A 72,089-nucleotide genomic window follows, 5' to 3' on the forward strand; every position below is an offset into this window, starting at 1 on the left:
TGGAGGTCATCAGCAGACAGTGTCTCTCCATCTGAGGATGGTCTGTGTGGTCAGGTCAGAATGCTCAGCCCTCACCTGGGGCAGCCTGGAAGTGCCCGAGTGTCAATGCCCCTGGAGCCACCCCCCCACTGGAGGAATAGGGGTGAGTGAAACGTACTAGCTTCCTCGGCCTGCAAGGGGAAAATCTGACATACTTTCAGAGGGTCCCCAGCAGGACTGAGCCCCTCTTGCCCACTGCAGGAAACTGTCAGCACAGCAATGCACTGTTTTCTTGCTTTTGGGGTTTTCTTAAACTGAAGTATAGTTGATTTACAATTTTGTGTTAATTTCTGCTGTACAGCAAAGTGACTCAGTTATATATACATACATTCTTTTTTATATTCTTTTCCATTGTGGTTTATCCCAGGACATCGAATATAGTTCCCTGTGCTATCCAGTAAGGACCTTATTGTCCATCCATTCTATATGTAATAGTTTGCGTCTGCTAACCCCAAACTCCCAGTCCATCCCTCCCCCCTCCCCCCTCCCCCTTGGCAACCACAAGTCTGTTCTCTACGTCTGTGAGTCTGTTTCTGCTTCATAGATAGGTTCATTTGTGTCATAGTTTAGATTTCACATATAAGTGACATCATATGGTAGTTGTCTCTCTCTGCACTGTTTATTGGTTTCCTTCCTTCCCTGTCTCACTTCCCTATTCCCCCCACCCATGGTTCCTGGCACCACGAGATAATGAACTATGTGCACCCAAATTCCCGCCTCAGGATCTGCTTGAAAGAGAACCCAAACTAAGACAGTGCCTATTCAATGTTCCACAGCACATGGTTCCGACAACCAAATAGCCTGCTTCAACTTGCATACCTTTAACCACGGAGAGTTCACTACCTCATGAGGTGGTCCATTCCATTCTTAGGCAACTTTGACCCTTACGAATTAAAATGTAAATACTCTTTCTTATAATGAACAGCAATCTATCTTCTCTCTCCAGGGCCTGTTCTCATTTGATATTACTTGAAATCCCTTCACTATCTTGGTCCCTCTTGCTGAGCAATAGCTGTTTTTCGGGGTAATACTCAGAACCAGATACAAGAATGCAAGTGGGGTCTGACCAGCCAAGAGCAGAGTAGTGCTGGGAGCGTTGTCTCCTCTCTCCTCCTGGGCACCAGGCCTCTCTTTAATGTCACCCGAAAGTCTGTTGTAGCCCTCGTTTACTCTGCGAATATGGATGATCTTAGCAGGAGCCCATAATAGGCTGTGCAGCCAGCCCAGCTCTGAATGCCCAGCAAATGTGATATTCCCAGTAGAGGAAAAGGAAGCAAGGCATGGTCTGGAGTGGGGACAAGAGGTAACATAGGACATAGGATCTGGCCTTAGAGAGGGCCAGTAGGCCAAGGTGAGATATATTCATTAGACTCACAACTGTATTTGAAGCCCAACTCAAGGTGGCCTGAGCAAGAAAAAGGGCACATCGGCTCATGTCTCTGAGAAGCCCATGGTGGATCAACTTACAGCTCCCCAGATATGTCATAGGGAATACATCTGTCCTTATCACTCTATCTGATTCCTTTGTGTGGATTGTATGCCCAGGCAGGCTCTCATCTCCTGGTTATACAGATGTTCTCCAAAAGCTACAGACTTACATCCTCCTAGTTTAGCAATGTCAGGGCAAAGAGAACTAACAGATGTTGGTTTCATTCTTATTCGACAAGCCTGGGTCACCTACACAGCCTGGAGCTGGGAGGTGAGGTCAGCCTCATCCAACCATGTAGACTAAGAGTGGGAGAAGGGTGGTTTCCCCAGAAGAAGGATGGAATCCCGTTACTAGAATGAAAGAGGAACAACCCAAGATACCTACTCCAGGCATCCCAGAATTCCTGTAAGACTCCAGACCATGATGAGAATATGAGAGCTCTGAGTTCCAAAGGTGGATCATGGCAGCAGGGTTTCCAGGGTGGATGCCTAAGACAATGGGGTCATCCATGGTAGCAAGGTCCAGACCCCTGGGTAAGTGTTAGCAGGACAGGGTATGTGGTGACATTATGGTCAAATTAAATGGAGCCTTTACTGTGGGAGAGACACTGTGCTTTATATGGACTATCCCAGCCACTTTCAGGATGCTCCCATGATTGTCATGTTACATATGAGGAAACAGAAGTGGCAAAAGGTTAATGAACTTGTATCCAAGGTCACACAACTAGTGACAGGACAGGATCTGAGTGCAGAGTCTCATCCAGAGCTGCAGTTCTCAACCTGGTTTGTGCATTAGAATGACCTAGAGAAGTTCTTAAAACCCCTATGCCAGGCTACAATTCAGATCACAAACTCTGGGAGTGGGACCCAGGCATCGATATTTCTTAAAGCCCCCCGCTACCACCATTCCACCCAGGCCAGTGATTCCTATGTACAGCCATGACTAAGAACAACAGCTGGTCTGGAGTCTACACTTCTAACAACTCCTCATGGGAGAGCTTCTCATTGGACAGAGTTGGGCAGGCTGGGCCTAGACCAAGAGTTGGGGGTAATGAGCCATTTCCTTTCATGTAAATTACCTTCACTTTTCTCTGCAAAGCCAATGTAATCTCTTTCCCCAGCCAACACTTCTGATTCCACTCTCCAGCAGATGTTAATCATCCCCCTTTTCATCTGCTCTGGCATCTCAGAGGGAGGCTCCAAGGATGGGAGCCCTCTGCATGTTGGATTTAAGTAACATTTTTCTGAGTGTCCCCAATCCCAGGACGGAGGACAAAAGTTGGAAGCTTTATAAGAGACAAACTTGATCTCATTCTCACACATTTCACAGATGAGGAAACTGAGACTCCTTTGCCTCTCCTCTCACTTGCATTTTCTTGCTGTACAGCTCACTGGCAAGCGGTCACAATAACTGAAAGGCCGAAGGAGAGGGTATAAAGAAAAAGACCACTGTTAAGGACTAAATATGTGTGCCTCCCCCCATATCCCTATTTTGAAACCCTACCCTTAAATGTGGTATTAGGAGGTAGAACCTTTGGAAAACAAGATTAGGTGAGGTCATGAGGGTAGATCCCTCACAAATGGGATTAGTGCCCTTATATGAGTCACCAGAGAGCTTGCTTTCTCTCTCTGCTCTCCACCATTGAGGACACAAGAAGTCAGCAGTCTGCAACCCAGAAGAGGGCCCTCACCGGAACTCGACCATGCTGGCACCCTGATCTGAACTTCCAGCCTACAGAACACTGAGAAATAAATTTCTATTTTTCCTAAGCTACCCAGTCTATGGTATTTGTTACAGCAGCCTGAACTGATAACTACTAATCCACAATTCCACCTATCTATCAAGACTCACTTCTCCAAAATCCCCCAGATAGCCCCAAACTTTCTAAACCATCCAATTATTCTAAAAAGATTTGTTGAACACTCAGTGTTTCATTAGGCTGTAAGAATATAAGGAATTTGAGACACAGGCCCTACCCTGGAACACCTTCAGAGTGCGGCTGGCTTTGTTGGTTACCTTCCCAAGGACCATTCCTCTGCCCTCTTCTAAGCTGCCTGAACCTGCTTTCAACAGCAGAAACTGAAAACACAGACACTCGGTTTCCCAGCCTCTCTTGCAGCTAAGATTGTGAACCTTATGGCCAATGGGAAAATCAGCTAGGGGACAAGGGAAACCTTGCCTTCCTGATTAAGAAAGAGAAGTGTATTAAGAGAGCGTTATTCACTGACCTGCCCTTGCCCCTTCCTGCTTTAGAATGAGTTTGCATGAAGACCAGGAGTCCTAGAGGCTATTAGAGGAGATACTGTCAACATACTGTCGAGATATTGTCAACATACTGTAGACATGGGAAGAGCTTATGTCTGCAATTCACTGTTGAGCTATCGACCCTCTCCTGGGGTGATCCACATTTCCTCTTCTGGTTATAATAGAAAACAAAATCTCCTGTTGTTCAGGCCACTTTTCATTGGGTGTTCTGTGCCTTATGGATCAAAGCATTATTTTCTGAAACGGAATCATATGAATAGACTTAGGTCTCTTCCTCTTTCTGGTTATGAAATTCCTGGCTAGTTAAATACCCTCTCTGAGACTTAGATTCACAAAATATAAAACAGGAATAATGATGACTACCTAGCTGGCTTGTTGTGGGGATTAACTGCGATAACAAATGTACATGTATATGAGGCAGAGTTGGTGTTTTATAGATGACCATGACTCTTCCTTTTTCCTGCCAAATACAGTACAGCATAAGAGTTATAAGCTCAGGCTTTGGAATCACCCAGACATAGGCTTGAATCTGGGCTCTGACACTTAATCTGTGACCTTGACCAAGTCATCTTACTGAGAGCTCATTTTCCTGATCTGTAGAATGGGCATGATATTAGCATCTGCCTCCCTGGGCTGTTGTAAAGATTAGGGAGGAATTGCTTGTAAAGATCTGGACAGAGAGGCAATACATAGCAAACATTCAATATATGTTAACTATTGCCTTTTTTTTTTTTTTTTTTTTTTTTTGCGGTACGCGGGCCTCTCACCGCTGTGGCCTCTCCCGTTGCGGAGCACAGGCTCCGGACGCACAGGCTCAGCGGCCATGGCTCACGGGTCCATGCCGCTCTGCGGCATGTGGGATCTTCCCGGACCGGGGCACGAACCCGTGTCCCCTGCATCGGCAGGCGGACTCTCAACCACTGCGCCACCAGGGAAGCCCAACCATTGCCTTTATGTTGAATTAACTGTCTGAAAAGAAAATGATAAAGCCAATGAGAAATAATGCTGTAATTTTACTATCCCCAGCCTCATTTCCTCCTTTGAAACAGAAGCCTGATTTTGTTTCAGATACTGCTTGGACATACCCCATCCCCACCTGAGCTCACCTCAGATGCCACGGATGGACCTGTTTGCACTAAGGTAATCCCATCCCTTTGCCAGTGACAGCAGTGCTGGGAAATGGGCATGTGACCTTTCTCTCACCAGTGGGGGAAGGGCTGCTGGGCAGGTTTCAGCAAAGTTTTCTCTCTCCCAGTACAGCTCCCATTGGAAGAGATGCTCTATCTTCTTGGTCTGGATATTTTAATGTTTGGTTTTGATAAGTGAAACAGCTGTAAGCATCTTCCTACCAATTGAGGGGGAAACCAGCCTCCAGGGTTGTACAGAGATGAGCAGGGTGAACACGGGTCTTTGAAGATGTGGTTGAGCTATTAGTCACCAATCCTAAAACCCTCCCTACCCAGAAGTCTATACATTTGGGGGCAGTGTACTTCTGTACTGTTTAAGCCAGTTCAAGTTGATGTTTCTGTTGCCTATGAACAAAAGCATTCTAATTGATATAGATGATCTCTGCCATGTTGCATCCTCAGTAGCCAAGACAGACATCAGAGAGCTCATCCTGTCTCCAATCCACAAATAAGAGGATGAAAGCCCAGAGATGGGAAGCAACTTGCCCCAGGACACACAACTAGTAGGGGGCAAAGCCATAATGAACACCCATGTTTCTCACCCTCATACCCTTCTCTCCTTGTACCCACCTCTCGGAAGAGGAAAGGCTGATATGCTCTGAATAGAAGGAAAAAAGGAATGAAAACCAAGAAACAAAACTTCTTGCAGGTCCTTCGGGAGATCTCATGATCCTCAAGGAGCCCCTCAGCCCTCTCCCAGCCTCTAGCTCACCAGGGCTCAGACCTACTTAGCGTTCTCTGCACTGTGATGGATGTGGTATTAAATGTCAGAGCGGGGCCTGATACGCTCTCTTCTGGGACTGATGGCCCTTGGGACAAGTTGTAGATCAGGGTGATGACAGGGCACTGATGAAATGCTGCACTGTGGTCAGCCCGACCCTTCCGCTTAACTGCACCATTCACAGTGCTGAGCAACTCTCAGACACAGAGAGAGAACTGGCATCGAAACACTGGTGGTAACCTCGGCTTCAGACAGACCCAGCAGACATCAATGCATCTGAGATCAGCTGCGTTTTTGTCTCTTTGCCAGGTCAGGGCTGAGGACTCATTCTGCATAAGCATGCTGGGGCTGACCTTGAATTCAAGTGCACTGATTCCCACAAGGGTAAATGATCCTGTAATAGATAATTCCATGGCAGAGACTGTTACTGCCCACCTATATTGAGGCCCCCTCCTCTTCTGCTCTCCTGGGCACTTCGAAGGATCACATTTCTCCACGCATACCCCCGCCCCCGCCCTGCCCTGCAAGGTGGGGTTATGCAATTAGTTCTGGCCAATTGGCTGTAAGCAGAATAGATGCATATATCTTCTGGATTAAAGCATTTAATTGCTAGTATGAAATCTTCCAATTTCTCTTCCCTGCCTTGGCGATCATGGAAACGTGTGTATGATGGAAATGCTCTAAGATGGAAGCAACCTGGAGCTCAACATCATGACATGGAAACAGCTGCCCAGGAGAGTGCATACTACCAATCTACAGGAAGAAGCAGTTTTGTTGTGTAGAGTCACTGAGATTTCAGTGTTGTCACTGCAGCATAACCTAGCCTGACACAGAAGTCTAATCAATATCAGTATCAGCCACCACCATCTACAAGCACTCACTAGGTTTCGGGGACTGTGCTAAGATTTCTATGGGTCTGACATCATTTGAATCCCACATTAACCCTGTGAAAGAAGATTTGTGATTTTCCCAGGGTCAAACACCCAAGGCATGATAATGCAGTGAATTCTCATATCCACACTGATCTTACTCCAAAGACTCATATGATTTTACAGTTAAACCAGGGGGGAAAACCCCCCACAGAGAGAAAGACTTTTACACTCTATTGAAAAAATCGGAAAATTCTGTAAATAAGATGACTCCAATTATTTTTACATACACACACAAGAAAGTGAGACAGAGACAGAGAGAGAATGGAAGTGAACCACAATATATGCAGTTGAAATCTTTAACGGGTGGTTTTAAGGAAGATTTCTATTTTATTTTTATATGCTTCTATAATCTTTTAGGTTTTCTACAATGAATAAATATTATCTTATAGACAGGAAAAATGTATTTTTAAAAAGTAGGATAGTATCTTAAATAGAATGCAAATTACTGATGTCCAAAACATGCACAACTCAAGAAGACTTGAGGAGTGATGGAGAACAGATGCTTAATCCCTACTACATGTCTGGCTTTTTGTGTGTGTGTGTGTGTGTGTGTGTGTGTATGTTATGGCATTTAATCCTCCCAATGATCCTGAGAAATAAGGACTAATTTTCCCAATTTGCAGATAAGAAAGCTGGGATTCGGAGAGCTCAAGTGACTTGCCTAAGGTCACACAGCTATGATGTGACAGAACCCGGCTTTTGGACACAAAACTCATGTTCTTTTCACTGCACTGTGCTTGCTGTGATTAGCCGCCCTCGGCAGTAGTTCATAGTTTGTTTTTTAATCTTATATGCATCCATTTGTATGAATGTAGGGATGCCTGAATTTTACCCCACACCAGAGTCACACCTCCCCATGAGGTTTCTCACAAGAAACAATGGCAAATGAGAATCAAGCTATGAATGCATTGCTTATCCACATTTGTAATCGTAGGGATTGACGGAAATTTACTCTTTAGGTAAAAGGCAGATGAAGTATGACACTGTTGAGAGCAGTGTCCGGCACACGGGACACTCTCCAGCGCCGGCAGCTGCTGGGTACATAAGACAGCGGTGCTTCCTCCACCTGCTGCCCTGGCTCCATTTGGAGCCTGAGTTTGTTGGCACCACTAGGTTTGTTCCGTACAGCCTCCTGGAGCTGCCCCCGTGGAACTTGTTCTCTCTGGAGCTGAGGGTGCCAGTCTCATCTTGCCCATCTCAGGAAAGGGGTTCTGCCTAAAGCAAGAGAGGGACCTCCCACCAGTGTATGTAACTCCCGAACTAGGCTTCTTAAAAAGAGGGGTTTCTCTCTAGGAGCCACTGGATCCAGAGAGTGGAATTCAGAGTGTGAATGAGTACCGACATCCCCATCGCCAGACAACTGGGACACGAAGAGCCCAGGAGCCGGGGCTGAGACTGTGAGGGGGAGAGGCTGCCTGGGAGGGAGACTCAGGGCACATCTCAGAAGCCCAGTGGTCACCATCTCTGGGTCCCACAGTCTGACTAACTTCTAGCTCTTTAACCAAGAGAGGGGGGTAAGAGTACCGCTCTTTTTTTTTGCCAAACAGCACGGAGCAGGACAAATATGGAACAGAAAACCACTGCCTCCCATATTCCAAGACAGAAAGGGCCTGGGTAGTTGAATAGAGAGGACTGAATGTGACAATAAAACATTAGAGGTGCCTGAAAGCGTCTATAGCTATAGCTATAGAATTACAGATACATAGGCACACAAATACGTATTTATATATGGATATGTTTATTGATTCAATTTAGAACTAGGAGACACAGCCCTGATTAGATGAAGAAGCAACTTCTAACAGATAACTTGTACTTCTCAACATTTTCATCATATACTAAGCACTAGGCTAGGCATTTTCCATCACCTCATGGAAAGCCCCAGTTGGGCTGCAAGCAGGTATTCATGGCCCCATTTCACAGATGGGGAAATTTACACTCAGAGAGAAGTTAAGGAGGGCGGCCAAGAAACGTCAGGTGGTACGCTGACTTTCCAAGTCATGGAGTTTAGAACAAAGTTAATATCTTCCTCACAAAGAGTCAGTGTGTTTGCCATGACATCACAGAGTAGCCAAATAGCTGAAAGAAGCTTTTCGATATTTGCATGTCTTTAAATCTTACTTTAAATGGTATCATTTCTTTTAAGAAGACTAAGCGACTATGAATAATTAGCAATTAATAATTATTATGCCTCATTAAGTTAATAAAGGATTATGTCTTTATAGAAAATGCAGAGCTAATTGGAAAAGAAAGTTAACCCATGTTATTTCGGCTTCCAAGGGGAAGATATGCTCATTTGAAGGAGATGTCCAGAGTCCAGAAAATTCTGCTCACCTGGGGTCAGGTTACCCAGGCTGCTCACCTATGACCAAATGGAAGCTGGAGAGCCAGGCTTTGTGCACACAAAGCTATAAAGAGCCCTGTCATTAACCAAACGGAAATCTCAGGAAACAAAGCAAAATAAGCAGGACCCTTACCAGCTCACCAGGGCTGCGTGACCTGTGACCCAGAATGTGGGGAACGTGGGCACAGCGGCAATCTCAGACAGCTACAATTTGCAGAACCGCCACTTTGGAAAGACAAATATAGGTCAGGCAGCTAGGGAGCTAGGGAGAAGGAGACTGGAGCTCTATGGGCTAGGGAGAACTGGGGTAAAATGTCACCGGAGCACTAATCCAGGGTCACAAGTTCAGGGAGAGCAGATCCACCCAGTGCTCTCTATCTTCCAGCTCCCGGTCTCATCCTCTGGCCAGGATGATTGCGACAGCTTCCTAAATGATCTCCCCACCCCCAGTGCTGCTCCCTTGCAATCCTAATGGCAGCCAGAGTGAACCTGGCAAAAGAAAAGTCTGATCCTATCGCCCCCCTGCTTTGAGCTCTTGTGCTGGCTTCCCGCTGCTCTTGCATAAAGCCCAGAGGGACGCCGGCCCTGCTTGGCACCCCCAGGATCTTCCTGCCCATCCTTCTTTCTTCTCCTGGCTGGCTGCTGGATGAAAACCCCCCATGTCCTTTCAGATTCATACACATGCCTTTTCTCTTCCAGGAGCGTACTTCTGCCACCCTTCCTTCATCAGGGTCACTCGGATGTGGCCACCATGTCTCCACTTGGTGTCCCCTTGAAGGCTAGGCAAATCCTGTGGGTTCCTATAAAGCCTGGATGGTCCTCAAGGGTACCTGCAACAGCAGTAGCTCATAAAGCGACACTCATGAGGGTGAGTTCTGAAGGCCCAAGGGGACAGCAGCTCCAGTGTCTGCAGACAGACTGTGCACCACCATATACAGAGCACAAAGTGTAGACCTAGCCCGGAACAGGGGCTCAGTAAATGTTGGCTATAAGAAACCCAGTGCAGCTCTCAGTTTCTCATTGGCCAACTTCATTTTGAGACCCACCCCTGCCTGTTTCACCCCATCTTCACAGCATCACCTCTGCCAGAGTCTCTGGCCAGGAGCCTCCTTCTCTTCATTCCGTGCTGAGTCAGGAGTCTTAGCCATGCCCCTTGGACTGGGAGTCTCAGTTCAGCCACTGGGCATGAACCCTTAGGTGTGTAAGCACAGAAGCAGAAGGCAGTGTCATGGTTACAAGTGTGGACACTGGACTCAGACTCCACGTCTGAAACCTGGCTCTGCGTCTTTGCCACTGTGTGGTTTTGGACAAGTCATTTAAACCTTGTATTCCTATTCTCCCATTAGTAAAATGGGTATAACAGTAACACTAATATTCCATGGCGTTGTAACCCTCGCAAAACACATAGAGCTGGGCTTTTAAGTATCCTATGTGTGTTGGTTTTCATTGTTATAGTTTTGGTGTCTTGATGGAGACCATGGCAAAACTAGACCCAGGGACCCAGTACATCTGCCATTACACCTAGTAATGCCACCACTTTGCATGAGCACTTACAAAGCACCAGAAGGGCAGGTGCTATCTTATCTATTGTGCAGTGAGGAATCTGATCCTCAGAAAACGTCAGAGGCTTCTGCTCAACATCACCATGCAGAAAGTGACAGAGTGAAAATCAAACCCATGCCTGTCTGACCGCAAAGCCTGTGCTCTTAATTACACTGTCCTAAGCTTTGCCTGTGGTCCCCTCTTTGATCACCACTTCAGGGAGAGTCCTCCCTCTACCCCTCTCTGGAACAGCTCCTCCTGTTCCTTTGCTTGTGCTTCCAGTCTCTGCAAAGATATCCCCTCCTCGGGAAACCTTCCCTGACTGCCTCAGGTGAGTCACACGTTCCACTTCTGTGCTCATCCCCATCCTGGCCACGTCAGTCACAATAGGCTGGGCTATGCTGTAGCGACAAACAATCCCGAGACCTCAGAGGCCTAAACAGGGATGCTTAAGGTCTCTCTCACAGTACTTGACCACCTAGGGTTGCCAGCCTCACTGCAGGGCCCGGGTGGAACAAGCAGCCTCTATCTCAAACATTTCCAGTCATCATGACAGAGAGTAACAAGGGTCACCGTGGTGGAGATCGGCATAGAAATGCTCATAAGGCAGAACTTATGCTATTAGCTCACATTTTACTGTCTAAAGTAATAAACTGGACTCCGAGGGGACAGGAAGCATAGCCCTCCCGTACAACCATCCTATTGGTAAACCGCATAGAGCTCCAGTCACATTATAAGGTGGGGAACCGTTGACTTCTCTGCTTTCCCCACCGTGAGCTTCTCCAGGCTTTGGTCTTTATCTGCAGGATTTTGCCTGGCACAGTTTCTACACCAAATAGGGACCCACCATCTGCATGTTGAATAGACAAAGGCATAGCTAAATGCAGTCCAGACCAGAGCCCTTTCTCCATCCTGACTCCTTGTACCACATTTACCACTTCCTGCACAGAGGCACTCATTTGCATGATGGCTCCAGCCACACAGGTCTTCTTGTCCACAAACACGCCAGGTTCATTCCCCAGTGCAGGACCTTTGCACGTGCTGTCCGTTTTTCCTGGAACACTCTCCCTGAAATCTGTGTACACTGAAGATGTTTTCCTGGACCACCTCATTTAAAAGCACTCTCCAGGGACTTCACTGGTGGTGCAGTAGTTAAGAATCCACCTGCCAATGCAGGGGACACGGGTTCAAACCCTGGTCCGGGAAGATCCCACGTGCCGCGGAGCAACTAAGCCCATGTGCCACAACTACTGAGCCTGCGTGCCACAGCTACTGAAGCCCGTGAGCCTAGAGCCCATGCTCCACAACAAGAGAAGCCACCACAATGAGAAACCTGTGCACCGCAATGAAGAGTAGCCCCCGCTCGCTGCAACTAGAGAAAGCCCACGCACAGCAACAAAGACCCAATGCAGCCAAAAATAAATAAATAAATAAATTTATTTTTAAAAAAAGCACTCTCCAGCCACAGTCCTCTCTATCCTCACGTCCTGTTTCATATTCTGCATAGACATTCTTGCTGTATTAAATTACACTGTTGATTTATTTACTTAGTGTTTGTCTTCCTGATGAAAATATGGCTCCACGAGGCTGGACCCTTACCCATGACGTTTACTACTCTATCCCTAGAACTGAAATAGTATTTGGAATTAGTCAACACTAAATACTACATTTGTTGAACTAATGAACACATGAATAAATAAATATGTAAATACACTATTTATTGCCACAGTATGGAGAGCAAAATACCAAAAAATACTCTCTGTCTACTACATAAAATAATATTTAGAGAAAAATTAATGCATGAACTCAAACTTCCCTGGATTTTTTTTTTAAGATTCTCAACCCATCAAAATCAGCCCCAGTGCCCTTCTAAAATGTATGATGACAAGCAAAATGATGGCGAATTAAATGTTTAATTAATGTTCATTATTGCTACCATATTAGTTTGCAGTCAGGTTTATGACCCAATAGATTTGCCATCTTTATGAGTGACAGGTTGATGTCTTGGCACCGGAGCCTTTGGCATCAGTAGGGAGTTCAGTGCGTTTCTGCCATCGTCTAGCTCCTCGTGAGGGAGGCAGCCCTGCATACTGAGGGCGGCACAAGAACCCTCATTCATTCACCCCATGAAGCCTGATTGAGAACTTACCACACTCCAAACTATGCCAGGCTCTGCAATGAGCAGACGGGAAGTGAGTGAATATATGCATGCATTTATTCACTCAACAAACATTTATTTTTGTCTCCAGCATGTATGAAGTGTTGCATTAGTAGTGAATAAAACAGAAATGGAAATAAAAAGTGCAGGTCTGGTTCAGACTCTGGAATCTCCCTCTTAAGTTCACAGAGAGTAGGCAACAGTGGCAAATTTGACCATGCACATCTTTGCGGCTCTTGTTCAAAGATACTGCTCTCCTAGCCTTCACTCCCCCTCGTTCCTGTCATTCCTCACCCCTGCATTTCAACCATCAGCAAGAGCTGATGACCCTGCTTCTGAAATACACCCGGAATCCAGCTAGTCATCTCCTGCTCTACCGCCACCCCCCACCTTCATCTCTCATCTGAACGTTTGCAACTCCCTCCTGCTTTCCCACTGCCCTTAGAATAAAATCAAATCTCTTATCACAGCCCACAGCCCAGCTCGCCAATCTCATCCTCATCTCCCCACAGTCCTGAGTTAGTCATCATTTTCCTCCCCACTAGGAAGTCTGCTTTGGTTTCACTCATTAAGAGGTGGATCCAAAAGAATGTCTTAAGCTACAACCAACACAAAATTCCAATCAAGGAAAATTAGCTAATCTCACATTAAGGGAAGTCTGGTCCTAGGGCCATGCCAGAGGTAACAAAACCCAAGTTCTTTCTGAACTCTGATTATCCGGTCTCGAAAATGGCTTTCCACAGACTAGCTCCCTCAAAGCATCAGATGGCTACCGTGGTTCCATGTGCTACACTTTTTCCCATGTGTCTCCTTCTATCTGTGAGGAGAACCTTCCCAGAAACCCCTGTATGTTTCCCTTTACATCTCATTGGCCAGATAGTGTCACATGCCCATTCCTAGACCAATCACCAGCAATGGGACTAGGACAACCTTGATTACCTTGGACTTTTTAGAATTTAACCCCAACTCATGATGGGGAGAGGTGGACCTCCAAACAAAACTGGGGTTCTGCCAAAATGGAAGAAGGAGAATAATTCTGTGGGGAGATAACCAACCTGCCTGCCCCAACCAGGAGCTGGGCTACAGAGCATGAGGGGTTCCAACCCCAGCTCTGCCATTTAGATGCCATGTGATATTTGATAAGTTCTTTTGCTTCTCAATGTGTCAGTTTCCTCATCTATAAAGTGAGGTTGGCTGTAGTATTACCTTTAAGGTTTTTGTTAAGATTAATGAGTTAATACATGTAAAAGAACTTAGAATTTTGTCTGGCAGGTAATAAGTGGTAGTTGACGTTATTCTGTATGACAACTCAGTTTAAAGGAAAAGTTTCATCACTGGGAACAAGAAATGAGTTTTTAAACAGTTTTCACCAGGGAAGCATATCTTCACAACAGTTCTATGAGGTGGGTAATGGTATCTACTGCTAAGGAGAATCTGAAGCCTAGAGGGTTATGGAAGCAGAGCTGCTGACTTCTAGTCTTGGGCTTGTTTTTCTGAACGATGCTTCCAAGGCAAGAGAAGCTGACCAGTCAGAATGGCCATCATCAAAAAATCTAGAAACAATAAATGCTGGAGAGGGTGTGGAGAAAAGGGGACACTCTTGCACTGCTGGTGGGAAAATGAATTGGTTCAGCCACTATGGAGAACAGTATGGAGGTTCCTTAAAAAACTACAAATAGAATTACCATATGACCCAGCAATCCCACTACTGGGCATATACCCTGAGAAAACCAAAATTCAAAGAGTCATGTACCAAAATGTTCATTTCAGCTCTATTTACAATAGCCCGGAGATGGAAAGAACCTAAGCGCCCATCATCGGATGAATGGATAAAGAAGATGCGGCACATATACACAATGGAATATTACTCAGCCTTAAAAAGAAATGAAATTGAGCTATTTGTAATGAGATGGATAGACCTAGAGTCTGTCATACAGAGTGAAGTAAGTCAGAAAGAAAAAGACAAATACCGTATGCTAACACATATATATGGAATTTAAGGGGAAAAAAATGTCATGAAGAACCTAGGGGTAAGACAGGAATAAAGACGCAGACCTACTGGAGAACGGACTTGAGGATATGGGGAGGGGGAAGGGTGAGTTTTGACAGGGCGAGAGAGAGTCATGGACATATACACACTAACAAACGTAGTAGGGTAGATAGCTGGGGGGAAGCAGCCGCAAGGCACAGGGATATTAGCTCGGTGCTTTGTGACAGCCTGGAGGGGTGGGATGGGGAGAGTGGGAGGGAGGGAGACGCAAGAGGGAAGACATATGTATATGTATAGCTGATTCACTTTGTTATAAAGCAGAAACTAACACACCATTGTAAAGCAATTATACCCCAATAAAGATGTTTAAAAAAAAAAAAAAAAAAGAGAAGCTGAATATGTGAGCCCTGGAAGGCTGGTGTCTTAGTCCAGTTTGGCTGCTATAACAAAAATACCATACACTGGGTAGCTTACACAACAAATATATATTCCTCACTGTTCTGGAGGCTGGGAAGTCCAAGATCAAGGCGCTAGGAGACTCAGTGTCTGGTAAGAGCCTGCTTCCTGGTTCATGGATGGCTATCTCTTTGCTGTGTCCTTACATGGTGGAAATGTTAAGGGGGCTCTTTGGGGTCCCCTTTATAAGGGCACTAATCTCATTCATGAGAGCTCCACCTTCATGACCTAATCACATTCCCAAGGCCCCACCTCCAAACACCATCACAGTGGGGATTAAGTTTCAACATAGGAATTTTGGAGGAACACAAACATTCAGTCTATAGCATTCTGCTCCTGGGCCCCCGAAATCTGTGTTCTTCTCACACGTAAAATACATTCATTCCATGTGAATAACCCCCAAATCTTAACTCATTCCAATATGAACTTTAAAGTCCAAGTCCAAAGTCTCATTTAAATACCATCTAAATCAGACATGGGTGAGACTACAGGTATGACTCACCCTGAGGCAAATTCCTCTGCAGCTGTGAACTTGTGAAACCCAACAAGTTACGTGCTTCCAAAATATTATGGTGGGACAGGCATAGGATAGGCATTCTCATTCCAAAAAAAAGAAACACAAAAGAAAAAATGACTGACAGGTCCCTGGTAAGTCCAAAGCCTAAAGGAGGAAATTCCATTAGACCTTAAAGGCTCAAGAATAATCCTCTTTGGCTCACTGCTCCAGCTTCCAGGCCCACTAGGGTGGCAATGTCACCCCCTACGCTCCAGAGGGTCTCTGCCTGGGCACCACTCCTGAGGTGGTTCTCTGTAGAGGACCCACCCCCATGGTGGTTCCAGGCAACTTAAGTCTTCATAACCAAGGTGGAGGTAACCACATCCCAGGTCTGTGCACTCTGCTTGCAGACAAAGATGGCACCACATAGACACTGCCAAAGTCCACTGCCTGAACTCTCTGATAGTGTAACCACCGCAGCCGGAGCCACACTGGGGGCCACCAGAGCCACACGTGGGGAGCCCGAAGGTTTATAAACAGCAGTCTTCTTACTGTGAACTCACAGAAAATGTGAGGGAGCTCTCTAGGGTAGCCTTTATAAAGGCACTAATCTCATTCAACGGGGCTCCATCCTTATCAACTAATGATCCCCCAAAGGCCCCACCTCAAAATACCATCACACTGAGGATTAGGATTCAATGTATGAATTTTGGAGGGACACTAACGTTCAGTCCTTAGCATCTGGGAAGGGAGAGACATCCTTGGCCTGACCTAGCAGGCCATAGGAGCCACAGACCATCCACTAGAGAGGCAGAGAAATTCTCCCAAGGGGACAAAGAGCAGGAAACTCTGGGTAGGCTGAGGGTGCATGGGGGAGAACAGACTGGCTGGAGGATATTCTCTTCACAGACTAGGAAGAGAGAAGCCTCAAAATTCCTGCTGAGCTTTGACTTCTGGGCAGAGGGCTGTAAATAGTAAAATGAACCATCATGTACCAAGACACTTTCTCATTGCCATACACTCAACTAAGTTACTCCCCGTATTATCTCATCCAATTATCCCAACAACTCTGGCCACAAGAGCTGTCACTCCAACCCTACAGAGAGAGAGAGAGGGGTGAGTGACAACAAGACACTGGGCTCAAATTCCAACCCAGAGCCACCTGATTCCAACATGCCAGACTCCGGAATAATCAGGAGGACTGGGAAAGTTGCCAGCCCTCCACCTTCTCTGTCTACATCATGAGATTCCTGGCTGACACTACACATACCAGTCCACTAGACCAAGTCACTTCAGGGCCTCCTGAATTAACCCTAAATTAGAAGAGCATGGTGGGACTTCCAGAATGATGGATTGAGGTGCTCAGTAGATCCTCTTTCCAGTGAAACAACAATTGAATGGGTGAAAAAAAGTTTTTAAGGCATCCAAAGTCTCTGGAAATTGTCCTAAGGGCATGGAGCAAATGGAGAAATATTCATTCAAGGAAATCCACTAAATCTTCAGAAGAGTCTGTAGCATTTAAGCTGTGACCCACTCCATGACCCCCCCAACACTGCATTCCAGAGCCATAATTCAGGTGTGTACAACCAAGAAGACAGGGGTTTTCTTTCCCTCCAACTGCCAGTTTGGGGAAGGTTGCTGATATTTCTCATGTCCCAAAGCCCTATATTGCCAAAGCTTTATTCCAGGCCGACATAGCTGAGAGGATCGAGTCTCTCAGGCCCCAGCCAACCCCCCGACTCACATGGTGGAAGCTCTACTCCAGGCACAACGGACAGAGAATATTTGATTCTAACATCCTCTGCCCCAGCTAACTCCTAGGGCTGAGGTTCCACACCATGGGGGACAAGGCAAGACCAGGCACTGCCACCCCTCTCCATTTCTCACTCATAGAGTGTGAGTGTCACTCCACTTCCGTGACAGTTCACACCCAGTGCAGTACACTGGCACATGGGTTTGTACTGAGGGAAGAAATACAGGCCATAAGGACAAAGAGATCCATAGCTTTGCCTGATAGGATATTCTGTATTTAGAATAAAAGATAGAGAACTCCATGCCTCAAAACATTGAAGATTTTCATATGATCATCTCAATAGATGCATAAAAAGCATTTGACAAAATACAACACCCTTTCATGATTAAAACCCTCAACAAATTGGGTACAGAAGGAACATACCTCAACATAATAAAGGCCATTTACAGCAAACCCACTCTAACATTTCGCTCAACAGTGAAAAATGGAAAGCTTTTCCTCTAAGGTCAAAAGAAGACAAGGTGCCCACTCTTATCATTCTTATTGAACATGGTACTGGAAGTCTAGTTAGAGCAATTAGGCAAGACGAATGTATAAAAGGCATCCAAACTGAAAAGGAAAAAGTAAATGTCATTATTTGCAGATGATATGATCTGTATATTTAGAAAACCCTAAAGACTCAGCCAAAAAAAATTGCAACTAATCAACAAATTGAAAAAAGTTACAAGATATAAAATCAACATACAGAAATCAGTGCTGTTTCTATACACTAACAACAAAACATCTGAAAAAGAAATAAAGGAAACTATTTCACTCACAATAGCATCAAAAAAAAAAAAAATACTCAGGAACAAATTTAACCAAGGAAGTGAAAATTCTGTAAAGTAAAAAACTGTAAGAAATTTATGAAAGACATTGAAGAAGACACAAAGGAAAGATATCTCATGTTCATGAACCAAAAGAATTAATATTGTTAAATTATCCATACTACCCAAAGCAATCCACAAATTTAATGCAATCCCTATCAAAATTCCAATGGCATTTTTCACAGAAATGGAACAAACAGTTCTAAAATTTGTATGGAATCACAAAAGACCTCAAATAGCCAAAGCAGTCTTGAAAAAGAAGAACAAAGCTGGAGGCATCATGCTCTACTCCCTGAGTTCAAACTATACTACAAAGCTAAAGTAATTAAAACAGTACGGTACTGACTTAAAAATAGATACTTAGACCACTGGAACAGAATAGAGAGCTCAGAAGTAAACCACAACATATAGGTTAATTAATATATGACAAGGCAGCCAAGAATATTAAAAGGGTAAAGGATAGTCTCTTCAAAAATGGTATTGGAAAAACTGGATAACCACATGCAGAAAACATGAAACTGAATCCCTCTCTTACTTCACTTGCAAAAATAACTCAAAATAGATTAAAGACTGAAACATAAGACCTGATCCCATAAAACTCCTAGAAGAAAACAAAGGGAAGAAGCTTCTTGACATTGGTCTTAGCAATGTTTTTTTGGATGTAACATCAAGAGCACAGCAACAAAAACAAAAATCAACAAGTGGGACTATATCAAACTAAAAAGCTTCTGCACAGCAAAGGGAACCATCAACAAAATAAAAAGGCAACCTACAAAATGGTAGAAAGTAATTGTAAACCATGTATCAGATAAGGGGTTAACATCTAAAATATATAAGAATTCATATAACTCAGTAACAGCAACAACAACAAAACAATTCAATTAAAAAAAAAATAAGCAGAGGAACTAAATAGACACTTTTCCAAAGAAGACATCCAAATGGCCAACAGGTACATGAAAAGATGCTCAACATCCCTAATCATCAAGGAAACGTAAATCAAAATCACAAGTTATCACCTCACACCTGTTAGAATGGATATCATCAAAGAGACAAATGATGACATGTGTTGGCAAGGATGTGGAAATAAGGGAAACCTCGTGCACTGTTGGTGGGAATATATATTGGTACAGCCACTATGGAAAACAGTATGGAGGTCCCTTAAGAATAGGGACCTCTATTAAAAATAGAACTTCCATATGAACCAGCAATTCTACTTCTGGGTATTTATCCAAAGGAAATGAAATCAGTGTCTGGAAGAGATATCTGTACCCCTATGTTTACTGCAACATTATTTACAATAGCCAAGATAGGAAAGCAACTTAAGTGTCCATAAATGGATGAATAGATTAAGAAAATGGCTATGTTATAGGTATATATATATATAGACTTTTGATACATGACTTTTATCAAAAGATACATGATCACGTATCTAATGGGATATTATTAAGCCTTAAGAAAGAAGGAAATCCTGACATTGTGACAACATGACTAAACCTAGAGGACAATATGCCTGAAATAAGTCAGACACAGAAAGTCAAATGCTGCATTATCTCACTGATATGTGAGATCTAAAAAGTCAAACTCAGAAAAGCAGAGAGTAGGATGGTGGCTGCATGATCTGGAAGGTGGCAGAAAGGGAGAGACATTGGTCAACTTTACAAAGGTTCAGTTATACGGGATGATTCATTTCTAGAGATCTAATGTATACATGGCGACTACAGTTAATAGTGTTGTACTGTATAGTTGAAATTTGCTAAGAGAGTTAAGTTACCTTATGTTCTCACCACACACACACACACACACACACACACACACACACACACACGCTCATCCTATGTGAGGTGACCAATATCTTAATTAGCTTAACTGCGGTAACTACTTCACAATGTACACATATATCAAAACATCATGCTATAAACATATACATTTTTTAATTTCTTAATTGTATCTCAATAAAGCTGGAAAAATTTTTTAAATTTTAAATTTAATTCTTTAAAAGTTGTGACATAAAAAAGGAGCTGCAACTGTGAAACTCTTAGAAGAAAATATAGAAGTAAATCTTCATGGCTTTTGTAAGGTAACATTTTCCTAGATATGACAGCAAAACCACAAGTGATAAAAAGAATAAATCGACCTACATTAAAATTAAACTTTTGTGCTGCAAATGATACCATCAAGAAGGTGAAAAGACAGCCCACAAAATGGGAGAAAATATCTGAAATTTATATATCTGATAAGGAAATTATATCCAGAATATATAAAGTATTTCTACAACTCAAAAAGACCAATGACCCAATTAAAAATGGACCAAAGATTTGAATAGCCTTTTCTCCAAAGAATAAACACAAATGGCCAATAAGCACATGAAAAGACACTTACTGTCATTAGTCATTAGAAAAATGCAATTCAAGAGAATTCCCTGGTGGTCCAGTGGTTAAGAGTTCATACTTCCACTGCAGGGGGCGCATGTTTGATCCCTGGTGTGAACTAAGATCCCACATGCCACTGCAGCCAAAAAAAGAAAAAAAAGAGAAAAAAGAAAAATGCAATTCAAAACCACAATGAAATACCACTACACACGCACTAGGATGACTGTAACAAAAAAGATGGACAATAACAAATGTTAGCAAGGATTCAGATATTGGAACCCACACACATTGCCGGTAAAATGGTATGGTGCTTTGGAATAATCTAGCAGTCCCTTAACAAGTTAAACATACAGTTGCCATATGACCTAGCAATTCTAGCCCTAGGTATATACCTAAGAGAAATGAAACACACAAAGATTTGTGTGCTAATGTTCTAAACAGCATTATTCATAATAGTCAAAATACAGAAACAACCAAAATGTCCCTCAACTGATTAATGGGTAAATAAAATTTGGTATATCCATACAATTGGAAATTATTTGTCCATAAAAAGAAATGAAGTATTGACACATGCAACAAAATTGATAACTCTTGAAAATATTAGGATAAGTGAAAGAAGCCAATCATAAAAGATTAATACTTTGTATGATTCCATTTATATGACATTTCCGGAATAGGCACATTTATAGACACAGAAACTAGATTAAAGGTTGCTTAGGGCTGGATGGAGGGCAGGGTAGATGCAGAGTGGGCACTGACTGCTAATAGGTATGAGGTATCTTTTAGAGGGAATGAAAATCTTCTAAACTTCTATTACTATGATGGTTGCACGACCCTGTGAATATACTGAAGCACATTAAATCACTCACTTTAAGCCGGTGAATTTTACAATATATAAATGACATCTTAATAAAATGCTTTTAAAAACTTAAGAGCCCCAAACCCAGGCCCAGTAAAGCCCCAGCTGGTTTAGATATAGGAATCTTCGTTCTCTGCCCTCGGTAACCAAGTCCTTGCTGACTAAGGTGAGAAGTTAAAGTGTAAAGAGCAGTAATCTTGGATTTAGCCCATAGAGACGGGAGAGCTCACTGCTTCACTGAGCAACCTTGTAATAGCCTCAGTTTCCTCATCTGTAAAAGGGGGTGATTGCACCTTCCTTGCTGTATTGTTGGGGAGATGAATGGTTTGTGCATGAAATGCCCAGTGCCGTGCATAGCACAGAGTACACCCTTAGCCAATAATCGGTATTATGTTTATCAATGCACTCAAAGTATTGTTGTGAAGACTAATGGAAGCAGTGCCACTCAGATGCTAAGGATTTGGGTTTTTTAGCTCCTTAAAAACAATATGATGATGCCTGGGGGAGGGGGTTGGCCACCTACATCTGCCTGTGCAGTGGCTCCCAGGAACTTCGCCTCCAGTGACACCTTGACCTCCTCAACCTCCATGGTAGAATCATCCTTATGGTCTAGGTCTGAAAAGCCAGGCCTGAGCCATAATGGAGACCAAATGCCACACCGCTAGTTTCCGGTGCTGTGCATGGCTGCAGTGCCAGGGCACCTCGGTGCAACCATCAGGGTTTACATCCTGCTGAAGCATCCGACAGTGGAAGTCATTCAGTTCAAGTAGATGCTGAAGCAGGCCTTGGCCTCTTCCTCAGGCCCATCAACTCCGAGGCCAAGGGGGCCACCAGCAGCTTCAAACTAGTTCCCAAGAATAAAAGGAAAATTCAGCCCAAGAAGACGTCCACCATGACAGCTCCCAGGAGATCCAGTAAGGCTGAGGAGAAGGGCCCCAAGAAACCAAGTGAGGCAAAGAAGGACTTTCCCAACCCAGTGAGGAAGTCAAAGGTCAAAGGCAGAAGGAGCCGCTGAGATGCCAAGGTCCACAGGAAAACAAAAGCTGACAGTCAGAGTTCAAAACTCACGGTCACCAAGGGCAAGAATGGAGCTGCTTCCCCAAACAAAAAAAGAGGGGAGCCAAGGTCCTTAAAGAGGTCACTGTCCAAGCAGCTGAGGAGGCCAAGAGTCAAGGCTACTGCTCCTCCTAAGGGCAGCGGGTCCAAGATGATGCTTCTGTCACTGGCCAGGAAGATAGAGACCCCCAAGGGCCCAAGAAGGCCTGGCTTGCCCAGCAAGGCCTCACTGTCCAAAGTGTCCAGTAAGGAGCAGAAGCCGAGAACTAGGGGCCAGGGTGGAGAAAGACTGAGATTCTGCTTGCATTTTTATTCCCTAACAAGCCACCGTTCTATTTATTCTATTTAACCTATTTATCAATAAAGACTTTATCCCCCCAAAAAACAAGCATGGTGCTTAAGGTATGTTTTATGAATGAACGAACGAGTGAGTGAATGAACTAATGAATGAATAACATGTCATTCAGAGCAGCTTGATTCCTCTTGAGAACAGGTCTTTCGTGTCAAAACGCTGAACAATGTGAAAAATAACTCCTGAAATGGAAACCTTAGAGAGACGGACATTTTAAGTTTGAGGATTTGCCTTATAAAAATGAACTATGGTAATTCTACTTTTAGCTTTCTGAGGAGCCTCCATACTGTTTTCCATGTGATCCAGCAATCCCACTCCTGGGCATATATCCACACAAAACAATAATTCAAAAAGATACATGCACCCATATGTTCATAGCAGCTCTATTCACAGTAGCCAAGACATGGAAACAACCTAAACGTCCACGCACAGATGAATGGATGTGGTACATATATGCCATGGAATACTACTCGGCCACAAAAAAGAACAAAATAATGCCATTCGCAGCAACATGCATGCAACTAGGATTCTCATGCTAGGTGAAGTAAGTCAGAAAGAGAAAAGAATATTAAAAAAAAGAATGTATATGTAAAAATGAACTATGGATAAGACAGAAAAAAAATGTCCAGCTTCAGCTTCAAACATATTAATAAATAAGCTGTGACAATAAAGGCCACGTATGGCCATGAATATTTAAGGGGAGAAAGCCAGAGAAGCAGAGAGACTCAAGCTGTTAAGCCCCATTCCAGGGCTGGGCATTGGCAGAAGGGGAGGATGGTAAGGTGGCCATAGGACCACCAAGACCAAAACAAAGCCAAGTCCTGAATAGTTCTGTTTATTGTTCATGTGGAAACCAAAGTCAAATGGGTGCCTCTTGGTGGAAGGAGAACAAAAAATTCATTTGACATCTACCTGTGGGAGCCCCTGAATATGGGTTCTCTCATTGAATTCTAGCAACAAACCTGGGTAGCTGGCATTACTTCTCCCATTTTATAGGTGAGGTAACTGAACTGAGTTTCTGAAGAGCGACGTAACATACTTAAGGGTATCTATTTAACTGTTTAACAAACGTGTCTCATGTGCCAGGACTCACTGTTCAAAGTGCTTTACAAGCATGAACTCATGTATCCCTCATCTCAACATTGTGAAGTAGGGACCATTGTTTTGTCCACTTAACAGATGAAACAGAGGCAGGGAGAGGTGAAATAACTTGCCCAAGATCATACTGAAACCCACCTGAACCCAGCTATCTGGCACTAGAGCCCATGTTCTGAAGCCTTATGCTATGTAGACCCTCCAGTTAGTAACAAGTCAGGATTCCAACTCATGTCTATCTATTTCCAAAGCAAAAACGTTGTTCTGCTCCACCACAAGCCTTCCGCATATGAAATAATGTAGCTACTAGAGGTGCCAACATCTAGGGGAAAATTGGGCAATAATCGGAAAATATTGAATGCCTACAGGGGCAAGCAAAGGGAAGCATGTCAGATGCACCCGGGATGGGAGTGGTGAGACCTGGGACCGGTTGCACAGCATGTGCACCACATAAAAGGGTAGCTGTCATTCAGACCCAGCCACAGCTGTCATAGGGAACTGGGGATGCAGTGTTGCCAGGTTTCAGTGTGGATTCTTCCAAATCTTAGAATGTTGAATAGTCAACAGAATACATCCGCAGGATTCCATCAACATGAGGTCAAGAGAGCAGGATCTTGCAGAGAGTGACCACAGGGGGCAGTAGGCACTGGTCCTGTCCTGTTTCTTCCTCTGGGCTGGTTGCACAATTGAGCTCACTTTATGCAAGTCCACTGAGCTGTACCCTCGTGATATGTGCCCTTTTCTGTATCTGTATTATACTTTCAAAGAAGTTCAGCTTTTGGAAATCATGGAACTAGAAAGTCAGACTCTATGTCAAATACAACTCTTACGTCACCAGTTTGCCAGTGTGAGGCATCTGTTATAAGCCTTTGCGGAATCATTCTTGCCATTGAGCTCTTTGGGACTGCAAGTCTGCTCTTCTCTGTGCTAGGTCGTGCCAGGAGTTACATCCGGGGTAGGGAGGTAACGTCACAGGGTACGTAATATGAGCCTGTCTACAATGGAAGGATCGCTGTGCCTGCCTGGAGATGGTGAGCTCCCCTTCTCTGCAGGAGTTCAAGAAGAGGCAGAACAACTATTGGTCCGGGATTCTGCAGAGGACTTGGGGAAAGGAGGTGAGTAAGGTTAACACTGAAGTTCCTTCCAGTCCTGAGAGCTAGAGAATCCAAGATCATTTATGCAGTCATTCATTCAACAGTGATATTACTGAGTATCTTCTCTGGCTCAGGCATGTGCCTGGCACTGGGGATCTGGGGGTGAATGAAAGAGCTAAAACCCCTCCGTTGAAAGACTTTGCAGACTACTGAAGTGGGGGAGCTCTTGGGGAAGCATTAAGTCAATTCAGGGGAGAAGAGAATGATGAGGGAAGGTGAGGGACTTGCTTTCATTTTCCTCTCATAGGGGCCTCTCTTAGTGCAGATGGAGAGAAAGGCCCCCAAGAGGGAGTGATATCTCAGCTGAGACATGAATGATGATCATGAACTAGTCAGACAAAGGGAGTAGGGGCTGGCAGGAGGAGGGAAACAAAAGCCCATTTGAGGAAATGGGGAAAGTCCAACCTAGCTGAAATGCAGGCTCGTGGAGGGCAATTGTGATCCTGATGTCTGGCTGCATCTTTATTTCCACAATTCTAAGAATGTAAAATTCTAAGACTGTAATTCTGAGCATCTATGATTAAAACAGCTCTCCATTATTAAGATTCTCTGAATTGAGTTTCCAAGATTCCACGAATACACTTTTCTAAGTCTCTGGCTTGCAGGCACTACGAGTCTACATCCTACTCTCACTGCAGCCTGACCCTGTCCTGGATTATTCCTCTGCTAGTGTAGAAAGGCTAAAGAGAAGTATTTGGGAAGAGAAAGCTCACTCACATTTGCTCTGCAATCTGCCTCCCAATTAGACCCTGTGTTCTGCTCTGGTCTGGGAAAAGAGACAAAAGAAAATGCGGACAGGGACCCTGCTTATACTAATGAGTGATCTTCGTGGGCAGAGTTAATGCCAAGTCCCGTTCGGCCACCAGGCCTTCACTAGCGTGGGGTGAACACACAGGCTAATTTATGTGGAATAAAAACACATTTTTACATGGTGTCCTGACACCAAGACAGGCGTTCCTCCCCACAAAACAAGCCCAATTAACATCGTACGCTCTGTGGCCTCTTCTGTTCTATGAAACAGTTGCAGATTCTCTTAACACTTCGGAGCTCCGAGAAGAACAAAAACAAGAATGGTACAAATGGGGCATCGTTGGGGAGGAGACAGGTGAGTCTAGAGATGTGGACATGCAGTCTGATGCCAAGAGCTTGGGCATCAGGGTCAGAGTGGTTTTTATTTTTATTAATTTAATTTAATTTTATTGAAGTAGAGTAAACATTGATCTTTAGAGCTCCTTGCCATCCTGTGTTACCTGCTGGGATTTTCACGAGGACCTTAGGCCTAACTGCTTGGATGCCTGGGAACATTTGAATTTGGACTTCCTTTTGTTGCTTCTATTTATCTAGTTGTTTTAGGACAGCCCTGCTAATGCCCCGTATCTTTCTTGCCTAAAACCTTTTACGGCCTTTCTAAGAACCCATATTCCCTTCAGCAATTTTTAGAAGCTAGGTACCAACAAGACGCCTGGAGATGTTGTTTGCTGTGACTTCCTAAAGATCTTGGCTCTAGCAAGGATGAGCTATTTTTTGTTTGTTTGTTTTTTCGCGGTCCGCGGGCCTCTCACTGACTGTCGCGGCCTCTCCCGCTGCGGAGCACAGGCTCCGGACGCGCAGGCCCAGCGGCCATGGCTCACGGGCCCAGCCGCTCCGCGGCACACGGGATCCTCCCGGACCGGGGCACGAACCCGTGTCCCCTGCATCGGCAGGCGGACTCTCAACCACTGCGCCACCAGGGAAGCCGCAGGATGAGCTACTTATGAGCACTTGCTCTGGAGACAGACTGCCATTTGCTAGCTGTGTGACATCCGAGCGAGCCTTTTAACTTCTCTGTGTCTCTGTGGCTTCACCTGTAAGACAGCAATAACAGCAGCACATATCGTGTATGGTTTGGGGAAGATTAAAGAAGATTATCCACATGAAGTGCTTCCCCACTGCGTCCCATAAATATTAACAGCTATTACACGCTGAAAGGACTGGAGTATTCAACCTGGTTGTGCATGAATGTGGTGGTGTGGGGTTCCCTGAGCACGTGAGGGTCTGTCAAAGACCATCACCAGCTAAGAGTGAGGCTGGAGGGGAAGGACTTGGCTGTGTTTCAAGCCGGCCCTTTACGTTCATCGCTCCCCAGGGACCTCTGGTAACCATGGCAGCCCAGCTTACAGGTTGCCAAGTTCAAAACAATATATTTCCAAGCAAGAAGTTTTGCTGACATCACCCACCCTGATGAGAAAGCGATGAAGGCTTGTTAGTCCTCACTGGCGCCTGTGCCCGCCTGAAGACACGAGAGCCTTCGTGCCATTCTTTTTTCACATGTCTACCTAAGTAATGGTGTGAAGGCAAAAACAGAGCCATTATTACTAACTGACCAGCGTGATAACCTTGATTGCCACTTACTAAGTGAACTGAGCCTGAGCTTTGGGGTCTCACGAACTGATGTCCACTCTTAACTCAGTTATTTACTGTGTGACCCTGAGCAGGTAACTTAACCTCTCTGTGTTTCAGTTTCCTCACCGGTAAGATGGGAATAGCCCAGTACTCCTCAAATGGTTCTTATGAAGATTGCACAGGGTGGTGTATGTGAAGGCTTGTAGCACAGTGGCTGGCACACCGTAGGCTTGCAGTTAACTGTGCATTGTGGCTCCTGTTACCTGCTCGTGCGCTCCCGATTCTATGCCTCTGTCTTCTCTGAGTCTTCTGCCAAGAATATCCTTCATGTCAAGCCTCAAATCCCTACCGACTGAAAACACACTCAATTTTTTCCTAAGCAAACCACTGCACAAAGATTCATTTACAAAGATCTTAATCACAACTGCATTTATAATGACAAAAAATCTCAAGCCATGTAAATATCCAACAGTAGACGACTGATTAAAGAGAGGAAGGTATATTCCTACAACAGAATACGATTCACCTGTTTAAAATGATAACGTACATCTGCATTTATTAATACAGAATTATTATACAATAAAAAGTAGATCATAAAAGAATATCCATAGAATGGCCATACTTTATAGATAGATAGGTAGGTAGATGGGCAGATAGATGTCAAAATATTAATAGCTGTTGGCTAATTTTCTTCTGTTTAGTTTACTTACCTGTTGTCTTCTACATTTTTAACCACAAATGTGTGTGCCTTGTGCAATAATATCTCTAATACAACCCTGAAGTTAACACTAACATAAATTAATATTAATACCCATTTTCCAAGATACAAGTCAAATTTCCCTTCCACCACAGGCCTTCCTGGATACCTCTGGTTCACAGAGAATTTCCTTTTTCCTTCTCCAGAGTCTGCGCGGTCCTTTATGCACCTCTGAAGACATTTATTGCATCTTAATTCTGCTCTGTGCCCACTGCTTGCTCGAGCCTATATCCCTAGGGAGCAAAGGTGGTCTCATTTAGTCCCTGCAGGCACCAGTCAGTGAATGAATGGATGAATAAGTGAATGATGAATGAATGAATGAATGAGTGAATGCATCCTTCACTCTTCAAAATTCTGGTGTGATGTGCCCTCCTTTGTGAGGCCTTTCTAGATACCTTCCCTTTTCTCTCAACCTTTTGGGTGCTGTCCCCTCTAGAACTGGCCAGTCCGAGCTCTCCTTCCTGTTCTAACTCTCTCTTTTTGGCCTTTGGATGCAGAAGCAAGAGAGCCTGGGTGGGAGTGCATTGGACACAGTCCTGGTTCCCAGGGTGTAGGTGGAAAACCAGCAAACAACAGCCCAGGCAGTGGGAAAAGGCTTTCCAGGAAGGAGGATACTGTCTTCACTCTTTGGTATGACATTTAATGTGACCCTTGGAAGCAGAGCCAGGTAAAAGAAGGTGGTATGGATCCAGGAGCTGTTGGTCTCTCCATTCACATTCTCCAAAAGGGCCTGCATTTTTGACTAGTTCTTTCAATGCAATATGGTGGCATGTTTATTTGGTGCTACCAAAATTCCATGGTCTCCCTGTATTTCCCGGTCTCGCATGTCATTAGGTTTGAGCGATGTAGCCAATGGACTGCAAGGAAAAACAAGATGTGTCTCTTCTGCCCCATGGCCTTTAAGAACCTGTGTGGTACTTCCTCCACCCTTCTCTTCTCCTCCTGCAGCAACTTGAAGTCCATGTGTTCGGGTGGCATAGGAAACGTGATATAAAAAGCTGCCTGGCCACAGCTGAACTTGGCATGACCCACTCAATGACCTTTATTGTGTTAAGCCAACTGAAACGTTAGGGTTTATTTGTTACTTCAGCAGAGCCTAGCTCAACCTGACTAACCCAGCTCTCACACTTCATCCAACCCCTGTTCTCATTCAATAACCTTCACAAGAAAATGATTCTGCATTTTACAAGATTAAATTTTTTTTTGATCCCACTTACACAGTGATAGTGGGGCTTCACTCCACTGATGGAGAGAATCAATAAATATTTGTGTGTAAAAATGGAAAAAGAAATAAAAGTCTTTATATCTCCTGGCCAACCCAGCAGCTGCCTCTGAAAGACAGGAAAGTCTGGCTCCTAATTAGGCATTTTTCCCTGTCCTTGAGCTTAACAAAACAGGATCCATCCAAACTGAATCCATCACCTTCCAATGATTTCCTCTCATGCAGGGACTACAGCATCAATTAGGCCCCAGGATGGATGCGGGTAAAACTTTGCCCCAACAAGCCTTGCTTCTCAACCTGTTTTGCTTCTAATTGTCCATTTATTTCTCTCACAGACAATGTCAATAGCCCAGATGCAGCTTTTGCCAAGCAATGTCTACTCCCTGGGGAAAAAGGCTGAGCGAAGCACTGAGGGTGGCGTGAATGTTTCCGTGGTAATTACGCACCAACCACCAGAAGCCTCTGCCTGGTGAAATCCCCCGTTAACCGCCAGCCAGCTAATTAGAGAAGGCCTTTAGCACTTGCTTATATTCTGGAACATTTCTTCTGGGTTAGGAATGGACAGTCACAGGCATGAAGGGAGAGTAATTTATTCCAGTGGCCTATGGAGCAGCAGACATTTGACAGCCCTTACTTGGCATCTGGCAAACACCAAGATGAGTTCATGGAAACCAGCCCAGGAGAGAGGTGCAGGGACCATTAAGGGAGGGAGGGATCTAAACTTTCCATTCTGAGGAAGAGCCAGAGAGTAACCAAGGGGACAGGGGACAGAGCCCTGCCTTTGGGAAGAGTGTGTTGGGAATGGGTGCTGAGGCCAGGTAAGTGTCACACAGGGCCCTGAGCGCAGAAGGACCTCATGCTCAGTTAAGCGCTCTGCTGTTGCTACTTTAAAATGTTTAACGATCTTTAGGGCTTCCCCGGTGGCGCAGTGGTTGCGAGTCCGCCTGCCGATGCAGGGGTCGCGGGTTTGTGCCCCGGTCCGGGAGGATCCCACATGCCGCGGAGCGGCTGGGCCCGTGAGCCACGGCCGCTGAGCCTGCGCATCCGGAGCCTGTGCTCTGCGACGGGAGAGGCAACAGCAGTGAGAGGGCCGCGTACCACAAAAAAAAAAAAAAAAAAAAAAGTTTAATGATTTTTAAACAAAGGGCCCTGTATTCTCATTTTTCACTGAACCCCATAATATTATGTAGCTGGTCCCAGGTACTCAGGTGGGCTGGTTTTCTAAGCAGGCAATCTGAGGCAGCAGCTGTGAATATGGAGAAAGCCTCTATGCACCCAGGGACCCAGGACTCCCTGGGCCACCGGATACCAGATCCACATGACACTGTGGTGAATCTCAGCCAAGCGTGGGCACTAAGAGCTCTGACTCTAGAGTTGAAAAGACAAGGGTTCAAGACCCGGCCTTGCCAGTCGCTCCCTACGTGTTCTTGCGTAAATGACCCAACCCCTCTGCACCCCAGGTTTCTCCTCTGTGACACGAAGATGCTAGTTGGTAGCTGTTTCATAGGGTTATGGTAAACAATGGCACATAACTGTTGCTTAATAAATGTTCCCCAACACCTTTAATACCATCACTGATACTTTCATGGTTATCATTATATTTTCATCTTCCTTCCTACTGTTACACAGCTCCCCACTAAGTCCCCTGAGTTCTCCCTGAGACATCCACGCTGCCTGAGATCTGGTCTCTCACAATGGGTGTCTTGCAGAAGGCCAGGGGAGGCCAAAGCATTGGCCCCTTCCCTCTCAAGTCTTCTCTCCTCCAACACCTTTCCTCTTGTGCAAATTCTCCCCCCATCCCAGCATCTTAGCTCCACCTTTAAACTTTCAGGATCTACTTTCACCCTGTAATTGTGCTAAGGAACCCACCCTAGAGGAGAATGACTTGCCCAAGTTCACCCAGCAAGTCAACAACAGAACCATGATTCCATCTTGGTCTTCCAATGTTTTCCACCCCTCTCCAAGGTTTTGTATTTGACAGGGTAACATTGCTTCATTTCTGCCAGCCTCAGAAAAGTCCTTCGCCGTGCTTTAACTTGACAGGGTCTGCTCTTTCCTTATACATTCACTCGAATGCCCCAGGATATAGTTTTCTTCAGGAAAATCAAGTGTCTCTTGATTGGGGGCTGGTCAGAGCGAGACCCTGGGCTCAGTGCAGCAGTGGGCAGAAGGAACTGCTTATCTTAAGCAGCAGAGTGGGAGTTTAATTGGCAAACAAAAGGAGAAGAGGAGGCTATTCGAGCATGACCTGAACCTGGCTAGTCCTGCGGGGAAAGGGCAGCCCCATCTGGAGGCTGGGAAAAGAAGAGACAAGGAAGAAGCACGCAGCTCCTGAGAAAGGACAGCTGGTGTGTCTGGTTCTCAGAAGAACACAGGCTCTGGCATCAAATGGAATTGAGTGTAAGTTCCTCCTCTGCTGTTTATTAGCTGTGTGACTTTGAGCTGGTTACTCTCCCTCTCTGAACATGTTTTCTTAGGCGTAAAATGGGCCTAATAATGTGTGCCTCTCAGGGTTGTTGACGGTACTAGCACCCAGGAAATCTCATCATCACCATCCTCATCAAAGAGCAGTGAGATTCCTTGGATCTACCCTCCGTCCTTCCTAGTGATTAAGGACTGCAAGAGCACTGAAGGACAGCAATACTCATCAGAGCAATAAAAATAACAATAAAAGAGGGAGAGAGACATTAACACGTTAGGCAGCCTCACTCTTGTCCAGAGAGCATATCTGGCACTGCTATGTGCCTCTTCCCGTTTCATCTTCACAAACCTGCAAGTCAATTGTTATGTGCGCCCGCATTTTCTTGATGAAGCAGCTGAGGCTCCCCCAGATGAAGTGACCTGCCCAGGGCTGTCAGCTGTGCGTCTGATCGGGGGCTCGCCCTGGGTCCACTCCAGGTCTGGTGGCAATGAAGACAGCCAGAAAAGACCTGACCCTGAGTTGGTGGTCTCCAGAAACCCCCGTTCTGTCAGACGGGGACGAAGAGGACACAGCGAAGGAAAGTGAGTGAATGGTGGCAGGAAAATGAATCGAGGAGTGGGGAGGAGATGCCTCCCATTAATCATCATGAAGAATAGGTCCCGGAGAGCTGCCTTGGGCTCCACGGTGATTAATGACCTTTCTAATTTTCCTGCGCATAGTCCCAATTATGCAGGAGCACTGAGGGAGGCCCCGCCTTCCCCAGGGAAGCAGGGAGATCTGTGCAATGCCCTGGATCGAGGAAGAGAGGAGGGCTCTGGGGAGACCCTGAGCTGTTTTCCAAAGACCTTGGGCCCAGGGGGCAGGGCTTGCAGAAGCTGCAGATCCGATCCCAGAGCTGGGCAGGACACGGGGCCAGGGAAAGACAGCGCCCGCCTCTGGAGAGGCTGGAGGTGGCCACAACTCTCTGTCCTCAAACTCAGTTGCAAAGAAATAGAATCATTTTCTTACCAACTCAACTAATTTTCTCTTTTGTGTTTCCATTCTTGCCAAGTGGCGGAAGCTTAATCTTGTTCTAAGTTCTGGACGTCATGGACTCAGAGTCTGGGGCAAGTATCTCCTGGTTCATCCATCATCCGGCCCTACCCTCAGTTGTTGGTCCATGGAGGCTGCTGCTGGGAGACCTCGCACTCCTGTTCACACCCGTGGCTCTCTCTTTGTTATTACTCTGCACCAAGGAGCAATGGGATCGTGAAAAGGCTGCTTCTGGTCCCAACTTCCAAGATGGGCCCCCAGACCTCTCTGAGGTCTCTGGTTCTCCAAACAGATGCTCTATTGAGAATCCAGGCACAGGGGTTGCCTTTGAGCTATGTCATCCTCTCTCACACGGCTCCTCTCCTTATCCCAGCCCAGGGCAAGGCACAGTGCATCAACCATCCTCTCCTGCTTCTTAGATCCTGCGAATATAGCCTGTCTTCTAAATCCTCTCTCCCCAGAAAGTTCAGGCTTTTTGAACGCAAAAGCCAGAACCAGCAGTTTATTTCTGTTTGCCAGCCTGAGGTATTAAATGCAATACTAAGCCTCTCTTTCTCTTTCTCTTTAATTGTGAGAAGTAAGGTATAGGACAGAAGAGAAATCAGGGGAGAACCAATGGTGAATATCTCATAAATATTCTTCTGCCACAGGTACAGAATGCTATGCAGAGGTTCAGAAGAAGGAATGAGCATGTCCTATAGGAAAATCAATAAAACTGTTCATGCAGAGAACTGTGTTTCTTCATTATTAAGAGCATAGGCTTTAGAATCCGACAGATCTTGCTTCAGTCCGGGGCCCCTACTTGCTACTGTGTGACCTTGAGCAAGTGGTCTAATCTCCCTCAGCCTCAGTGGCCTCATCTGTAAACTGGAGAGAAGCAAAGCTGCTGTGGGATCAGCTAAATAGTGCATGTGGAAGGGCCCTGCCAAGTCCTCTATCTGTACTCACGAAAAGAAAGACAGAGACAATTAGTTGAAGATGGAGGCAGAGACAGTAGGTGAGCAGGTGAGAGAAGGTAACTACAATTTGGGGAAGAGGAACACAGAGGGGAGAGAGAGGATGGGCCTTCACCAGTGGCAGGAAAGAGAAATCACGGAGATGGAAGGAAGCAGCCAGACCTGGAATAAGTAAGGGAAGAGTGGCAGCTGGATTTGAATTTTTGCCCTGGGTGGGCTGAGCTGAGCCTTGACAGGAAACAGCTAAAGCAGCATTTCCCAAGCTTCTAAATGCACGTGAATTACATGGAGATCCTGTCATAATGCAGCTTTGGAGTCAGCAGTCCTGGGGTGTCTGTCCAACAAGCTCCATGGGATGCTGGTGTCGCTGGTCCGTGGACCATTCTCAGGTAGCGAGGGACTCTGAGGCACCTGGATGGGATGGCAGCACCCCAGGTCCCTATTCATTCTGAGTCCTGGAGAATAAATTCCCATCCCTCCCCTACAGTAATCCTCACTAATCTCTTGGTAACTTGCCCCTCCACTTTTTGCCGGTATATTCATCGGGGAGATATCAAGAAATCCAGTCTGTCATTTAAGCTTTAGGAGTTGCCTCAGCGGCAGCAACCTGGCTTTCATCCCTCTGGGGGCTGAGACAGCTGTCATCCCTTCATCTTCCTCTCTTCTGATGACTTTGGCAGGACAGTCAGGGAGTAGATACTGACCCCTCTCATGTATTTCCTGGTTTTCAGTCTTCCCCAGTCAACACACACACACACACACACACACACACACACACACACACACACAGCTACAGTAGAAACGAATAAATTTATTTGACTGTCTAAAATCAAACTCCTTATAACAACCTCCAAGGCCCTGAAAGATCTACAGTCTGCCCCCTTTTTTTTTTACCTCTTCTTGTCTCTTTTCTCCCCCCTCACTAGGTTCCAGCCATACCTGCTCCTTTCTCTTCCTCTAAGCCAGGGTTTTGCAAACCTGGCTGTACTTTAGAATCACCGGGGTGGGCGCTAGGTTTTAAAATATACAAATTCCCAGGACCAACCCCAGACCAGTGAGATCACAGTCTCTTGGAGGCGGGAACCAGGCCTCAGTAAATTCTAGGTTCTCTCAAGAGATTCCAAAGGGCAGCCAAGGTTGAGAATTACTGCTCCGAATTTCAGAAGAATTCTGCCCTCACTATCCTGCCTCCTCTCCCTCTGTCCCCAGTCCTTTGTACACTGGCTCCTTCTCACCTCTCAGTTTTCCACCCAAATGACTCCTCTTCAATGAAGCTCTCCACAGGCACCTTATCTAAAGCCATCATTCGCCTTATTTCCTTCCTAGAACTTATCGCAATTTGTAATTCTCTTATTTACTCACAAATTTGCTTATTCTTCCTTCCCGTCACCAAAACATTAGCCCTACGATGCCAAGAACCATGACTGGTTGTACTGCCACCATGCAGTGTTTGACCCGTAGCTGGGGCTGAGCACAAGGTTGATGAATGAATGAAAGGTCAAGTGAACTTTGCAGAGCCTTCATGTAAGATGCCCCAAGTTGTCACTTAGTCTCGCACCTGTTACCTATAGTCACACTAAGTGAGGAAGGGCTGAGCCTTCAGAAGGATGTTTCCCATATGACTGTATCCCTAGCCTTACTTCCCATTATCTCTCCTTAATCCATAATGACGTCTTTCTGGGGACTCCTTTCCTAAGCCTTCCAACTCAGCGCCCCAAGCCTGAGCTCTTTGGAAGCCACACTCTTCCAAAACGGAGGACAAAGTTTCAGTGTTTCCGTGTTCTTGAATCTCGCATACTTTGGAACTCAGCCATGCGTTAAGGTCGAATCAAGGCTCTCATCTGCTGAATTTGACAGCTCCAAATGAGGAGAGATAGTGCTGGATCCAACAAGAAGAGAAGGCTGTGGATGCCCCAATTCTAATTCGTCCTCCCCACTAGCATTAGATTTTTCTCCTTAGTTCCCTGGGAAGCTTGCACCCTCACCAAAACCAGCATTCATTTCTGCCAGGACAATGCAGTGACAGTTTTATAATATATGAGGAAATCATATCTTCCCTGTTAGCATACCGAGAACAAATAACAATTGTCCCTTCCTTCACTAAGCAGTAACTCCACCATTACTATCCTAGGGACCACTCACCTGTGAGCTGGGGTTACTTGATCAGAGACACTGTCAGCTGTGCATTTCTATTTCTTACCCTTCGAGGGAAAGAGGTGTGGCATCCCCAAGTCTCTCACTTGTGACTTCTACATTCATCCTATCAATCCAGTATAGCAGTCCTTCTTGAACTTGCCACGCCCTCCCTTTCCCAACATGAGAAAAATAATATGCTCTGGTGAGATTCATTCCCAGAAGAAATGACTGGCTGCTGCAAAAAGAAATCATCTTCAGAGTATGAGCTGATAGCCATGAAGTCCCAGGTAGAGTACCTGGTCCGCCACAGATGCTCAGTTTTTTTAAAAAATGGTAGCTATTCCGACTACTGCTGCTGCTGCTTCTACTTCTACTACCACTATCGCTTGTGTCCCTAGCACCTAGAAAAAGACAGTATATGTCAGCCATTCGATGAATGCTTGTTGGATAAATAAGTGAAGGAAGGATAAAGCTGGAATTTCTCTTAAAATTGTGTTATAGCTCTTCCACATTTCACAGCTGATACCAGGGCATCTCCCTAAACTACTCCTGAGTTCTGAGCCCTGGCACTCGGCTGGTAATTTCCCTGCAACATGCCTGCTCAGCCTTTTGAGCTCAGGGATGCAAACATTCAGTCTTATTGCCTCGGAGGATATTTACACAGCCATTTAAAAAGGGTTCCGGGGGCTTCCCTGGTGGCACAGTGGTTGAGAGTCCGCCTGCCGATGCAGGGCCCCGGTCCGGGAAGATCCCACATGCCGCGGAGCGGCTGGGCCCGTGAGCCATGGCCGCTGAGCCTGCGCGTCCGGAGCCTGTGCTCCGCAACGGGAGAGGCCCCAACAGTGAGAGGCCCGCGTACCGCAAAAAACAAACAAACAAAAAAAGGGCTCCGAAATTTATTTGCAGAAATCAAATTGCTGGTATGGATAACTAAATGCTGAAGCAGGACTTGATAGATCCCAAAAGGCAGATTCTCCCAAGATGGCATTTTTGAGAACAAAAATAAGGTACACCGACATTCAAAATTCCACATGCACGTGTTCAGGATGGAGAGAATCATTCAGTTGTAGCCTGAGCAGAAGAGCAATGGTGTTTACAATGGAATAAGCTCACCGACAAAGGTATTCTTTTCTGATGTAACAAATAAGATAAAATACCTCTTTGGCAAATGTAGAGAGTTGGCCCAACTCACCCTTAAAACAAGAGTTTCCATCTCCTATTTTCATTCTGACTTGGAAAGGAAAGTGATATCAAACCAACAGGGAAAATAAGTAATTGTTTTTATTAACTGAGTGGTTACCATGCAACACGTACTGTGCTGTGCCAGAAACATCACGTTGATTACTCAACTGCATTAACTTCTTTCGTGTTTTCAGAGAAGTTGAACCGTGCAAAGATCCCCCAAGAGGGAACTGAAAGCTGTGTTTGAAACTCAGGTCTGCCTGACTCGAAGAAGCCATCCTCTATCCTGCTTCGTCCTGGTACTTGGAGGGGATGAGCCTCTCTTTTATAGAGAAAAAGTATTTATTCAAATCACGGACATAGGAAGTTAGTGGCCACTGAGCTCTGGTTTACTGCATCACATGGCCCATTTCATAAAGTGAGTCTTATCCAGCAACAGCAGCAGGAGGGGAAAAAAAATAACCACCTGCAATGCAGCCATTTTTTCCTTAAATGGCTCAAGAACTAGAAATGAGATCAAGAACCTTTTGATACCCGCCCCCCACCTTAAGTAGTCTATTGTTGAACAAACCTAGAGAAAGCTCCCGCAGAGGTAGAATAAAAATCAAGATTAAGTTAAGCAGAGATTTAAAAACAACTAAAGATCAATGAGAAAAAACACTCAGGTCTCTTCTAGGAATTTACATTTCTCATTAATTCAACAAAGATTTATTGTTTCTTATTCTGTGCCTACTCTAGATACTTGGAATTCATCTGTAAATAAAACAGATTTAAAAAGTATGTCTTTAGGAAGCTTACACTCCAGCAGAGGGACATAGACAATCAAAAAATTAAAACAAATACAATTACACACTATGATAAAAGGTGATACATTAAAAATAGGAAATAAGGAGCGCCAGCAGGGGAGGGGGACAATACTTGAGCAAATACTCGAAGGCAGTGAGGGAACAAGCCATGCAGATATCTGGGGAAAGAGTGTTCCATTTGGGAAACAGCAAGTGCAGAGACCCTGAGGCAGAAACATGGCTGGATAGAATGAAGAATAGCAAGGAGACAAGTGTAGCTGAACTAGACAATGACATCCAATAGCTCATGAGGACAAAATGATGCAGGGTCTTGGAAAGCTGTTATGAGCACTGCAGGTTTTACTCTGAGTGAAATGGCAAAGCCACTGGTGGGTTTTCAGTAGAGGAGTGATCAGGATGTGATTTATGTCAATAACTCAGTAGGAGACCAGTTAGGATACAGATGATCAGACCATACAGGGTAGACATACTGGGGCTTGGTGCGGTGTTGTAAACAGAGGTGGTGAGAAGTGGTCAGATTCTGGAGAGATGTTAAAGGTAGAACCAGCAGGATTCCCTGATGGTTTGTGAGTGAAGTGAGAGAGAGAGAGAGAAATGTCAACAATTTTCCCCTCACCCTCAGGGCCTGTCATGCCTTGGAATATTACTTCATGATAGAATGAAGCCATCATGATCCGTGAGACATGTAAACATTAATCAGCTGAAATATGAAGATGTAACTGTATTTTTTTCAGTAAGTTTTATTCATAAGATATTTAATCCTGTTCTTTAAAACCTTGCACAAAATTTAATGACGAGAGTTTCTGAATATAAGAGCTCAGTACCACAAGTATTTATGAATATTTATGAATAATATACTACATGTTTATTATGTGTGTGCATATACTACAAGTATATACTACTATATCTGTGTATATACATACATATATATGTGAATTTCTCAAAATTTTGGTCTGAGATGCTGGAGAAATGGATTGTCGTTAACTGAGATGAAGATGATAATGGTCAAACCGTTTTAGGGGGAATGTCAAGACGTCTGGTTTGGACATGTTAAGCTTGAGATTCCTACTCAACATCTAGGTGGACAGGTTGGGTATGCATTTAGATGCACGAATCCGAGTTCAGCAGACAGGTTTAAACACACCAGGAATCCAGGGCTCACCTCTCCTTTTTTCCTGTCCTGTGGCTTTAAATAACATGTATGTGCTGTTGAAGCTAAAATCTATAGCTCGAGTTCAGACTGCGTGTCTGACTCTAGATTCATATATTCAATGATGAGCTTGTCATCTCTATCTGGATAGCAACTGTCATGGTCAAGGATAACTCTTCATTTTTTTTTTTAACATCTTTATTGGAGTATAATTGCTTTACAATGGTGTGTTGGTTTCTGCTTTATAACAAAGTGAATCAGCTATACATATACATATGTCCCCATATCGCCTCCCGCCTGCGTGAACTCTTCATTTTTGCTTTAAACCTAATTCTTTGTTCGGCCTCCCCAGCTCCTGAAATGATACCACCATCTCTCTGCGTTTTTCAAACTGAAAACTTTAGAATCCTCTTCAATCCCTCTCCTTCTCTTACTCTTCACATCCAATCCATCAACAACTTCATCTCATTCTACCTCCAAAATTGACACCAAAGTTGTCCAACTTCCTCTATCTCTACTGCACACTTCCAATCCAAGCTGTATCTAACCTAGAATACTTCAATGTTCTCTGTCTTCTCTAGTGTTCTTTTTCTCTACTGCACAACCCACAACTTATCCTTCATACAGCCACCACTGCACCCTTCCAGAAATACAAGCAGGTACCTCACCTCATGCATAAAATCCTTCACTGGCTCCCACGGACTTAGAACACACGAAGTCTCATTAGCATGGTCTGAAAACCCCTGCGTGAGCAGGTCCTGCCTATCTCTCCAACCTAAATCCAAGCCACCACCTCCCACTATGATCCAGACACACAGGAGGTCTTCTGCTCCGTGGGGTGTCTGACCCTCATCCACTCTTTTTTTTAACACCTTTATTGGGGTATAATTGCTTTACAATGGTGTGTTAGTTCCTGCTTTATAACAAAGTGCATCAGTTATACATATACATATGTTCCCATATCTCTTCCCTCTTGCGTCTCCCTCCCTCCCACCCTCCCTATCCCACCCCTCCAGGCGGTCACAAAGCACCGAACTGATCTCCCTGTGCTATGCGGCTGCTTCCCACTAGCTATCTACCTTACGTTTGGTAGTGTATATATGTCCATGCCACTCTCTCACTTTGTCACTCTTAAGAGTTTACGTATGCTCTTTCCTCACCCAGGAGTAGTCTACCCACAGATCTCTTTTTGACCTTGCTTCTTCTCATTATTCAGGCCTTAGCTCAATGTCGTCTCTCCAGAATGTTTTCTCTATCTGATCCAGTGCTAACCTACCCACTTCATAGAGATCGGCCACACCTTTTCCTGGGTAGAATTTATCACTAACTCAAAATGAGCCTGTTTAATTTTTAACCAGCTTGTGTATTGTCAGGCCTTCCCCATGAGTCTGAGTTCCACGACAACTGTCTTGTTCAGCAATGTACTCTCAGTTCCTAATCAGTGCTTGGCACATACTGGGCACGGCAGAAATGCCTAGTCAAAGGATCAACATTTTTTTTTAACATCTTTATTGGAGTATAATTGCTTTACAATGGTGTGTTAGTTTCTGCTTTATAACAAAGTGAATCAGCTATACATATACATATATCCCCATATCCCCTTCCTCTTGCGTCTCCCTCCCACCCTCCCTATCCCACTTCTCTAGGTGGTCACAAAGCACCGAGCTGATCTCCCTGTGCTATGTGGCTGCTTCCCACTAGCTATCTATTTTATGTTTGGTAGTGTATATATGTCCATGCCACTCTCTCACTTCGTCCCAGTTTCCCCTTCCCCCTCCCCATGTCCTCAAGTCCATTCTCTACATCTGTGACTTTATTCCTGTCCTGCCCTTAGGTTCTCCAGAACCTTTTTTTTTTTTTTTAGATTTCATATATATGTGTTAGCATACGGTGTTTGTTTTTCTCTTTCTGACTTACTTCACTCTGTATGACAGACATGTTCTCCATAGTGGCTGTATCAATTTACATTACCACCAACAGTGCAAGAGGGTTCCCTTTTCTCCACACCCTCTCCAGCATTTATTTTTTGATGATGGCCATTCTGACTGGTGTGAGGTGATACCTCATTGTAATTTTGATCTGCATTTCTCTAATGATTAGTGATGTTGAGCATCCTTTCTTGTGTTTGTTGGCAATCTGTATATCTTCTTTGGAGAAATGTCTATTTAGGTCTTCTGCGCATTTTTGGATTGGGTTGTTTGTCTCTTTGATATTGAGTGGCATGAGCTGCGTGTAAATTTTGGAGATTAATCCTTTGTCAGTTGCTTCATTTGCAAATATTTTCTCCCATTCTGAGGGTTGTCTTTTCATCTTGTTTATGCTTTCCTTTGCCGTGCAAAAGCTTTTAAGTTTCATTAGGTCTCATTTGTTTATTTTTATTTCCATTCTCTAGAAGGTGGGTTAAAAAGGATCCTGCTGTGATTTATGTCATAGAGTGTTCTGCCGATGTTTTCTTCTGAATCCACGTTTTAAAAAATTTTTGTTGTACTGGGCACATACGAAAATTTTTCCAGATCATGCAGTTGTTAAAGAGGGTCTTCTGGGAAGTGAAAGTTCAAGTGATAGGATCCTCTTCTAAACTACATTCACTTCATCTCTTCAATTAGAGAAAACCTAGACAGCTACCCCATAAGAACTATGTCACTCATGGGGTGGTTGCCAATGAAACTAGGGGGCCAGTGTCAGGAAGGGTCTATCCAAAAAATCTGACCTTCAACAGCCTCTCTAAATTTGTGTTAAAAACATAATCTTTTAAATGATGGCAAATACCACTAGACCAGATGGAGCTGGATCCTAACCAAAAGTTTTAGTTACACTTTTAATTTTTATTTTATTATATTTGCAGAGATGCATGCAGTTGTAAGATATACTACAGAGAGATCTTGTGTCCCTTCTACTGAGTTTCCACCACCATTAATATATTGCAAAACTATCGCACAATATCACAGGAGGGTACCAACACTGACATAATCCAGGTTCCTAACAGATGTTGAAATACAGAAGGGTTCTTTATTCCTGCTTCCTAATTGTAATGCTCCTCTTGTAAGACCACACTCTGGGTTCACAAGTAATTGTGAGCAAAGCATTAAGGCAGCATTAACACCTTTCAAGAATACTTGCATATTACGTGATTGTTGAAGGCCAAAATACAATAAACTATATGAAAATGTGCACAGAGTCTTTATTACCCAGAGAAACTCATAGCAAAACCACAGTGAGATTCCACTTTTCATCAGTCAGATTAACAAAAATAAGAAAAGACTAATAATATCCAGTGCTAGCATGTGTATGGGGAAACAAGCATTCCCAGATTCCTGCTGGAAGTCTGTTTATTTTCTTCTGAAGTCTTAGTCGCTCTTTGGGAATGAGTCTGGCAACAGCTGTCATAATAAAAATGCATATCCCCTTTGATGTAGCAAGCTCCACTGAGGTTACTCTATTTTACAGAAATAAAAGTAACTACAAAAACATTAACATGTTTACTGCAGCACTGTTTAGTGTCAAGCATACACACACAAATATCCTGGACACATCCTAAATGTCAATCAGTAGGAGAATAGTTGAACTCATGAGGTAAAACCAAACTGTGAAATACTGTGCAGTCATTTGAAAAGATGTGTTGAGTTAATCATGTATCTGCAGGAATTTCTGGTGTGATAAGTGAAAAAAAGCAAGCTGCAGGGTAGTGTACATAATATGATCCAAGTTGAGCCAAAACAATTCTACAAATGTGTACATATTTGTACATGTTTTATGAGCTTGAATCAAGCTATGGCAGGACATAAAACAGATAGCCAGTGTTGTTTTCTCAGAGGTTGGAGGAAAAATTAGAAGAAATTAATGACTTCTTTTTTAAACCCCTTTGAATTGTTTGTCTAGTTACAGTGGATATGCAATCGTTTTTATGATTTACAAGAAACCTAATAAGTAATAGAGAAGGAAAAGACCAAAGATGGTCTTTAAGCCCAAAGGAATGAATCACGATGGTGGAATTGTAGACACTGACAAGAGTCTCTGTACCTGGGGAGTGGGGGGAAGGAGAGGAGAGACACCACCCTTTGGTCGTGGGTCTGGGAACTTGCTTTCCCCTCCCCAAATCCTGCTTTGTGAGCCAAGGGAGAGTAGCAAGACCAAAGGCTTGTTGATCAGAATTGATATGAGGCAAGCAGCTCATTAAATGGGCCCTGGTAATCGATTTCCAAGGAAACAAATGCCTTTCTTGTGCCGGCAACAGCACACGTGTTCGGACTGCCTGGGAAACCCGGGCACTGCCTTTGCAAGGAGTGCTTTGATGTGTGGCTCCCCTTTAGACCAGGACAGAGGCATCATGCATCCGGCTGGACTTCATTTCCTCTACCGACCCCCTAGAAGCCCAGTCCTGCAAACCAGCAGGGATGCACACGGCTGAGCTGTGCTACCTCTGGACCAGATTACGATCTTGGGAATCTCAGGGTGGGATGTTCTACAAGTCACCAGCTGTACAGGTATGAATGTACAGAATAATCAGACCTCTTCACAAAAGCCACACCCAAGGATTTGAGAAGCTGAGAGACCAGCTGGAAATGCCTGCCTACACAGGCAGTTAAACTGGATTTATTTCACACTGCAAGCTTGCCCCCAAGACCTGTGTTCCCACCCAGTTCTGCTAGACCAAAAGACATTCTCTCTGGACATAGATGTTTTCTTGCCACACATATGGCTCTTAAGGAGAGGTCGTCCGCAAAGGAGAGTTACTTAATCTCCATATGCCTCAGTTTCCTCATATATATAATGGGAATAATAATAGCCTCTACTTTAAGCGACTGTTACAAGAATAAAATGGGTTAATGGTTGGATGGCACTTAGCACTGGGTCCAGCACACGGCACTTTATAAACGCTTGTTCTTATTAGTAGAAGTAGTAGTGTTAAGGTGTGATTGCTAATTTCCCTTACAGAGCAGTTTGTTTAAAGTGAGACACACCAGTGGCCCCTGTGTCGGTGGCAAAACATTTGCAGGATTTAATCATCACTGGCCGTGTGGGCTATGCCAGGCACTCTGCCACGTGCTGTACCTGTTTTCAGCCTCACACAACCCCGTGAGGTCAAGACTGTGCTCATCTTCGTTTCTTCTGAGCATCAGAAAATTGAATTGACTTGGGTCTTACTACCCAAGGCTTCCCAGCCAATAAGGGGCAAAGCTGAGATTCTCACCCCGATCTAGCCAACTCCAGATACTCAGCTCTACTCACAGAGCATTGCAGGTGCAGGTCAGCAGCTGCCCACGTACAGAGGTTCTCACACCTGGCTTCACCAGATTTCTGCATCTTACTCAACATACATATTGAATCAGAATCTCAAGAGTGGGCCCAGAAATTGGTATTTTTGACAAGTAAGTAACTCCTATGTAGTTAACCCAATGCTCAAATTTAAGAGCTATCCCCAACCCAGCAATCCCACTCCTGGGCATTTATTTGGACAAAACTATAATTCAAAAAGACACATGCTGGGGCTTTCCTGGTGGCACAGTGGTTCAGAACCTGCCTGCTAATGCAGGGGACACGGGTTCGAGCCCTGGTCCGGGAAGATCTCACATGCTGCGGAGCAACTAGGCCCGTGAGCCACTACTACTGAGCCTGCGTGTCTGGAGCCTGTGCTCCACAACAAGAGAGGCCGCGACAGTGAGAGGCCTGCGCACCACGATGAAGAGTGGTCCCCGCTTGCCACAACTAGAGAAAGCCCTCACACAGAAACAAAGACCCAACACAGCAAAAATAAATTAATTAATTAATAAACTCCTACCCCCAACATCTTTAAAAAAAAAAAAAAAAAGACATATGCATCCCTATGTTCATAGCAGCACTATTCATAATAGCCAAGACATGGAAACAAGCTAAATATGTCCATCAACAGATGAATGGACCAAGATGTGAGATATATATAGATATATAGATAAATTGGAATACTACTCAGTCATACAAAAGAATGAAATAATGTCATTTGCAGCAACATGGATGGACCTAGAGATTTTATACTAAGCGAAGTAAGTCAGAAAGAGAAAGACAAATACCATATGATATCACTTATATGTGGAATCTAAAATATGAACCAAATGAACTTATCTACGAAACAGAAACAGACTCACAGACATAGAGAACAGACTTGCAAGGGGGAGGTGGGGAGGGGAGGGATGGATTGGGAGTTTGGGATTAGCAGATGCAGACTATTATATATAGAATGGATAAACAACAAGGTCCTACTGTATAGCACAGGGAACTATATTCAATACCCTGTGATAAACCATAATGGAAAAGAATATGAAAAAGAATGTATATACATATATGTATAACTGAATCACTTTGCAGTACAGCAGAAACTAACACAACATTGTAAATCAACTATACTCTCCTCAAACAGGGTTGGGGTTTCTCTTTAACCCGCTGGTGATCCCTCTAAGGAAACAAATCTCCTTACACCTAGACAAGACCCTTTCATCTGACTTCAGCTCTCCTAAGCTGAGTCTAAATCCCTCTAACAAAAACTTTCTTGTCTTATTTTAATAAGACTCCTATGTCTTATTTTAATTAAACTTTTTGAATTCCAAGCTTTCCTGGTGCTTAGAAAACTTTTCCTACCCTCCCACTCTTCCCACTTCAGTATTCAGTTTCCACAGAAGCCTCGGCCTGCTTGATCTATTAAATGACCTACAGTTATGAACAATGGAAATATAATGGAAAGATAAATCTGTTTCATTCAATAGAAACATTTACCCAATGAGTCTGAGACATCAAAGCCTCCGAAATTTTGACACATTCATTGATTTTGTTCACCTTTATTTGTTAATCATAAAAACCAGGGACTGCACAAGCTCTGAAAGTTCTGTCTTTCACATGAAGATGTATATGTTGGAAAGGTGTGCTGAAAAGAGCATTTCCTTCCACACAGGGATTCTTAAAGTCATTACACCAAACCAAGTAAAAGAAAGCTTGGGTACATATTATTCTATTATAGCCATACTTACAGAGCACCTGTCAGGTGAAAGGTACTCCCCAGGGTCAAGCCAGAGACAGAGACAGATTTGAGTTCTGGTGTGAAGAAGCTTTTAGCTGGGAGGGCAGATAAGCAGAATAGCTATAACACAAGGTGGGATGTGGGACACGTCATGAGACAGTAAGACGAGCACTGAGTATTTTTGCCCTTCTAGAATCTATTTCCCCTTCTTTGGGTAACAGTACCTGAGTTTTACTTTGCAGAACTACCCATAACCCCCTATGACTTCATATGACATGGGAGTGATTGACCTCACTATCCAGCTTCAGGGTGGAAGCCCGTCACAGCATTGACCAATCAGAGTATTCCCTTCCTCTGGCCACAGTGATTGGTTCAAGAATGGGCATGTGACTCAATTGGTCCAATGAAATTCAACCCCAGGATCTTGTTGGAATAACATAAAAATGGCAGCTTCCTTTACCCTGAAGTTGCTGAGCTGGGGAGATATCAACCTGAAACTGTCCTGTCTACCCATAGAAAAGAGCTTTCCTGAAAGTGAAGGCAACGAAATACTAAAGACAGAGCCCAGATGGCATTATTTGAGCTCCTGGATTCAACTGTGCCTGAAGAATAACAATGCTGTATGTGCTTCAGTTACCTGGAGTTCCGTTTCTGTCACGTATAGCTCAGAACCAAATACGGTGAGATACAGTTGAGGTGAAACCAATGTTCAGAGGCTGCGTCCAGGTGGGAGCAGCAGAGAAAGCACTGTCTCCTGAGGCAGTGGCTCCAGAGCAGGTGCAGGATGGGGCTGGAGCTGGGTCTGTGTGGATGAAGGGCAAGGGCATAACTGCCACTCTGTGCACCTTTCAGTGGATGTACTGCACCAGCAAGCCCCCTCTAGCAGCCACACCGCAGATCATTTTAACTCAGTGATGGCGCATCTTCCAGAGAAGTTTTTGACAGCAGGAACTGTATTTTTTCCTTTTCCTCCCTTTTCACCAGGCATCTATGTACACAGTAGGTGCTTAATGAGCGTCTCCTGAGTTATGTATCATGTTCTTGAGCAACAAGCTAAACTGACTCTCAGAAGACAGGTATCCAGTGGTTATCAAACATAAATAGACACTTCTCCAAAGAGGACATACAGATGGCCAAGAGGCACATGAAAAGATGCTCAACATCTCTAATTATTAGAGAAATGCAAATCAAAACTACAGTGAGATATCACCTCACACCAGCCAGAATGGCCATCATCAGAATGTCTATAAACAGTAAATGCTGGAGAGGGTGTGGAGAAAAGGGAACCCTCTTGCACTGTTGGTGGGAGTATAAATTGGTACAGCCACCATGGAGAACAGTCTGGAGGTTCCTTAAGAAACTAAAAATAGAGCTACCATATGATCCAGCAATCCCACTCCTGGGCATATATCTGGAGAAAAACATGGTTCAAAAGGATATATTGCACCCCAATGTTCATTGCAACACTGTTTACAATAGCCAAGACATGGAAGCAACCTAAATGTCCATCGACAGATGAATGGATAAAGAAGATGTGGTACATATATACAATGGAATATTACTCAGTCATTAAAAAGAATGAAATAATGCTATTTGCAGCAACATGGATGGACCTAGAGATTGTCATACTAAGTGCAGTGAGTCAGGGAAAGACAAATATCATACGATATCACTTCTATGCAGAATTTTTTAAATGAATTTATTTACAAAACAGAAACAGACTCACAGACTTAGAGAACAAACTTATGGTCACCAGGGAGGAAGGGTGGAGGGAAGGGATAGGGGAGTTTGGGATTGACACGTACACGCTGCTATATGTAAAATAGACAACCAACGAAGACCTACTGTAGAGCACGAGGGACTCTGCTCAATAATACTCTGTAATAACCTAAATGGGAAAAGAATTTGAAAAAGAACAAATACCTGTATATGTATAAGTGAATCACTTTTCTTTATACCTGAAACTAATACAACATTGTTAATCAACTATACTCCAATATAAAATAAAAAGTTTTAAAATAAATTTTTAAAAATTAAAAATTTTTAATGAAAAACAAATTCAGGCATCTCCAATATGATCTAGGAAGGCACAGAATCAGCTATGTTTCTAATTTCTCTAAAAAGACTTGCTTCAAGGTCCCCCAAATGGTGGTGCCAGCAGCTCTCCAAGACTACATTTCCAGTGAGCAGTCTTTTATCCCATAATCTCTCTCACACATTTATTACTATCATTCCTACCAATGGAAGACATGCTCAAATGCTCCCCAGTTCTATCTGCACCATGGACTCATTCTGAATAGTGAAGTGTGTGTGTGTGTGTGTGTGTGTGTGTGTGTGTGTGTGTGACTACATGTATGTGTGTTTTCTAGTTTAATTTACTGTTGTTTCATCCAAGCATCAACTCATGGGAAAAGAGTCTAGCAGAAGTTGGAAATTAGGTAGTGAGGCTGATAGAAATCCAGTCCTGGGATTACTGAGCAACAAAACATACATGTCAGTGGGGTACATCAAGATCAGATCCTGGGCTTACCAAGCAGCAAAATGCATGTGCTACGTTGATCAACATGGGCTCCTGAGAGCTAGTTTGCTGGTAAGGCTTTGCAGACCTAGATGGGGAGAGTAAATGGGATGAGTAGGAGTTTGGGGCCTTATTCAAACTGTTTTTATCCTGGGAGAAGTAAATCTTTTTTCACTGAGAAAGGTCAGCTGAGTTACGTCCACTTGGAGCAGATATCTTCAGGATGGGTTCCTGGAACTCCTACCACTGTCACCATCACCACCCTTCCACATAACTTGCTCTGATGTTCTTTGGTTTAATATTCAAAACTATCTGGTTTAATTATTTGTTTGTTGGCTGTTCTAAGAGTGCAGGAAACCTCCCCGTCTGGTTCATCTCTATATCCCCAGCATCTAGAATGAGATGTGAGAATTGGCTCCATGATAGAGTTAGTGCCCAATAAATGTGTATCAGGTGATTGAATAATGAATGAGTGACTTATACCATGGAAAGACAACTGGGCTTGGAGTTACATTTAATCCAAGTCTTGATTATGACATTAATCCTCATGAGACTTTGGGGGAAGTAAATTCAGATATCTGGGACAATTGCATTACCCATAAAATGAAAGAGTTAGATAGTATTTGGATATCAGGGTGTGTTTTATTTTATAGCAGTCTACCTCTCTTAATCAACTGAAATATCATGGGAAATTTGCATGTTTATGACAGATAAAAAGGGGCTGCTCTATTTGAAGCCCGGGGCGAGATGTTGGCTCTTAGCCACCTCTGTGAAGCTATAGGGTTTTCCAGAACAAAGTTTTCAAATCACTGGACAAGATGTGATTCATGAAATAATGAGGCATTCTACTTGCTTAATGATTTGACAACATTCAAAGTGATGCCAATGAAAGGCATAGAAATGGGATGCATGGAGTAGGAGAAAGCGAGAGATATAACCAGGGTTTGCTCCAGGGCTCATCTGACTCAGAATTCCACGTGCTTTTCATCCATCAATCCACCCACTCTCCTGCCCACCCACCCACCCATCTATCCATTCATTCACCCACTCATCCCATCCAGTCATCCATCTATTCTCCCATTTGTCCATCCATCTATCCGTTTATCCATCTATGTATCAATTAATTTACTGAGCAGCTACATATTGAGACACAAGCGCTGAGACTATAGTGCTGGATAAGCATGGCAACGTTCCTGCCTTCACTAAGCTGCAGCTCTATTGGTGAAGTCAAATAAGAAATGATAGGGAGATAGATAGACAGACAGATAGATGATAGATAAGATAGACTGGTGATAGATACAGAGAGAGATAACATTGATCACTAGACAGATAACATATCAGCTATGATGAAGTGCTGTGAACAAAAATAAAACAGGGTGAGGGGACTAAGGGGTAACACACGTGCTATATTACAATGAGGTCAAGGATGGCTTCTTGAAGGAGGTGACTTTCGAGCAGAAATCTGAAGGAATCAAGAGAATATCCTGTGACTATCTGCAGTGAAAGCATTCCAGGAAGAAGAAGGCCATGAGGCAGGATTGAGGGCGGGGTGGCGTTCCGTGACACCCACCTGCCCCTTCAAAGAACACAGCTTGATAACTTCAGTGATGTGGAGAGCTCATCTGTGAAAACAGTTTCTTACCTTGCAAGATTATAGTGAGGATTAAATGAGATAATCACTGCTTATGTGTGTGTAACATAGAAGAAGTGCTCAAAGGACATTGCTGAATGAGGGGAGATGGGTCTGATCTGGGGTTTCCCAGATTCCTTAATCGGCAAATATCTGCTGGGTACCCATTAAGCGGAGGCTCCCTGCTCAGCATTCCACGTCATTATCTCATGCAGCCACCCCAACTACCCTAAGGGATAAGCCCCACTATTGTGAAGTCCATTTGGCAGTTGGGGAAACCAAGGCAGGAAAAAGTCAAGTCCTCATCAGACTTCAGCAGTCAATGCCAGAGCCCCTAGGCTTAACCACTAGACCATCCTGCCCCCTTTCCCCCATCACTTGGCCCAGAGATTTTGGCATGGAACCACTGGTCCCAAAGAATAAATTCTTCAAGAGGCACAAGCATGGTGATGGAAGATCGTGGGTCACTTCCTTTTACGGAAGGGTACCTCTTTTCTAATGCCACAGTAAGGGATTGCCCTTTCTCTCTGCTGCCTCCAAATGATCTCTTTTCAATAGATTATTTACAATTTTCAAGCACTGAGACCCTTCACATGAGAGATGCTAAGTGGAGAAGCCCAGAAAGATGTTTCTGCGTCTGGCAGAGATTCTGCCACCTCAGTCACCCCTGTAGGTGCCCACACAACCCCCTGTCATCAGAGGCCCCAGAGCTTTCAGGCCTCAGCTTACATGCTGTTTCTGCTTCAGGTCAGGCAGAACTAGGTTCCAGACCCAGCTCTACCATTATTAGCTGTGTAACCTGGAGCAAGTAATTTCTCTCTCTTCTGGTCTCATGTTTTTCTAATCTGCAAAGTAGGAATGAAAGTAGATACCTTATTGGGTGATTACAAGTATTAAAGGGTTAATGCTTCTAAAGCCCTAGGCATAGTGTTTGGTACATAATTAGCATTAAATAACAACTATTTACGTCATGATTAATATTTTCAAGAGTTCAGAGAGTCTGTCTAGCTAGTCCACTAGTGTATTCCCAGTACCTGGCACCGTGCTTTGTCCTGCAGTAAGTGCCTAATTATTATTTATGGAGTGACTAAATGAGTGAATGAAATTCAAAAAAAGGAAGGGCTGAAGAAGACGAGGAGAGGTGACTCATGGTTATACTCTGAGCAGGACGATTTAGAGACATCACTTCCCATCAATCTCACAGCAGCCCCATGAGATAGATCTCACTGTTTTCCATGGTATGAAAGAAAGAAGTGACTTGCTCAGATCACTCAGCTAAATAACAGAGCTTAGTTTTGAAATAACCACAGAAAGGTGACCAAATCTCTTGGTGGGAAGTCCATCCCTGGCAAAGTACAATCACTGGGCCACAGAACAATAGACTTAGAAGTCAGGCTAGCCAGTCTAGAGGATGGAAACCGGGGGCCCCTGGGTTGAAATCTGGTCAATGGATAAGGTTACTTAGTTTTCTCAGTGTTTCAAACAATCTTATGATGACACCTAAAAATGTAAAGGTTTCTTGTAAAATCTAGGTTACTGGACTCTCTTGAAAAACCAGAAGCTGTCTGAATTCTGGGCCTGCATTCCTGCATGGAGACAGTGAGCTGGAGCTGAGACAGGGCTGTTCACATTCTCCTGTGTGCTGTAGTCCCACCTCCTCTGGCTAACTCACACAGCACACAGCCTGTGCAACCAGCCTGCTTCATTGCTCTGTGTTATCCCTTTGTCCCTGTTGACACCTAAGTTGGCCACCATGATTCAATCCAACACTTTCAATCTACAGATGGTACACTGAAGCCCAGAGAGGAGAAGTGGCTTGCCTCAGGCCACGCCCTTAGCAGTAGACTTTGAAATTCTAATTCTCCTTCTCCAATGTCCTTTCCACGATCGCATCAGGAACTTATGTAGGAAGAGCTCCTGGTTCAATTCTATACCTGCAAGTGCCCACAAATTATAATGATTGCTACAGAATCTATTTCCAAGAGGACTAGTTGGTATCTCCTCTTAAGGGCACAGGGTAAAAAGGAACAAGAATCATGGCAACCACAGGAGGTAGCAGCTGAGAAATAAGACCTACAGAATCAGTATATGCTCACCACCTCCCCGCAACTGGCTCCCAATCATTCTGACTGCCAGTAGAATGCCTGACTTGGTGTTGGAGCATCAGTGACCTTCCTGCTGGTATAGAATTAGGCGTTGTTAGCCAACAGTACTTTAATTTCTCTCTAAAAGCCTCCAAGTACAACTGCTTCTGGGAGATGCCCAACCATTGGTTCTGCCTCTGTGATGACAGTGGATCAAGAGGCCAAAGACTCTGCCTTCAGGGGCTCCATCCCGTTGCTGACGTGCTGTGCTTGTAGAGCCTTCAAAGTCCAGCTTCCTGGAGTTTAGTGGCACTGATTCTAAAATCATGACTTTGGAAACTCAGAATCCTAGCCGCCTGGAACTACAGATCGCTTTAGAGCCCTTCTGGTCTATTCCCCCAACCACCGCAGCCATCCTGAGCCAGCAAATCCCAAATTACGATTGAACTTCAAGGACAAGGTTAGCCAAGCTCATCAAGTAAGGGAGGGAGGGGTAGCAAAAGACAAGGAAGCCCTCTGAGCTGCATAAAAAGCTCTGGTTTCTCGTGGGGTCTTGGATGTTGCCCTACTCAACATGCTCTCTACTAGTGTTGCCCCAGAGGTATCAGCTGGCAGGAAGTTTCATGCATTGGCAATCCCTGTAGGGTGTGTGTGTGTGTGTGTGTGTGTGTGTGTGTGTGTGTGTGTGTGTGAGTTCCAAAGCACAGTGGATTTCTCAGGCACGATCAATCCTTATACTGCTGCCTAAACACCCTCATATCCAATAACGCTCCCATCTGTGAAAGGGCAATATGAGGGAAAGTGATTTGCTGATGCTACCAAGAGGAAGTAGAATGCATTATATATTGTTGTCTTAGAGAAAAGGGGACAACAAATAGGATTTGTGAATTGAAAGTCGGTGATTACATTGGTGATGCCCATAGGACAATAAGTACAAACTCAACTACCTCCAGAGACTCATTTTCCTAGTGTTGTGTTTATACTTAAACTGATATTGTGAGTGGAGACAGGGAGGCCTTCCCCCATGTTATTTATGCTTCCAGGCCTATTTGCTCAGGACGCATCTGGGTCTGTGGATGAGGTCCAAGCTCTCCAGCCTGATCCAGCCCCTGCTTTCTCCTCTAGCTTCATCCAAAGTCAGCGGTCCTTCCAGCACCTCCCAGTGACACATACTATGTTCATACCAGCCTCCTCGCACATCCCCGGATACTCCTTTCTCACTCACATCTCTGGACATCAGCACATGCTCTCTCCTCTGCCTGGAACGACCCTACCTAAACTGTCCATGCTTCAAGTGGATTTAAACTTCAGTCCAGTTCAAATTGACCCATAACTCTCTCCCCAAACCACCAGGCAGAGTTAACTACTCTTCCTCTTTCTTTCTGCATTCTTCTGGGTATATCCTTCATAGCACTTAACCCCATCCTATTGGAAGAATCTGTTTATGTGTCTGTCATCTACTCTCAGCTGTAAGCATCTCTAGGCCAGGAATAGCTTTTTCATGTTTATATCCCCAACATCAAGTACGGAGTACAGGCACACACATAAGCGTCCAATAAATATCTGTTGAATACATAAATTAATAAATGACAATGAAATCTCAGACCTCCTATTAGCTTGCTAGTCTATTGAGGAAAGGTTCTAATAAAGATGTCAAAGTGGCCCACTTTTAAGTGCCTTTTCTAAGAATCACATGCCCCTCTCTCTTTTATAAAGCAGGCTTGGACCTAGCCAAAGAAGCATATTTGCAGCCTCCAGGCAGGGGTGGAGTCCTAAAGAGCTGAAACTTTAGGAGGTGGTCGCAAAGGATGCCATCTGAATCAGCCCAGAGTCAGAAGAACCGGAGCTTAAGCTCTCATACGCTGTGCAAAACCAGGGCAGGATGGAGGTAGGCGATGCTGTCCATGTTACCAAATCTACATGGTGCCCTTAACAGGGTTATGTTTCCTAAGACTGAGCAGTTTTGCAGTTACTTCTCCCCAGATTCTGCTGGGAACTTGAACAGGTGATGAACAAGAAAGGAATAGTCAGAAAAAGGAAAGAGGTGATTAGAGAAACAATGCTTTTGCAAGGGAGAAAAAAGGTGGGGGAATGGGACTATTGGCCTAAAAACAGTTATCAAGCATATTAGTTAGGAATATATTCATCTCCAAGCAAAAGAAAACCTAACTCCCAGTGACTTAAACAAGTAAGGGCTTGAGTTGCCTCAATAAACAAGAAACCCAGTGAGAATTCGAGGGCTGGTGCAGCCACTCAGTGACATTGAGGACCCAGTCCTCTATCTCCTGTCACCTTTGGTACTGGGTTCTTATCTTACGCCCACAAGCTGGCTGCCCTACCTCCTGGCATCACATCTGCATCACAGTCAGAAAGAAGGACAAAAAGAAAAGGATGCATGATCAAGCCTGTTTGTTTTCTTCAAGAAAGCCAATGCTTCTTCAGAAGCCCAGCCCAGTAGACTTCTGCTTAAGTACCACTGACCAGCACTATTCACATGACCATGCATAAGTGAAGAGCGACTAGAAAGATCAAGAAGTGTGCTCACCTGTATCTCTGGCTCAGAAACGCATGTGAGAAGGGGTTTGGAATGGGAATAGGAATAAACCCACCTACAGTGTGTGCTACACCAAATATCTCTAAGTTTGGGGGACATGAGTCCTTCCATACTTGTTATTTTCCCCTTCATATTGGACTTACAGCCAAGTCAAAACCCTCGGACATGGGGTTGTGTAAGTTCCTACTATTTGCCAATCTCCATGCCAAGCACTGAGGATGCAGCAATGAGTAAAACAGAGAAGGTCCCTGGCCTCATGGACCTTATGTTTCCAATGCAAGGATCAGCAAACTAGAGTCTGTGCCATCATCTGTTTTTGTAAATAAAGTTTTATTGGGAAACAGCTAAGCACATTCATTTACATACTGTCTATGGCTGCTTTTCCACTACAGCAGCAGAGGTGAGTAACTGTGATGATACTGTGTGGTCCACAAAGTCAAACACACTTATCTGGCCCTTTATAGAAAATGTCCTTGCTCCCAGTCTAGTGGAGGATATGGACAATAAATAATCGAACACGTGAATGATCCAAATCATTCCTGAGTGTGATAATTCTATAAAGGAGATAAAAAGTGATGTAATGGGGAGTAATGAATGGAGGAGCTGGCCATCCTAGGATGTTCAGGAGAGTGTCTCTTAGGGAGTGATATTTTGTCTACAACAGATAATATAGAAACATGGACCCTAGGAGAAGTGTGTTCTGTGCAAAAAGAACAGCAAAAAAAAAAAAAAAAAGACCAAAGATAACAAGTGTTGGTGAGGACATAGAGAAAAAAAGAATCCTTGCACCCTGTTGATGGGAATGTAAATGGGTTGCAGACACTATGGCAAACAGTATGGAGGTCCTCAAAAATTTAAAAATAAAACTACTGCAGGATTCAGCAACCCCACTTCTCAGTATATCTCCAAAGTAAATAAAATCAGTATTTCAAAGAGATAGCATTATTTACAATAGCTAAGATATGGAAATGACCTAAGTGTCCATCAAAGGATGAATGGATAAATAACAATTATGTATGTGTATTAAATTCAGTCATAAAAAATGAGGAAAACCTACATTTTCAACAACATGGCTAAACCTGGAGGACATTATGCTAAGTGAAATAAGCCAGACACAGAAAGCCAATACTGCATGATCTCACGTATATGTGGAATCTAAAAAAGTTGATCTCACAGAAGCGAAGATCACCAGGGACTGGGGCGGTGGGTGAAATAAGGAGATGTTGACCAAACAGTAAAAACTTTCCATTATAAGATGCATAAGTTCTGGGGATCTAATATACAACATGGTGATTATCATTGATAATAAAGTATTGTATACTTGGAATTTGCTGAGGAGGAAGATCTTAAGTGTTCTCCCCACACACACAAGTGGCAACTATGTGAGGTGGTGGATATGTTAATTAGCTTGATTGTGGTAATCATTTCAAAATGTACCTGGGTATTAAATCATCACATTATACACCTTAAATATATACAGTGGTTACTCGTGAATTATATGCCCTTAAGCTGGAAAAAATAAAGAAAATATATTAACTTTTTTTTTTTTTTTTTTTTTTTTTGCGGTACGCTGGCCTCTCACTGCCGTGGCCTCTCCCGTTGTGGAGCACAGGCCCCGGACGCACAGGCTCAGCGGCCACGGCTCGCGGGCCCAGCCACTCCGCGGCACGTGGGATCTTCCCGGACTGGGACACGAACCCGTGTCCCCTGCATCGGCAGGCGGACTGTCAACCACTACGCCACCAGGGAAGCCCAATATATTAACTTTTAAAAAATTTATCCAGACAGGAAAGATCTCCATGTGTTATTTCATAATATGTATGAAGTTAGAGCGGCCAACTGGATCGAGGGTGAGAGGGCATGATATGGGGTCTGAGAGGTAGGCAGGTTCTCAACTTTGCAGAGCTTTGAGAACATGGGAAGGGGTTGGGTTTTATCCTTATTGCAATGAGAAATCCTTGAAGCTGAGAACTGAACTGACTAGCTTCTGTGCACAGAATGGATTGTCTCAGGCAAAAGTACACACAATGCAATCAAGAAGTGGTAGAGATTGGCTATGCACCTGCCAAAAGTATTACCTCTTTGGCGGGGGTGGGGGGGCAGGGGTGGTGTACAGTCCAGAAAATACAGTAGGACAATATTTCCAGACTAACAGTTAGGTGTGGCCAGGTGGCTGAATTTTAACCAATGAAATGTGAGCATAAATAGTGTAGCCCCAGCCAGACTCATAAAACTCATAAAACCCTCCCATGCATTATCCTCCAGGCAGATGTGAACCTTGGAAGCCACATTCCAAACAGGGTGAAGCCTCAACTCATAAAAGATGAGAACCCTGAATGGCCACTTGGAAGACAGCTGCCCACCATCAGGAACACCCAGTTTTGGACTTTCCATGAGGGAGAAATAAATGTTGATGATACTGAGCCATTCTACATGTTTGGGTTTGTTTTTTAGAAAGTGACCTTGGCTGTAGTAACTGATGGCTTAGGCTAGGGCGATGGTTGCAGGAACTTGATCGCCCACCAGCTATGGGCACGGCAGGCTGATTTAGAGTCCTGGGTGAAGGTGAACGTTTCTCTTACTCCTCACATCCTTACTCAGGAGCTAACCACTGTTCAGCACTTCATGGGCTCAGCTAATCGTCCTGGACACCTGCTCATCCCCAGGGCTTCTGATTTGGTGCTCCCCTGAACTGCACTGCTCCCCAGGGACTGGCTACTTACATAATGATGTTCTGCACGCACCCCATGTTTTATTTCTTGGGTTTTCAATCTTTTCATAAAAAATGCATGCTGGATGAAAGGTTTTTACATACCAAACAGGCCAGAGATTTAGGGCGGCCAGCTTAGTGGTTCAAAAATGTTCTTTTCCTATTTTTTTATTTTTATTACAATTGCTCTGAAAGAAATCCCTACCGCTTGATATTAACAAATGTAGCCACCGAAGCAGCTGCACATACAGAAAAACACCAGGAGAATTAATTACCTACAGTTAGATCTGTTGCATCCTTTTTTTTTCCCGAGGCAATGCTGCAAAGATGAGAGATGTTATGCAGTCAGTTGCTGAGCCCCTAACCTTGTATTTTTGCACCGGAGCCCACCGGGCAATGGAGATGACAAGAAAGCTTCATGGGAGAGACCCCTGGGCACACCCTTCCGGCCAGATATGTCCTGGAGTGACAGTCATCTTCTAATTTAACTAGAATCTAAGTCTGAAGGAAATCCCAGAGGCACGAGCTCTAATAGTAAAAATAACAGCACCTCACATGTGGGTAAATATCTTCACTTACAAAAGGACTCATATCTGTTTGTGCCAATGGCTTCTACAAGTAAGTAAAGAAGGCAGCATCTAAAATTGTTGCCAGCTGTTAGTAACCACACACACCCCCCACCCCATGTTTCATGGTAGGACAGATCTGGGCTGGGGACAGCAGGACATGGGACTGGTGGTACCTTTGTCTCAATAATATTAGCTATTATTATGCACATCTATTTATGTGCCAAGCACTATTTTTAGCACCATACATACATTAACTCATTTAATGCCCATAACATCCCAACGGTCTCCTTATTGTTATGTCACAGAGGAGGAGACTGAAGAATGGAGAGGCAAGGTGAAACTTACCCAAGGAAACCAATCTAGTAAGTGGTGGAACTAGGATGTGTACTCAAGAAGTCTAGGCTCAGAGCCCATGGTCTTAAACATTATGCTATTTTAGAAAAACACTGGAATTGGAGTTAGCCCCAATTCTGCCATGGGTAAGTTGTTTTAACCTGGGAACGGTTCTGCGTCTCATAAAAATAGCATGCTGCTTTTACCTGTGTGGTAGATTGTTAAAGTAATCTATAATCTGCTCAAGCCTCCCTGTATTCAGAGCCTTGGGTTGCTCCCTCAAACACTGACTCTGAACTTTGTCTCATGACTTGCTGTGGCCAAGACAACCATAGCAAAAATGATGCAGTCGGGGGCTTCCTTGGTGGCGCAGTGGTTGAGAATCTGCCTGCTGATGCAGGGGACACGGGTTCGAGCCCTGGTCTGGGAGGATCCCACATGCCGCGGAGCAACTAGGCCCGTAAGCCATAACTACTGAGGCTGCGCATGTGGAGGCTGTGCTCTGCAACAAGAGACGCCGCGACGGTGAGAGGCCCGCGCACCGCGATGAAGAATGGCCCCCGCTCGCCGCAACTAGAGAAAGCCCTCGCACAGAAACGAAGACCCAACACAGCCAAAAATGAATTAATTAATTTTAAAAAAAAGAATGAGGGGTAGAACCTTTAAAAAAAAATGATGCAGTCATAAACTTGAAAAGTGCTTGTGCAGCGGGAATTGTCCTCTCTCGCGCTCTTGCGAACCCTGCAACCATTATATGAATGAGTCTTGACTAGCCTGCTAGATGGTGAGACGCACATACACCACCCCAGCTCACGTGGAGACCAACCCATAGACATGTGAGTGATATAGCGCTAGTTCATCCAGTCCCAGGTGAGCCACCAGCACACCCAGAGATCAGTCACGCCAATCCGGACCAGAAGAGCCACCAAGACAATCTATAAAATTGTAAGAAAAAGGATAAATGTTTGTCATTAAAGCCGCTATGTTTTGGGGTTGGTTTGTTACGCAGCAAAAACTGTAGGATACAATCAGTTAGGATTAGTTTCTGCTGTGATTGACAGATAATCCCAGATAGCAGTGATTTTTTTTTTAATTTTAAAAACGGAACATTTATTTAGGTTGTTCCACACATAGCCTTTAGTGGTAAGGGTTTTGTTGTTATATTTCTTTTTTTTTTTTTTTTACATCGTTATTGGAGCATAATTGCTTTACAATGGTATGTTAGTTTCTGCTTTATAACAAAGTGAATCAGTTATACATATACATATGTTCCCATATCTCTTCCCTCTCGCGTCTCCCTCCCTCCCACCCTCCCTATCCCACCCCTCTAGGTGGACACAAAGCACTGAGCTGATCTCCCTGTGCTATGCGGCTGCTTCCCACTAACTATCTATTTTACGTTTGGTAGTGTATAAATGGCCATGCCATTCTCTCACTTCAACCCAGCATACCCTCCACCCTCCCCATATCCTCAAGTCCATTCTCTATATCTGAGTCTTTATTCCTGTCCTGCCCTTAGGTTCGTCAGAACTATTTTATGTTGTTTTTTAGATTCCATATATATGTGTTAACATACGATATTTGTTTTACTCTTTCTGACTTACTTCACTCTGTATGACAGATTCTAGGTCTATCCACCTCACTACAAATAACTTTATTTCATTTCTTTTTATGGCTGAGTAATAATATTCAGTTGTATAAATGTGCCACATCTTCTTTATCCATTCATCCGATGATGGACACTTAGGTTGCTTCCATGTCCTGGCTATTGTAAATAGAGCTGCAATGAACATTTTGGTACATGACTCTTCTTGAATTATGGTTTTTCTCAGGGTATGTGCCCAGTAGTGGGATTGCTGGGTCGTATGGTAGTTCTATTTGTAGTTTTTTAAGGAATCTCCATACTGTTCTCCACAGCGGCTGTATCAATTCACATTCCCACCAGCAGTACAAGAGTGTTCCCTTTTCTCCACACCCTCCCCAGCATTTATTGTTTCTAGATTTTTTGATGATGGCCATTCTGACTGGTGTGAGATGATATCTCATTGTAGTTTTGATTTGCATTTCTCTAATGATTAATGATGTTGAGCATTCTTTCACGTGTTTGTTGGCAGTCTGTATATCTTCTTTGGAGAAATGTCTATTTAGGTCTCCTGCCCATTTTTGGATTGGGTTGTTTCTCCTCTGTCTTTTATAAAATCATTGTCTGTGCTTGACAAAGTACAAGTTAATTGCTCCCTGAAAGAGAGGATTATGATTGGTGAGTTTTCTGGGTGAGGAGAGGGTCCAGGTCCCCTTGTATAATTCCCAAAGTGTACACTGAGGGCTTCTGCTGCCTGGTGGACCAGCCTGTGTCTCAGGACATCGGAAAAGACTATAAAGATCCCGGCATAACTGGGTAGGACAGAAAAAAAGAAGGGAGAAGGAGGAGGAGAGGAAGCAGGAAGGGACCTGCACGCTAGGGCAGGGGAACTGAAGAAGAGGAGAGATTCCCAAATTCAGGGAAACCCCCTCTCCGATGGGGAAATCGATTGGGACAGAAGGGAAGCATTTGAGGCTGTTGGAAGAGGGTGAAGCAGCCAATCTGTGGCAGACAGGACAGAGTGAGAAATATACAGATGGTCTGTACCACAGCCCTACATGTCCCAGACTGGGACGTGTGTTCACAGGTGTGCAAGGGGCTGGGAGCTGGTGCGTGGGGACTGGAGAACAGGCCTGGGGTGAGAACTGCTGTTGGCTGTGGGGAGACGGACTGGGTGACGGGAGGGAGGAAATCCCCAGCAGGGAACGCCTATGAGGAAGATCGGACTGCCGTGGAAGCAGGGCACTACTGCTGAGTCACACACAGGGGGTGGAGCCACTATTGTAGCCTCTCTCTCCCCACGTGTTGGCACCTGCCGACGACAATAAAAGAAGCCCGCTCAGGGCTGGCTCTTGTGTGCTGGCTGCCAAGCAATAAAAAGAAGCCCCCTCAGAGCTGGCCCTCGTGCACCTGCTGCCAGGCGCCAGAAAAAGCCTGGCCAGGGCCAGCCCTCACACGCCTTATGCCGGGTGCCAGGAAAGGGCCTCACCAGGGCCATATCTCTTGCACCCATGGCTGCCAGCTTCCCTGAGCATCTGGTACTGCTGGGGCTCCCCTGATCAAAGCAGTCATACTACGTCTGCACCCTGTCCTCACAGGGGCAGACCCAAGAGCTCCAAGGCAGCCTCAGGCCCAGAGTCCTGTGGGTGGACCACACACAGAACACAGAAGTAGGGATAAAACCAAAGCTGGACCCCAGGGACGGGGTGACTAAGGAAGAAGATCGAAAATCTTTCCATCATCTGTACCACCTGCAGATAAAATCCCTGTGATCAGCTAGGCAGACCCTGTGTCTATGGAATATCTGAGTAGACAATGAGTGTTCCCACAAAGGAAAACGGTCTAGCTCTGGCAGCTGTGGGCTTTGGGGGCAGCACACGCGGGAACTGGGCCACATCAGAGTCGGAGGGGTCCCCACAGGGCCCACAGCAGGTCCAGAGACCAGCCCAGAGGCAGAGGAGGGGCTCCTGGGGAGGCGGAGGTGGGCTGTGGCTCACGGTGTGTGCAAGCACCCTAACAGTGGAGATCCCAGGGAAACATAATTATTACTATTAATTTTATCATGTTTTGATTCATTTTGTTCTTGGTTCTGGCTTTTTTTTTTTTTTTGGTTTCTTTTTCTTTGCTGTTTTTTCTAATTTTTTTTTTATTTAGTCTTTTGGGATCTCCATGTTTTATAACATATTTTTAATTTTTATTTTTTTAATATTTTTCTATTTTTACTTTGCTTTTCTGTTGTTCTGTGTTCTTTTCCCTTATTTTTTCGTCTTCTTTTTCTTTCATATATTTTTCTTTTTTTAAATATTTCCATTTCTCCTTTGCTTTTCTGTGGTCCTGTTTTTTCCTTTTTATATTATTATTATTTTAAATCATTTTATCAGTTTGTTCCGTGTCCTTGCTGTATTCTTCGGTTGGCACACGGCTTTGGCTTTGCTTTTAGGTTGTGTGTTTTTGTTAGTTTTAATCCCAGTTGATTTCATTTGCTTTTAGGTTGTGTGTTTTTGTTCGTTTTAATCCTAGTTGATTTCATTTGCTTTTAGGTTGTGTGTTTTTGTTAGTTTTAATCCTCGTTGGTTTCATTTTTGACTTCTATTTGTCTGGTTTTCTCTTGCTTTTTATTTTATTTGACTCTGTGTTTCTTTTATGTGTGTGTGCTTCCTTATTTCTGTTTTTGTTTGTTTGATTTTTTTTAACCATTTCTCTGGGGTTTTGTTTGTCCTTTTTTTTCTTTAAGATATTTCCTATGTTTTAAATATATTTCTATTTCGATGTTGCTTTGCTGTCGTTCTGTCTTCTTTCCCCTTTCTCTTTTTCCTTTTTTTAAATCATGTTTGTGGGTTTCTTTTGTTGCGGGCACTCTGCTCTGGTTTTGTTTTCTGGTTTTGTGGTTTCCTCAGCTTTCTTTTTAATTGTTTGATTTCGTTCTTGGGTTCTTTTGTTTGACTGGTTGTTCTTTTGTTTTTTGATTTATTTGGTTCTGTTTTTGTTTCTTTTGTGTTTGTGATTGCTTTCTTGTTTATCTTTCTGTTTGTTTGATTTTACTTTTTACCATTCCTCTGGGGTTTGTTAGTCTTTTTTTTTTTTTAATCCCCTTTATTGCCGAGATGAGCAGACTTGCGGGGTCTTGGTCCCTCTACCAGAAGCCGGGCCTGGGGCTCTGGGGTGGGAGCACTGAGTCCAGGATGCTGGACCACTGGAGAATCCCTGGCCCCAGGGAAGACTAATCACTGAGAGCTCTATCTGAATCCAAGACCCAGCTCCTCCCAACTGCCAGCAGCTCCCAGCGCTAGACACCTGACACAAAACAACAAACAAGACGGGAACACAAACCCACCCATCAGCACACAGACTATCTAAAGTCCTACTAAGCTCACAGACACCCCAAACACACCACCTGACACAGCCCTGCTCATCAGAGGGAAAAGACTCAGCTCCACCCACCAGAATTCAGGCACCAGTCCCTCCCATCACAAAACCTATGCAAGCCACTGGACCAACCTCACCTCCGGGAGCAGAGAACAGAAGCCGAAGGAACTATGACCCTACAGCCTGAGGAAAGGAGACCTCAAATACTGTAAATTAGACAAAATGAGAAGACAGAGAAATATATTGTAGGCAAAGGAGCATGCAGCTCAACATCAAAAAAACAAACAACCCAATCCAAAAAAGGGCAGAAGACCTCAATAGACATTTCTCCAAAATAGACATACAGATGGCCACCAAACACATGAGAAGACGCTCAACATCGCTAATTATTAGAGAAATGGAAATCAAAACCACAATGAGGCATCACCTCACACCAGTCAGAATGGCCATCATCAAAAAATCTACAAACAATAAATGCTGGAGAGGGTGTGGAGAAAAGAAAACCCTTTTGCTCTGTTGGTGGGAATGTAAATTGATACAGCCACTATGGAGAACAGTATGGAGGTTCCTTTAAAACTAAAAATAGAACCACCATACGACCCAGCAATCCCACTACTGGGCATATGCCATGAGAAAACCATAATTCAAAAAGAGACGTGTACCACCACGTTCACTGCAGCACTATTTACAATGGCCAGGTCATGGAAGCAACCTAAGTGTCCATCGACAGATGAATGGATAAAGAAGATGTGGCACATATATACAATGGAATATTACTCAGCCATAAAAAGAAACGAAATTGCGTTATTTGTAGTGAGGCGGATGGACCTAGAGTCTGTCATACAGAGCGAAGTAAGTCAGAAAGGGAAAAACAAATACCGTATGGTAACGCACATATATGGAATCTAAAAAAACAAACAAAAAAAGGTACTGATGAACCTAGTGGCAGGGCAGGAATAAAGATGCAGACGTAGAGAGTGGACTTGAGGACACAAGGGGTAAGGGGAAGCTGGACGAAGTGAGAGAGCAGCATTGACATATATACACTACTAAATGTAAAACGGATGGCTAGTGGGAAGCTGCTGCATAGCACAGGGAGATCAGCTTGATGCTTTGTGACGACCTAGAGGGGTGGGATAGGCGGGTGCGAGGGAGGCTCTAGAGGGAGGGGATATGGGGATACATGTATACATATAGCTGGTTCACTTTGTTGTACAGCAGAAACTAACAGAACACCGTAAAGTAATTATACTCCAATAATGATATAAAAAAAAATACAGGTTCTAACTCAGTAGTTCTAAACTGTCCCTCTGGCATTTGTATTTTTAACATTCTCCCAAGGCAATTCTCACGCACACCAAAGTGTGAAAACCAGTGGTGTCTATACCGACATCTATCTTCTCTCTTGCTGCATGCTTCCATGCTATGGGCTCATTCTCTCTCTCTCTTCACCTTCGTCCATGTACATGATGTAGTGCACTCGTTTCAAGGTTGGGGGCCAGCCAGTGATAACACTGGGATTTCTGTAGAGAAGGCAGTATAAACCTTTAGAATGTGCTACATTCTTTATTATTCCAACTCTTCCTAAGATCCTCCCACTGGATATTGCCCGTTGGGGGCCACTGGGTCCCCTAACAGCAAAGCAATGCTTTGTGTGTTGTTGATATTGTTTTTTGTGTAATGACCTCTCAGGAATCCTGTGAAGAGGCAACAGAATTGTAAGAGCAAGAGGCAGACACCCTGCACCCTAGCTGCATTCTATCAGAACCCCTATTATTGCTATCAGTACTGTCTAGCCTGGTTTGTCAGGTGGTGGCCAGAACTTGGACTCTGTGAAACATAGATCATGCACCTCATGGAATTAGGAAGGATGTCATCACCCATAGGAGGCAGCAGACTAAAACTGGCAATTGCGGATCTCTGCGAGATCCCTAGCATGCTAACATCTGGTGTCGTTCAGCAGAAGGAAGCGTTGTATTTGGTCTCACATCTGTGTTCTAGGCAAAGTCCCTTGAAGAGAGAGCCTAGATCTCAATTGTGAGATCTTGTTCACTGCTTATAGTGTGATCAACCATATTCCTTTGTAACCTACCCAGGCTAGGTTCACTTTAACCCAGCCAGGACTATGAATAGGAGCTAGGGATTTGGGGTGTACCACATGGAAATACCTACCTCGTGTTCTTCTCCTTCTTCTCTCTTTTTTTTTTTTTTTTTGGTTTTTATTCACATCTGAGGAGCTAACACACTACTAACCCTTATTCAGGATGGTGGGGTTGGGTGATCCACAGGGTAGGTTCAAGCACACAGGGTGGAAGATTTTATAAATAAATGGATAAATTGGAATGAGGATATTATTGTAGGCAGAATCTCTTTTTCTATCAGACTGACCCCCAGGGTCCGCATTTGTAAAGCAGGGCCAAAACTGACTACCACAAAGTGCTTAACTCAGTACTTGGCTCGTAACTAGCAACAGACGGCACCCTGATATTGTGGTTGTGATTGCTGTTAAATTTTCAACAGAGTTATCTCAAACCCAAGGGATGAAACAGAAATAAAACGGTAAGTTCTTGTACCACTTTGGCTCCAGAGGGCAGGTTTGCCCAGGAACCTGGAAAAAAATGTAGTTAGCAGAGGAGAAGTCTTCAGCGCTAGTAGGCAAACAGAAAACCATGGCTTGGACTTTGAAAGGAGCATTCTAATGAATGAAGATGATTTTTAAAAAAAAAGTTTTATCTTGTAGTTAGAAAAGAAACAGTAGGAAAGAGAAATGAAAGGGAAAGCCAATGCGGCAGATCCTAATAGGCTCCAGCAAACAGCCTTAGCCCTGCATGTGGGAGAGGAAAGATGGGGCCAATTTGAAAGGCAGCTTTTAGTTTTGAAATCCTAGCAGGAGTCCCATGAAAGAAGTAGAATGCCAGAGGGATACTGAACTGGAACATCAGAGGGAGTAGAGAAGGACCACTCTGCACGGGAAAAGAGCTGGCCACAAAGAGCGTACATGCTCACATCTAAGTAAGGAAGCTTTCCCGAGGCCTGAGAAATTCAGAAGTTAAGGGAGACAAAGTTGTAAAGTAAAAGAAGTCATAGAGAAAATTGACCCTCGGGAAATCCAAGGAAGTGCCTACTGGGAACGCGTCACCCAACGACAGCCCTGAAATCGGAGGACCTGGGGGCCAGGACCTCGGACAGCGCTCATATACACAGCTTGGCATTGGGATGCCATGAGTTCAGGGGACAGAGGAAAAGATCATTTTAAATATAAAAAATATGCAATATGAGAAACAAGGGTCAAAAGGAAGATGGGAAATCGGAGGCATCCCCGTTGCATATTTCCAAACGTGGCTAGACTCATAACCAAGAATAGCTAACATTTACTGAGTGAGCGTTACTAGGTATCTGACACTCTTCTAAGCCCTTACATGGATTATCCAATTTCATCCAATTTACACATTTCAGTAGAAAAAGCAGACAGGTGGTAAAATTTTTCTCTGGAATGAGAAGTGTGACGTCACAATCAATCTTTTGATTAGAGATGTTTGCTTGGGTTTTAAGTTCACAAGGCTCCTGTCAACTCTGGACAATTGACCCAAATGTACTGAAACCAAAATATTCTTCTCTTTTCACTTACTCTGTTTTTCCCATCTGGTTGCTGCCCTCAAATAAAAATGAGATTTTAAAAAAATAACTTATGGCTGGTAACAGCAATCAGAGGGAAATTGTTAGCAGCACTTAGAGTCTGTCTGGAAATAGCTTCTTTTCCCCTTTCTGAGAACGATTCTATTGTACAAGGAAATCTGTATTCACCTTATGGTCCTAATAGTTCCAAAACTTTGGAAAGCTGGAGTATATAAGAGACATGGATTTTGGAGTATCTAACTTTAGGAGGCTAAAGGGATAATATCAGTTCAAAGGGGGAAATAGTAAGATTCCAGCTGCCTAATAAGGCAGTCAGAATCTTACCAAATATCAGGGTGAGGCAACTTTGGGTGTGACAAAGCAAAATAAGAAGGTTAGGGGGTAGGAGAAATGACTGTGTATATTAGTTGCATCTTTGATGCTTCTCTGGAAAAAGAGGACTATTTTGAAAGTGTATAGTGTTAGCTTTAATAAAGTAAAGAAATATAGTATGCGTTTTATATTGCTAATATCCTATTATAATTCGGCCATTCTGTGATTTCAAGAACATTGTATAACTCTCTCTGGAGAACCTGCACAGCTATATAGCTGAGCATAATTTGTACAAACATCCCGGATCATTACTATTACCTTGAAATGCAGAGTAGAATCACCTGGAAAACTTTTCTCAAGTTAGAAAGGAGTTAAAACCCAAATAGATTCTAGGGCTCCATGTGCTCAGTCTTGACATGAGGTCACTTTTAGATAATCGTAGTTGCCATTTGTTACATGCTTACATTACACAAAGCATCATTCTAAGACCATTCACACATTATCTCATTGAATCCATACAACAACCCTATGAAATAGGCACCATTATTAGCTCTGGTCCAAGTCACCTGTTATCTCTTGCCCAAATTACTGTAACAGTCTTCTAACTGGTCTCCCTGATTTCACTCATGCCCTCCTAAAGGTTTTTGACAATGCATTTCTCAGAAGGATCCATTTAAAACACAAGTCATAGCATATCCACCCCACCCCCAATCAATAAAACCCTCCAATGACTCCTGACTGCGCTCAGCATGAAAGCCAAGTTCCTTATTTTGGCCTACAAATCCCTGTAAGATTAAATTCCCCATGACCTGTCCAACCTCACCTCTTAATGCCCTCCTTGCTCGCCCCACTTCAGCTTCACTGGCTTCCTCACTGTTTCTTCAATATGCTCTGATGTTAGGGCTTTCTGGCTTCCTGGATGGCACCCCCATCCAATAGCCACATGGCCAACTCACTCCCCTTTTTCAAGTCATTGGCTCAAATGTCACTCTCAGAATAAGGCCTATTCAAATAACTCTACTTTTAATATCTAATTAAATATTCTAATATTTAAAATTACATCCCACCCGCTAGGCCTTCTCATTTTCTTTACCCTGCTCTATTTTAGCATAGCACTTAATTTACTAATTTATTATATTTGTTACTCATTATCTATCTCCCCATACAAGCATATAATTTCCAAGAGAATAGAGATTTGGTTTTGCGTTATTCAGCAATGTATCCCAAGCACCTAAAACAATGCCTGGCACATAAAGATATTCAATAATCATTTGTAGAAAGAATGAACTAATTCCAGTTTTTAAATGAGGACAAACTGTGGGACTATAGCATGGAATGATTTAAGAACGGGCCCAAGATCAAAACCAAGGCTGACCCATAGAAACTGCACATTTATCCCCTCAAAGAATGACAATCCAGGGCTTCCCTGGTGGCGCAGTGGTTGAGAGTCCGCCTGCCGATGCAGGGGACACGGGTTCGTGCCCCGGTCCGGGAAGATCCCACATGCCGCGGAGCGGCTGGGCCCGTGAGCCATGGCCACTGAGCCTGCGCGTCCGGAGCCTGTGCTCCGCAGCGGGAGAGGCCACAACAGTGAGAGGCCTGCGTACCGTAAAAAAAAAAAAAAAGAACAACAATCCATTAACCAAAATGTGAGTTAAAGGTGATTCCTACCAAAAATCCCCTTAACTCCCTAATCTATCTCCATAGACTCCTATCTTTTCTCCCTCTTGCACAGGTAAGGATCTATGTCTTGTATAGAGATAGGAAGATAGATAGATAGACAGATAGACAATGGATATAGACTTTGATAGAGAAATTCTTGGCTCTTTCATAATTACCCTGATTTATACAAAAGGACCCAGACCCACCTAGTGAGAGAGCTGGAGGCTGAGAATGAATGAGGAGTAATTAAGGTCAGATACTTAGTGGGACAGGAAGGAGACTATGAATACCAATAAATTTTAAGAGTTTGTTCCTTTTAAACTTAAAAATTTAAAGTTTTGTTCATGTATACTCGTATGCTGATTCAGTAGGTCTAGAACGAGGTACAGGCATTATTTTTTTTAAGAAAATTCACGGGTGGATCTTGAGTGTACCTCTGGCTGAAAAGCCCTAGAGAGAGAGTGGCCTCCTTATTCTACTCTATAGTACCTGTGGAGTGGCCTTAATTGAATGAACCAACTGGTGACTTTTAGAGACTTCTTGAGACAGAGTCACCAAAGTACATGAACACTCAACTCACTGACATGCATATAAAGCGTGTTGTAAAGATTGGAGAAGAATCCCACAAAAGAGCAGGTAAGACTACTCTAGGGTTCCATCAGTCTCCCTCCCTGAAGGGGCAGCAACACACCTGGCTGGTCAATGCTCTGGTTGATAAGACCACATTGATCATAGGAGAGAATAAAATATGGGTAGAAATTTCAGTCCTCCTTTCAACCCGATTCCAAAAACAAGGGAGGGCTGCTGTGTGGATTTAAGACCTACCTGGATCATGGTCCAAGCATGTGGAATGTTTGATTAAACATCCTTTCTGCCATGGAGAATGCTCCCTTGAATGCAGCTTTCCCCTGTGGTTTGCTTCTCTGTCTTATCAACATGGCTATCTGCAGCTGATTCTAAGGGAGAAAAGCTCGTCTTCCTCCTTAGCTTTAGAGAGCCAGGCAGGAAGCAAACAGGACTTGAGAGCAAAGGAAATCTGGGACCAGCCACCTGGGAGTTTCCTGACATTTTCCTGGTCTCCCAAAGTGAGGAGAAGGTTCACCCTTAAGCTGGGCTTTCTCAGTTCTACACAGACCAGAATAATTAGGTGTTAAACCATGTGCAGTCCAGCACATCCAAATGACCTGGGGGCTCCTCAGCACAACTCAGGAGGACGGCTGGTGATCGACCCATCTAGGAGCTGTCCTCCCTCATTCCTGAGCAAATTCTGACCAGGGAAGGGGCCGTGGAGGCAGCTTTGCCAGGGAGGTAGGGACCTGAATTAGTTTTGTGGTCACAGGTCTGCTATCTTTGTGCCTAGAGTGGGTCCTGAACACTAAGAACTTAGCAAGCTATAGTCTTTGCCACCGACACAAACGTACAAACCTGGGAATCCTGAACCCATGCCGACCAGCTAAAGCCACCCCCCGTAACATAACACACATACAGCCTTCACTGGTCATCTCCTTCCTACAAGGGATAGCTTTCCAATGCAACTAGCCACCAATGGATGCCTAATCCAAATTGGACTGGAACTCCAGGATGCTTTCAGCCAGCCTGACATTGAAAATCTCACGCTGCGGCCCTCACACCCTGGACCCAACACGGTGAATACTGATGCCTGCACAGTCAAACCCAGAATCAGATTCCTTCCCACTTATTCGTACACAGCTCCTGATGCTTCTTCCACGTCTCCCATATCCCAGCAGTTAAAGCTGTGACCACTCCAATACAGATACTCAGTTCACCCAGATAGAATAATTTCCCTCCAGAAAGCTGCAAATCCTCCAGCCCCCGGCCCTTCCTTCTCTTCGTCCCAGGAGCTTGGAACCATCAAGCCGCCCAGATGGAGGGTTTCTCCTAGAAGCGTCCTACAGAGTGCAGTCTCGTACGGGGAAGCTGACACAATGTCTTCAAACATTTTTAATTGCCCTGTCAAACTGACAATTATCGAACTAATTATTGAGGAGACAATACCAGATACACTGACTGAATCAAGCATCAACTGAGTTTTTATGTAATTATGCAACTTAATGAATTGAAGGCTGCAGTAATGGACGATTACTAGTTAATTAGGAACTCCCTTTATGCTAATAATGCCATTTATTTTCAACTCACGGTATTTATTTTCAGCGTCTAAAGCATGGGACACATCTTCCTCTGACACGGGCGTGATGAGTGTTTTTCGGGGGGTTTGGCTGCCAATTGTGCTATTTATAAGCAGCAAGCTTCTTCCATTCACTGACTGGAGAGCTCCAACTGGTTCCTATTATGTTACAAGCATCTCATTTAGACCTAGATTTTAATTATTCTGCTTCCGGATGAGGTTCCTGTGTCTTCCTTCTCCTGAAATCTGGGAGAGAGAAAAGTAAGGGACTGTGGCAGACGGTCCTCAAGGTCACCTTGTGAAAGGTACAGAGGTATCCCTCTTTCGTGATTTATTTTTATCCCCAAGCCCTTCCTCGTGTCTAGGTATTGCTTTCCTAGCACAACACATGGCTAGAAACCAAAGTGCATAGCAGTGGTTCTCAATCAGGGGAAACTTCCCTCCTCGACAGACACTTGGTGATGTCTGGAGACACATTTGTTTGTCCCAACTGGGAGCTCACTACCAGCATCTAGTGGGTAGAGGCCAGGGCTGCTGCTAAACATCCTCCCAGGCACAGGACGGCTCCTCACAACAAAGAATTCTCTTGCGCAAAACGTCAACAGGGCTGAGGCTGGGAAACCCTAGCACAGAGCATCGGTAATCAAGAAGCAAGTGGATTTTCACCACCCCAGCTTCACAGAGGAAAACAAATATTTCGCAGCATCTAAAACATGATAGAACTGTCAAAAGCATGTGAAGCGGCTACATAAATTGTGAAACATGAGTCACAGTTATGTTTGTTCTGCAACAGTGTAAAGACTTGGAGGGGTTGTTTTTTTTTTTTTCTCTTTATGAAAATAGAAAAGTGACACGCACTCTCTCCTGGAGGAAGCTAAGGTCCTTGCCTTGTCC

At 44.1% G+C, this 72,089-nt stretch overlaps 1 pseudogene; it reads left to right on the forward strand.

The window, feature by feature from the left end:
• The first annotated feature begins 22,083 nt into the window (after positions 1-22,083).
• LOC116740484 lies at positions 22,084-33,563 on the forward strand (annotated as a pseudogene).
• Positions 33,564-72,089: the final 38,526 nt, after the last annotated feature.

This window comes from Phocoena sinus, chromosome 15, assembly GCF_008692025.1.
Source record: "Phocoena sinus isolate mPhoSin1 chromosome 15, mPhoSin1.pri, whole genome shotgun sequence".
NCBI classification, from domain to species: Eukaryota; Metazoa; Chordata; class Mammalia; order Artiodactyla; family Phocoenidae; genus Phocoena; species Phocoena sinus.